Raw genomic sequence first — 71,754 nt, forward strand, 5'->3', positions numbered from 1 at the left:
AAAGCAGTCTTTGGAGTTTGGTAGAAATTGCTTTTCTGAGAGATACTGTTGCCATCACTTGAAGCATGTCCGTTCTCCATTGCTGGAATGAGCCATAGAATCATAGAATGGTTCAGGTTGGAAGGGACCTTTAAGATCATTGAGTTCCAACCCCCCAAAAATACGTGATAAGTCAAAAGTATGCCAAAAAATATCCCATCAAAATACATACTAGTAAAATGTAACCCTTGGGACAATACCAGAAACCTCTGTTATGGATTTTGATTTAATTTATTCTCTAAGTTCTGTGGGGCCAAAAATAAGTTTGGGTGTTTTGTTGTCATTGAGTGTTATGGCATCTATGGCCTGTTATTGTGCAAATAATAAAAGGATTTCAGGATAAAAGAAGAAATGTGAAGGTGTGAAGGATCCAGGAGTGAATCTGTCAAACTAATTTGTAAAGTCTTAATAGTTAAAGCAATGTTTGCTGACATCGTGTGAGTGAAGCAAGCTCAATTACATTGAGATAATAAGAAAAATTAGTGGCTGGAAAAGGGTTGTGAACAAGGAGTGAATGTAATTAACCACTACCATTAAGCACTGTCTATGGTGCATCCTTGTGAAGCCCCATTTAAATGGATGGGTCTCCCTGATGAAGAACAAAACTCAGCACTCTCTCTTTACAGTTTTTGCTGTAATTTCTCATGCAAGTTTAGCTGATTAGAGAACACCTCTTCTGGACCACTCTCTTTAACTTTGCTTTAAATAAACATCAGTGCAGCTTTCTCGATAATATTGAAAAGGTGAGTTAGGAGAACATGGTGTATTAGATGACTGGAGTAATCGCATATTTCTCGTATTTCAGGGACTGGGAATGGATCTGAGAGTTTATGAACACTCTATAGAGAGCTAAAACTCCAAATTCTTGGAGAGAATAAAATAAGAAGCACGTCCAAACTGCAGGAGGGGGTGCTGGTGGAGATGGGCAAGTGAAGCACTGCAGTAACAGAAGGTTGTGCATGATGTGTTGTTCCCAAGAAAAACTTGGAAAAAAACTTGTGTGCATTCTTATAAATAAGAGTTACAGCAGGTTTTCTGTGCTGGTAGAATTAGGCTTGTGATGTACTGCTGGGGAATTGTTTGTATCAGCAACCACAAAACCAGCTGTGGTTCTGGGATGCTATATACAACATGTATTTTTGGCGTATAGGGAAAGGATGTAAAGAGCATAGGAAACACAAAAACTAGGGTTACATTTCCTGTCCCAAAGAGTTAGGCTATGTGTTAATCAACATAGGTAAGTGGTGCATTTTGATACCATCCTCTTTACCTCATTTTGTTTTTTTTCTTTTTGTGTACACACGATCCTGGAAACTGTTCTCTAAGGTAAATATAATCTCGTCTTCTGCCAGAGATATCAAACCTCTTTACAAAGCAGGCATCTTTCCTAATGAGAGTGTGATGCAATGACTTTGCTACCAAAAATACAAGATCAGGGTAAGGAATTATATGAACCTGAGAGCACCAGTAGCAAATACAGTGTGTTACACTTAGAAGTTTGATTTCTCCAGGACTTCCTTCTGACCTTCCAATGGCAAATTACATGATCACAGAATCACAGAATCTTCTTGGTTGGAAGGGACCTTTGAGATCATTGAGTCCAACCAACAAAAAAAAACCCCAAAACAAACAAACAAACAAACCCCCCAAAAAAACCACAACACCAAAACCAAAATAAAACAAATACCAACAACCACACACCACACCCACCCACAAACAGACACAACCCAACAATCTCGGGCACTAGAGCATGCCCTGAAGTGCCATGTCTACACGTTTCTTAAATACCTCCAGGGATGGTGACTCCACCACCTCCCTGGGCAGGCTGTTCCAGTGTCTGACCACCCTCTCAGTAAAGTAGTGCTTCCTAATATCTAATCTAAACCTCCCCTGCCACAACTTCAGACCATTTCCTCTGGTCCTGTCTTTATTCCCTTGGGAGAAGAGGCCAACACCCACCTCTCTACAACCTCCTTTCAGGTAGTTGTAGAGGGCAATGAGGTCTCCCCTCAGCCTCCTCTTCTCCAAAGTAAACATGCCCACTATGATATGGGCTATTGGTGAATCTATAATTGTGTAATAACAGCAAAATGGAAAAATCGGTAATTTCATAAAACTCCAAAGCATCAAAAGAAGCCTTTCGTGGTTTACAGTGTTACCTCCAGTATCACAAAGTTCTGATGCCCTTCTTCAAACACCTGGAGTCCTTTGGATCCACCTACATCTCTTCATCACTTTCACTTAATCGTATGGTATTAAGTGTTTGTTTTCAGAGGAAGGATTCCCTAAATTTGTGTTCCAAATTAAAATCCCACCTTTGAGGAATTATTATACCAATAATTCCTCCATACCGAATTTTAACTAGAAGAATGTGAATCGGGTTAGGGAATTAGGTCACTTGCCACGATGACAGCTATCCGAGATAACCATGAATTGAGGGAGAATGTTTTGGAATCTAGACAAGCTTCATCATCTGAAGTTCTGCCGTGTGATAAAAGTCCTGTACTTGGTTCGATTTGGGCTAGTTTTGGAACATTCAGGCCTGGCTGGGACTGTACCCCTGTTGGGTGACAGAGACAGTATCAGCCAGATCTGGCCAGCCCTGTCCTAGGCGCATCAGTCCTCGCGTCCGCAGTGCAGTCCTTCTGCCAAGGGCAGAGCTGGAGACCGGCTTGTTCGGTTGACGTCTTGGGGTTACAAGTTGGGGAAAGGGGGCTCTATTAATTAATACTCTCATTTTGGACAGTCACAGTGCATATTTCCTCGTATCTACTATAATGATAAATGTAAAAGTGTTGTCAGAAATACTTGTGCTGAATCTTAATTCGAATGTGTGCTCTGACTGCAGTCTGATGTGTTCCTGTAGTCAACAAACTGATTTTTAAGTGTAGTCAGTTAAAAACAGTTTTGTAATCCACAAGATAGTTCATTAAGAGCCTTGTGCAATATGGTACGTTTCCATTATTTTCCTTTTCTAAGTACCCTTACAATAACTTTACCAAATGAGCCACTCAGTACATTTTAAGGATGTTTTCAGTTTAATTATCACTGTTGAAAGACATATCTCCGTTAGGTTTGTGCATACATGGCAAAGAAAACTTAATCATTGACTGATTCCTGTTTTATGTAGGTACTCCGAGTATTCAAGCTAATTGTGTTCAGGATAGTTGTCCTTTCGAAAAAGTCGAGACATAAAATCCTTACAACTTGCTTCGGAATCCCGAGGCAGAACTGCTTCGTTTCCATGGATCATGGCTCCACTATCAAATAAGGAAGTGAGATTCCATAAATAACAGGTTTCCAACTTGCAACACTCATTCTCTTACGCTTCCTGCTCCTCTTACTCTTCCTGCTTCTTGGATGTATGTTTTCTTTAAGCGCCTCAGCTGGCTTATTGGTGTGGACAGCAATCCGGCGCTTCCCTGGGTTAGCGGAGATGAAAAGATGTATTTTCTTTTGAGAGCTGCATTGTCCTGCCGTTGTGTGCGTTTCACTCCCATTGTGTGGTTCCTCACCAAGTGAAAACAGAGTTCTTCTATCCCCGAGGACAAAGAACAAACTGTTGTCGGGGGTGGGGGGAATATCCACAAAATCGTAGATCTTTCTCCTTCTCCTGTTTATTCTTCATGCCATTCAAGCCCGTTTAGGGAATGACCAATTAAGTCCAGACTCATGGCAGATTCGGATGGGCCAGATCTCCCCTATCTAAAATGACACAGCCAAATTTCCAAATCCTCCCTAGTCGAATGCAGCATTTGGTTTTCCTTGCTCTTTAATTCATACTTCCCAAACTGATACTCCAGTTATCAAACAAATCATCACTTTCTCTAATTAACGCACTGATCACCAGCACTATTGTAAAATACAGGGAAAATGTGTACCAAATTCATTTCGTTGCGCATCCAGTTCTTTATTATTGTGAGTAAAACTGTTTAAAGATATTTGTCCTTCAATATTTAATCTGCTAGCTGTACATTGCACATCACTGCATACTGAAATATACAGGAAGCAGGAGTTTTACAGATTACTTTTCTATGGTAAAAACATGCTGCAAAAGTAATAATTTGTAAAATAACCCTAATCAGTGAAGAAAACACACTTTTGACTATGATATGGTATCTGCTAAGTAAAAACCAATACAAACTAGGGAGAGGAGATACCAAAATTTAATGTTAGATCTGAATTATTTAATCATAATATAGTGTTGTAATTAACGCCCATTCTGTATGTACCTCATTGTATTTCATGTCTTATCAATTCATGATGTGTGGAATTTAGAGGAACTAAAAGCAGTGACTCAGTTACCCCCCCAAGATTGCTTTTATATTGACAAGTCATAAGTTTAAAAGTAAATTATGTTAACCAGTTTCCTTTTGATGTCTCGTGCTGGTGTCTGAATTGCATAAAGATTCTAGTCTGTGTTAAGTGGCAAAGAAACTGTATATTTAATCCTAATTATACATTGCTAGGATGAGGTCCTGCATGGGCTCGTGTTCTTCCAGGAATAATGTATGTACAAGATGTGAGTTTAAAAAAAATACCGTGCCACATTCAGAGAAGTTTTAAAAGGCTAGGTTGTTAGAGCAAAACTTCTGTGATACTTCTGGTTCCTTTCTCAGAAAACTTTCTCTGTTTTTGCAGTCTTATGGGGGAGTTTTGCCTCGGAAAGACCAATGGACACAAGATATATCTGTATCATCTACTGTGTTTGACGCTTGCTGTTCCCAACAGGAGTCGGTGAAAGGCACGGAATGCTGGATGGAGTGATTCTAAACTAGAGGAATATTTACCACTCAAATATCTGAAGAAATTAGCAGTGATAAAAAGGAAATACCGAAGAGGGAACGCCAAATGGCTTAGCTGGGCTCTGAAAAACAAGGGAGCAGTCTTTAAATTTGCCTAGATATTTTTCTGGATATTTGAGCGCTCTGGCCTTCTGGGGGGAAAGAATAACGTAAATGCCAAAAAGAGCTGGACAAAAAGTAAGCTTTGTATCCTATCTATGAGAATCAGACGATGTGTGTCATGGTAGTTTTTACAGTCATAGTCTACAGTCTTCCACTGATTAAAATCAAATTTGACAGTAACACAATATAGAGGTTTAACTGACAGCACACACAGCACATTTGGTAGTCATAACGCCACAGTTTAATGACTGATGCATGTGGGAAGCTAACTCGGATTTTCTTTTTTTTTTTTCCTTGAATGGGACAAATGAGCATCCAGTTAATACCAATCATGAATCCAAGCCATGTGACAAAATTGATGCTACATACCGTGTTCTTGTTTTGCACATTCTGCAAATTGAGCTGCAGGAAAAGAGCCGGTTTGTACACACATCCGGAGAGAAAGTTCATTCTGCTCCCTGACACATCCACCAACTGCAGCCGAATGTATCCAGCTTGCTGCTGTTGTGTCCACAAACTAATTACCCTTCCTCTGTTAAATAGCCTAAGAATTACAAATTGTATGCCTGTTTTGAGAAAAAGTACAGGTTGAACAAGCAGACGTAGTATAAATAAAATATTTATATAAAAATAGTCTCTTACAAAATATACTCTCTTATCCTATGGTTGATTTTTCCAAAAGATGGAAGTTTGTCTGGATTTTCTTATTTTTAGGCATATTCCAAACAGGATTTTATTAATGCTTCTTTCTTTAATTGAAGAAAAAAACCACCACAACCTGGTAAAGATTTGCAACCCCTACCACTTGACTTTTGTTCCAGACAACTAGCAGCAAACAGGAAAAAAAAAAACATAAAAAAACCCCAAAACAAAACCAAAAAACCCCCCAAACCAACAGTGTGTGTTTGTGTATGTACATATATATAAAGATGCCAGCTTTTGTATTTAAACATCTAGTACTGTAGAACATATCCTGCAAGTCCAACTAATAGAAATATCCTAGTTAAGAATAATATATACAGCTCCAGTTTTTCCTTGCTGTTTCTACAAAATTATTCCACAAAGAAAGCCAGCTATCTACTTTAATTGCAGAATAGTTCCAAAAATGTCGGTAGAGTTCTTTTTAATTAAATAAATTAATATTAGTTTTATCTGAATAAATTGTTAAATATTGCTATTATTATGCCCAAGTGTCCCAAATCCCTGTGCTAAAATCTGCAGCGCGCACACACACACAAAATAGGCAGATAAAGCAGTGTCTACAGAAAACTCCGACAGTTCTACTTGCCGCAGCAAACGGTATGAAGGGGAAAGGTGGGCCAGACCAAGCAGAAGCTTTTTGCGAGTGGAGAAGCCTGAATCCGTGTCATCGGCACCCTCTGTCCCATCCTGTGCAAAGCCCTTTTGGGAGGATTTCTCCCCTACCCCTCCCCGCTCCTTATACATTGAAGTTTTTGACCATCTTTTTTTCCCAACCAAGAGTTGGTGGCCACGTTCAGAGCTTTTCCTCTGGTGGTGTCTCTTCACATGGCAGTCAACCCTTCTTGCTCTGGAGGTGCAGAGTAACCGAGATGATCCTTTTCTCTCTGTTTTGTGTGTTGGGTGGTCCGGGGTGGGGGGGGTCGGTTTATTTTTGTTTCTCGGCTGACTTTCCTAAGAGTCTGCAATGGGTATCTGCATAAGCCATGAGATGGGAGAAGAAAAGAGAGGGCTCCATTCATCAGCGTTTCTTCTGGGAGAGCAGGTCTTGCTTACAGTCCTGCGTAGGGACGTTGAGTGCATGTGCAAATGTATTCCCGGTCGGGGCCGTATCGCTCTGCCCTTGCCGTCCCCTCACTTACAGGTATATACCTCTGTTCTTTCACTGCACGTGTTGCATTTCACGTAGCAGCACCAGTGGAATTTGCAGTTGCACTGCCACACTCTGGAGTACTGGTGCGTGTTGTAGCCTCGGCCGCAGCACATCAGGTCGCAGCCGTTGGACTGCTGGGCTGTCTTGTTGCACATCCTTCCCTGTGTCCCCACGCTGCCCGTGACAGGGTCTTCTTCACAATAATTGGGAGATTTCTCTATGTACACTAGGTCTGTATCCATGGGCTTGCGGTAGGAAAGGGGCTTCTTTATTTTGAGGAAGGTTGGGCGCTTGTTACGACTGGCTCTCACTGGCTCAACTTGAACGGCTTCATTGTATTTGTCCTTAAGGATGTAGCCCAGTTCCCGGAATTTAGGCAGGGTTGTCCAGCATGTTTTAGTGGTGCAGGATCCTGAGACCCCATGGCACTTGCACTCTAACTTCATGTTTTCCTCCAGAATCTGCATTTGGAAGAACAAAGGGTAATGCATTAATACAAGTTGGAGTCTCTTCAAAAAACCAGGGTTATTTGATGCATGGTTATGGTTGGGTTTGCTCTCCAGCATGAGGTGCCACCAGACATAAGCCACATTCCCACCAAAGCTGTGGGCTTTGCTTGCCTGGTGAGGCTACCTGCAAATGCTCACCAGCATCAACCGAGTTCTGCCTGCAAAGCTGATTCCCCGTTGGCATTTCCAGTTAAACGGGGAAGGTAACTTCACCCAATTTCACAGCCCACGGACCAAAGGGAAAGTGGGACCCTCCTCAACCACAGCATGATCATAAAATGCTTCAGATTTGTCTGTTGTGATTTTTGGCAGTGAAGCTAGGAACTAGCAGAAAATCACACCTTTACATGAAATGCCACGTGCAGAATGCTTTGAAGGTTCAACAGCAGGTACTAGAACTTGATTTCTGTAAACAGAGGTTCAAAAATACCTGCATTTCAGTTTTTGCGCCTGAAAATGACATAAGCTGGTGCAAGATGCAAGCAAGCACATAAACTCTATCAATGCTTATCTTCCTGTTGGTCTCAGATGTTCTAAATGTTTCAAGTTAATGCTCTGATTTGGAAATCTAAGTATTATTTTGATATACCATAGTCTTGAGTTCTTCGCACTTCTTGGAGGGTTTGAAGTGCTTTGCCTCCTCTCCTGTGGATAATGGAGCATACAAAATGCCCCAGCTACTGTCTTAGAGCATAAGGGGTCAGAGTAAAGATGAGGAATTGGTTTCATGTTTTGTCATCAATTCTTGTTAAAAATTTTCTACCTCATTAATACTGTAAAAGCATTTCAAACACCTCAACATCATGGATTGCTCCACCCTGTCTCATGTTCTCTTCTTTGTAGGGGCCTCTCAGGCTTATGCCTGCATTGTCACTACTTCCCTTTTGAAGATAACAGCTTCCCTTCAACCTTCACATCCCTTGAAATTTATCCTTGTGCCTTCTGTCTCCCGCTATTTGTTTACCAACCTGGGCTTTGCCAAATAAAGCTGGAGACCAGCTTAGTCCCTACTGTCTGTCCTGAGCCCTAGAACTGACCTCGCTTAGCAGCTACATTGGGTTAAGGCTAGAAAACATACATCATTCCAGCAACTCACTTCCCACTGGTCTTTGCTTGGAAGAGAACAGCATAATGTTGATGATTAAGCTCTGCCTAACCTGGCAGATACCAGCAGTGGAAAGCCCAGCCCAGAGGGATTATCTGGGTTCAGGGAGTGGCCACATAATTTTTCCCCTGAGGAACCCCAGCTGATCCGTGCAGCTCCAAACCTGGAAGGCTGGAGGGAGGTCAGTGATAGGGAAATGTGAATTAACCCTTTGCTATAAGCCCCCTCCCCTTCAGTTTTGGATGTTTGGAAAACTTTCCATGCAGACCCCCGTCACTGGCTGCCGATGGCAGCCTGCACTGAGGGGGCCACATCCAGCCCCAAGGCTAGACCTGGGTGTTGGGACTTCAAGTCTAAAATCTCAGCCTAAACTGGGGGTGGCAAGGAGAAAGAGCCCATCCTAAGCTGTGCAGCCAGCAGATAAGTAGTGCACCAACACTGTTGAATGCAGCTCTGTCCTGTTCTTGGCAACCTTAACATTATTTAAAAACTGCACGTAGTAGCTTATTATTCCTTTTGGTCTTGAGGCTGTTCCTGTGTCACCCAGGCACAGAAATTGCTATTGCCCAACCTCAGGATGGTTTGTAGCTGCTTCTTAACTCAGTGTTCTTCCTCTGCCCTTTTTCATTCAATGATTTCAAAAGCATTAAATTATCTTTATTTTTATTTTAGTCGAGGAGTGAAGTGTCAGCACGTGTGGTCTAAAAACAGGATCAAAACCCCTAGAAAGGAGAGGTCCAAGATTTTGACAGATGTGAACTCAGTGTATGTCAGGTCACACTTTGTGCTACTGTTTTTAAACTAGATTTTTGTGCAAACTATCTAATGACTGCCCTACAACTCAGATGTGAGAAACTTTTATATTCAGATCTACATCTTAACTTGCAGTTCTGCTTTGGCTTACGTTTTGCATTATCTTGTTATCTTGAGTTTCTCTCTCAGCCACTGCATACTTCTTTTATTGCTCACTCATTCATAAGGTAGTACCTTTAGAAGATAGATGAGGAGACGGAAAAGGAGTTATAGCACAGAACCGGAAAAATAGCATAAATTCTTTTAGCCTCATTTGTACCTTTTTAAAAGCTCTCTTTTTTAATTTGAAACTAGCCAGGGATAGATTTCTCAGCCCTAATTCAATCACTGTCCTTGTTCAAGCGGTTGGGCTTAGATCCTGGTACGATGTTCAAACTTGCAACAAAATATTTCTAACTCGCCTTTTCCCATCAGGATGCGCCAAATTGACTTGAAACATTTATACAAGATACATCATGGCTTAGTGTGGTCTATCCAGGTAGGTCTTTTTCCCTGGAGTGTAGCTAAAGAGCCCAAATTGCCTTTTTGGTTTATTTCATTACCATCCCATTTGCAGCCAGCGATCTCTGGGAGAAGGAGCAGCTCCACTGGGAAGAGCTGGGCAAGTGGCTGGAGCAGTTCAGCAGCAGGTGGCCTCGTGCCACGGGCTGGTCTCCTGCTCCGGGGGACACGGTGCCAGCCAGAATGAGCTTCTGGTTCTCTGGTCTCCACTGAGGCTGGGCATGAGGAGTTAGGGTAAAACAGTCTGGTTTTGCCTGAACATGAGAAGTTTCAGCAATACTAGTTGAGCCCAAGGTCTACATGTCCTTCTTAGATGACCAAAATTGCTTGGAGGGGGACAGGAGGAGGCAGAGGGATGAGAAGGAGCTTTGTCTTTTAATGCTGGTCTCATTAAAATGCTTTTAATTTAGTGGTCTCTTTTTTTTTTTGTAGATAGCACTTCCTAAGATTTACTGGCCAACACTCCATTTTCTCTTCGTGCTTGCTGGGGGTGCGTTTCCGATACACCCTGCTGAAATTGCTCCAACGCAAATGCCTAATTTGGGTCCACCACACTCTGCAGCTGCTCTTTCCCTTCCCGTCCTGCCTGTTCTCACCCAGCCTCTCCACCCTTCACTCACACACCCTTTTGTTGGTTCTCTCCTGGGGTCTATATGTCCTCCTCCCTGGGCCTGCCTTTCAGTGCAGTGTTTTGCAAATTCAGCCAGAGATGAACTGACTCTAGAGCTTTTGGAAAACAGGCTACGTGTAACTTGACCTGTCCATCCTCGGCAAAAGCAAAAGCCTGCAGTGGTGATTTGATAGTTCCATTGTACAGTGATATCGGGTGCTTGGCCTATTTGTTTTCCATTAACTTTTGTGGACAGTGGTATTTTAATACCGTTACATTATTCTAGTAGCCTCTAGTAAATCAGTGCCTTTATAAATTCAAGATGAGAATTGAAGAGAGAAGGAAGAAAATTAAACAGAGGATTCTGTGAGTAGGGACTGGAGTCCTTGGTCTTTCCCTTGGTTTTTGTGAGCTGAAAGAAGTGCTTTACCCTTTAAAAACTTGGTCTGTGTTAAAAACAGAAAGTGTTCTTCACCTTTCAAGATCAGGATTTGTTTCTTTGAAGGTATTAGCCAGCAGCTCACACTTTTTACATTAGATTAAAACTTCACGTATGTTATATACTGATTTTTCCTAAAAAGTAAGAGCCTGAAGGGCACAAAATCTAAATCCTACATCCTCTGTTTCTTACCAAATGACCATATCCAGCTCCGTCAGTCATGGAAAGTAAATCTGTATGCACCAGTGAATGCTCTGAACTGGATTAAATGCGAACAAAGAGCTGGAGTTCTTTTAGCTTTGTCCACTTTTTCTTTGAGCTCCTACAGTAAACTGTCAGTACTTGTTTTTCTCTCTCCCTCTCCCCCTTGCCATTAGCCTCTGGGAAATAGTTTGTGTGAAGAGAACTTGTGCTGGCTCTCTCTATTGATGTTATCTTCAGATATAGCACATTTAGGCACTGCCATAAGGAACTTAACATGTTTTTTCTTCACCTTTAGTTCTGCAGAGAATGTGTGGGGTGCGTCATGTGAGGGTGGCAAGCTCAGGAGAACCCTGCAGCCCAGGAGCCGCATGGGCTGGTACCAGCCCTGTGGTCCGGCAGCAGGCAGGGTGCCTGGTGGTGGTACCCTGGCTGGGCCAACAGTCCTGGTTTCCCGTGAAACCAGCAGAAAGGGCTGGCTGGTGCGACTTGTGAGTACTGTCGCTGTCGCCCTGTGTAGCCCAGGTGGTGGGATCTGGGCAAACAGAGAGGTTGTAACATGTCTGGTGTGCTCAGAAATGCTGGCCACCCTCACACAGTGGTTTTTCTCAGCTCAGTGTCTCTGTTACCCATGTTAGTGGTCTCTACCTCCCTGGGCTTCCAGCATCCAAAGCCAGCTGACTTTCCAAACGCAGTCTGGGACCCCACATGCCCACCCACGTGGGGTCAGGTACTGCACACCCCTGGCTTTGGTCACCAGGACACTAAAGCACTCAATGCTAAAGCTGTCCTGAAGGACTTACAGCATGAAACACAGTGACCATCACACCTCCCATGCATTCTCCTTCACCAGCGGGATTTCCCCTGGAAACCCAGTCCTGCCTCCCAGTCCATCCACCGCCAATACCATGGGCCCGAGGCCAGGACCCCTGAGTGCACCATCAGAAATAACTCTGTCTCCAGTCTACACGTGAAGCAGATGTAATTAGTGAGACAACAGACACTGATTCCTATCCCACCAAGGCCATAATCTTTCCTAATTTTGTCTGACATCAGATCATCTGGGTCAGGAAATACCTGTCTCCTACAAGTGCCTGGACTGGAGGTCAAAGAAAACACAACTATTGGCAAAACGAGTGATTTTTTTTCATTCCAGAGAAGAGCATGGCAGGGCCTGGAGAGCAGTCACGGCATTTCTGTGGGCTGGTGAGGCCAATGGACAGATGCAAACCTGCCCCTTTCAGCTTGTAGCAGATGAGGATTTATGATTTATGTTACTTTCAGAGGCAATTGCAGCTGTAAGACAAAGCTCCTCAAACTTCATGGATGATGTGAGAGAGACGTTTTTTGCTTTTGAAGAAGGAGAAGAAGGATTCATTGGGTAAAAATACTGTTTTAAACTAATATAATAAAGCTATGTCGTATTTAGACTTTCAACAAATTTCAACAAATCTGAGAACCAAATCATATCTAGTGCCACTGGGAGTGAGGTCTAGAGTGGGACCAGGCATTGAAAAGGGCAGGGGATGAGTATGTAAGATTGATTTGACAAGCAGTTAAAGGACTGTGTCTAATTAAAATGACTATGAAATGACTCTGCCACTTGTTTTATTCATGTGTGACAGTAATCTCAAAAAGATGCTACTGTTTAAGTAAGCAGTAGGACTGCCTTAACACCAGAGCTCTGAAACTTGAGGAAAGTAGAAATAATACTTGGTGCTTTTTCATTGGAAAACAAAAATGAGCATGAGAGGGCATAAAAGAAGAAACAGAATCACAGAATCACAGAATGATATGGGATTGGAAGGGACCTCTGGAGATCATCTAGTCCAACACCCCTGCCAAAGCGGGTCCACCCAGAGCAGGTTGCACAGGAACTTGTCCAGGCAGGTTTTGAATGTCTCCAGAGACGGAGACTCCACCACCTCTCTGGGCAGCCTCTTCCAGGGCTCTGCCACCCTCAAAGGAAAGAAGTTCCTCCTCATGTTTAGGTGGAACTTCCCATGTTCAAGTTTGTGCCCGTTCCCTCTTGTCCTGTCACTGGGCACCACTGAAAAAAGACTGGCCCCATCCTCCTGACGCCCACCCTTTTATAAGTGTTGATCAGATTCCCCCCTCAGCCTTCTCTTCTCCAGACTAAAAAGACCCAAGACCCTCAGCCTTTCCTCGTACGAGAGATGCTCCAGGCCCCTCATCATCTTTGTAGCCCTCTGCTGTCCCCTCTCCAGCAGTTCCCTGTCCTTCTTGAACTGGGGAGCCCAGAACTGGACCCAGTGCTCCAGATGGGGCCTCACCAGGGCAGAGTGGAGGGGGAGGATGACCTCCCTCGAGCTGCTGGTCACACTCTTCCTGACGCACCCCAGGATGCCATAACACTGCTGTTCGAGACAAACCCTATGAAAACTTTAAGGACTGTGAGAACAGCACAATAAAAAAGCACCCAAATGCAAGTTAGGCAAATGCTAAGGTTAGCAAAGGCATATTTAAACAGAAAGGGTTATTTCCCATCATTGGATTGTCACTAACTGTATTAACAGAGCTGTTGCAAAATGTGTTGTGTAGAAACATAATGTATTTTGCATTGATATCCTATGGCAAACTAACTGTGGATGAGTTTGGAACCGATTGTCTCCTACATTCAGAGTGACTCATTCCAGACACTCTTTCATATTTCAGTTGAACATATTTTGAGGACCTTATTAAGCGCAGCCAAAAGATTTTTTTTTTCTTATGTTTTTGATTAGTAAATCTGTGCAAAAGATTAATATCTGAAATCAGTATCAAACAAATTCATTACCCTGAACACTGAGCCATGACTATCCCAGAAATACCACTCCCCCTGGCAGGTTGAGCCATTTTTCTCGTTACAAGAAATTTTTTGTTTCAAATAAAAAATGGCTGGGAAATCACCACAGCATGTGACCTACATGAATCAAATCCCCGCTGCCCTTCCCTCGGAATAGATGTCTAAAGAAAATCAGGCGACATGCTGGTCTGAGGACTAATTGTGAAGACAGCCAAGAGAATGCTGATAAATGCCATAATGCTGGAAACATCCCAGATGGGTGGTATTTCCCAATACCACCATCTACCTTCAATAATTAATATCTTATTTTAAAGAGCAGAAACACTTTTTCCAGATTCTAACTCACGATACCCTTAAAAATGAAGACTTCAGAAATTTTGCACTCTGTAAGTTTAATCTTTTGTGTACTATTTCTGACTTTTCTCTACGCCGCCACAAAGCAGGAAGCTCCTTATATTTCTTGTATGCATGTTACAGAGTTTCACAATAATTTTTACACTTTCTGCCCTGGAATATTAGTTACCCTTTACTTCAGCTTTATGAAAAAACCCTGATCATATGCAGTGATTACTTTCTAAATGCAGCTTCTATTTCCACAAGATACCAAATGAGTAAAATAAAAAATATTAGTTAGTCTTTCAGTGTGGTCACAGTAATCAGGCACCGTTGTCAGCGCAGCAAACTGAATGACATGTTCTTCTCTTTCCCTGGGTAAGTTGTATTGTTTAAATTAGAGGCCAGAAGACCCAGTACCCTTCATTCAGTGACCAGCACTGTGCAGAACAGCAAATGAACACGCAAGTCTGAAAGCAAGACCAGTAAAAGCTGAGAGGAATGCAGCAAAAAATGTTTTCTCCTACATATTTTTCTTATACTTCTGATAACCCTCAGGACTTGCCATGTACTAAATCAATTTATCACCACTTCTGGGACCAAAAACCAAAAGGGCAGTAGAAAATAAACGTCTTGGGGCGATTTTTCATAATTGCTGTTTTTGACGAATAGTTGGACTCAGGATGAAAAGGACATCGCTGTTTTTTTAAAAAAAGAGATTTAACGAGACAGATTCTCACCCAACCTAATAATTTGCTTCTTGGATTAAACCATAAGGCACGGCCTTTGCCTTTTTTCAAACTGAGGGAGGTGCTCTGTGAAATAAAACAATCTGTCATAATACTTCAGCCCTTTGTCACTGAGGGGTCCTTCCAGGAGGACACCTTCTATCCCACCATGGCTGCTCCTTAGGATAAACTTCTACCAAAACCCCCTCAGCTTTGCAAAAGCAGCTGTGGAAGTGGATTCCCTGGATGTGGCTCACTCTGTTCCGAGCTTGCTCATTCCTCAGTATTTTCCTCTGACAGCTCTGCAAATCTAATCATGGGCCATGAAAGTCAAATAAGGTTCTTAACTTTTTATTTATCTTCATCAAGATACTGCTTGCAGAGATAGCGGGCATGATGTGGCAACACCCGATGTTAATAGCTCAGCAAAGTCCAATACGGATTTGAGAGGAATGATATGGGCAGGAATCCGTGCTGCCACGTCAGACGGTCCCTCCTGGCAGCGGGGCTCACGCCAGGTATTCTCCTCTCCCTCACCCCCTCCCTTTCCCACCACATCTGATAACAGCCCCGAGCTCCTCTGTGGGATTCCTTGCCTTCTTACGTCTCTCCTGAACACATTCCAGCTTTCCCCAGAGAGAAAGTACCTGCACCCTCCTCTCTCTCTCTCTCTCTGGTCATCAAAATGTAAATCAAAACCATTAATTGAGGAGCTGGAACTGTGAGCTTCAGGTTGGGTTTCACATAATCCCAAGGGACGTGGTTGGTGACAAAGTTTTCTGTGTAATATCAAATACTCAGCCTTTCTTACCTGCCCTTCCTTCTCTTGGCAGGAAATCCTGTTATAAAAGTTTTTCTCAACTACAAATTACCAAACTAATGCTTAGGTAGGTTTGGTATCAGGAAATAGACTGAAAGTAGGATGTTCCCACTGCCTATTGGCAAGCAGGCTGTGAGACAGCGGGGGGTCCTGGTGTGGGACTTCTTGTTTTCTGAGCTGCTAATGACAAAAGTATTTAAAAGTTGGCTTTTATAGCTTATTGAGGGGTTACTGCTGTGGTGGCTTCTTGGTCCGTCTGTCTGCAAGACTGTGGATTTTTCTATTTAAAAGTAAGGCAAATATTTTAACAGAAAAAAAATGAAAACAATTTGGAAACATAACTGTCAATGTTTGATGAACTACTTGTTTTTAAAAAATAACTCTTGGGAGACCCATTATCACCTAGATTAGACTGGATCCCTGCGGTGCCAAGTAAGTGTCATCATATAGGAAGTTTCAAGATTGGTCATGAAAAAGAGCTTGGAAAAAATAGTTCTGAAAAAAAATCTGGTTTCTTTTAATGTGCTTTCATCTGCTATTATTGGAATATAGCTGAATCGTGCTAAAGCCATTCAACATGTTACTTTATATTCTATATTTGTTTAAGTGAAAGTGTGATTTCCAAGCCCCTTACTGAAATGGGATTGTGAGATTAAGGGAAAATTTATCTCGGCTTGTTATTTGCTGCTGTCCAAGCAAAACTGACACGGTGGATATGATGGATTTTAGCTTGTGAAGTACTGAATAGTCTTGTTGTCTGGCCTACCTGGGCACTTTGTACAATGAAGCTAAAGCAGACAGAAAGGGGGATGGTGTTACAGAATCACGGACAGAGACATTGGTTATATTATCTGCTTTACCTGCCCATCAGTACAAAAGTTCTCTCCAGTACATCTCTTCCTCTCCAAAAAGATACAGGGTAGCACGTTCATGCCAGAAGCAAATAAAAGATGATGATCAGATGATCAAGGACTTTTGAAAATGAAGAAGCAACGTGGTGTTCACTGACACTGAGACAATTTACAAAGAAAATGAGACAGCAATTTTTCTGGATTTGGAGATGTTACCAACATAACATTGGCTCTTAGATCTCATCTCTCTTCCTTGCATTCTGCTCACAAATTAAAAATCACTCCAAAATACTGACACTTCTAAAACAGGCCTCTCTAAAATAGTGATCTGTGCAGTATTTTGCCACATATTAAAAAGATGAGGAATGTCCATTGTTAAAAGCGCCATTTTCCCCCATCCCTACTTCAGGCCAGGGCAGGGACTGCAGTCAGGGTATGGATCAGAGTGGTGAAGTCAATGAAATCTTAAGTGAGTGATGTCTGCTGACCTGGACCTCTTCAAAGTCAATATCATTCTTCTCACATCCTATGTCCAGTGTGTCTGGTTTTAGTTTTGGTTTCAGGACAGTGATCTTCCTCCATACTCTGGGCTTCTAAATGTCAATGCATCAAGCTGTCATTAAAATGTAGGATGGAGTGGCTTCTTTTTTAAAAAGAAAGAAAGAAATTATGCTTATAGTTTCTATTTGGGCATGCTATTTCTGGAGAAACTGGAAGTACTCCCAGATAAGATGAACTAAAGCCTATTTACACTCCTCAGCTTAGAAAGACAATGAGTTAAAGTCTTAGGGGTTATTCAGGCAGGGGTGTCATTGCTGCCCCTCACTTTGGGCTATGTCATGGAGCCTGAGTCATTCCTCACATAAAAAAAGTAGGGAAAACAGGAAATGACACAACTGGGATTCATCATTGTCACAGCTAACGTACACAGAGGAATGGGGCAGGGTTGACTCATTCCCACTCAACTTCATCTGCCGTGTAACTCTCCCCGCCGGCAGCGAAGCCCTCAGATGAGGTGGTGCTGGCATGGTACAGTAAAGAACTGGGAGCAACCAGGTGGAGGGGTTTGACAAATGCTTAAGCTGTCGAGAGAAAACTTTCCGAAGAGTGATAGAAACCAAAATAACGGTCTTACTTGTTCCAGACAACTCATCAGACAACACCTCTTGTGCTAAACTAATAAAGCCCGGTACTGGCAGGAGGACTAGTTGCAAAATAATATCACATCTTATTGCTTTCAAACATTTCTAACCAATAGCCACACACAGTTAATTATAGGTTCATTTAGTTGCATACCAAACTATGAGAGTTAACCCTTAGGTACTCGGCAGATAATACTATGCAAGGCATATTTCTCATGCTGAAAAACTTACATAAATTTTAGTTCTCCAAGGCAGCAGTTTTAGTAAACGAAGGATGTTTTTCCTTTCTATCAAGCTTTCCGGGTGATTTCAAAGTACTTCTACACTATTTTTTCAGTACTGCCATTATAAAACCATGGTATTTCTTAGCTTAACTTCTTCATTAACTCCTTTGGTCTAGAAAGGAGCATCAGGTATCTTCATTTGATTCACAGAGGAACATCTTTACGCTTCAATCCTAATACCTAACATGCTTTTCACACCATGGTAAATGGTACTGAAGATACCATTAACTAACGCTGCCTACCGAGTGTTAGTTCAGCGGGAAAGCACACCTGAGCTGGTTCAGACTCCCTTCTATTCCCCTCACTCACACTATTTTGCAGAGATAACATGACCCAGACTGTGGCAGAGGCTTCAAGGATTGCCAAGGGTGGCTGTACCCTGGGTGGGATGTCCCCACGCTGGCACATCAGGCGGCAGCTGCTCAGGACAGTGATAGCTATTCCTGGCATTTGAAGAGAAATTTCCTATTACTCCTCCAGCTAATCAGCAAGCAATTAGTATAGTTATCATAAGGCAGAAACTTGATCACAGTAGCACATTGTGTTTCGTGAACATATTTCCACACACTTAGTATTTACAATTCAAAATATTCACATTACTATAAAGTAACATAATTTTGCTGTTAATGGTAATATTCTTCTGAGAATAATTATTCCATAAAGACAACTTTCACATGAAGTTTTATACATGAGAATTTTCCCCCTCCAGTTGTGGTTGGGACAATAGATCCACACTTCCATGTTTTCAAACAGCTTCCACTTATCAGAGATAAGATCCTACCAGCAGAGCCTATCTCTGTAGCCTTCCAGCTGCCAAGACCAGCACACCCCTCTCCAGGCCAAGAATTTTAACAAGGATCTTCTGGCCTCTTGTCAATGAAAATTTCCTCCTGTACAGAAGAAAGTGGAATTTCCTAATTTGATGCATAATGCCTAGTGCAGACTAAGCAAACCTCTTTGGCTTTCTGTCATGCTTACCTGCCTTATTAGATTTTTCTCCTTTTCATTCTAACAGGTATTTTAAGCAATAATTGATGCTTTTGTCTTACAGCTGAGCAATCACTTATTAACAGAAATTCACTTTTAAGGTGCATATTGGTATGTGTAGTTCCCCTCAGTCATCTCACCCTCCAGACCAGACATAGCTGTAGCTCTTTGTTAACAGATCTATCTACTAATAGATGAGTTAAGTAGTGACATCCAACAGTACCATTAATAGTTCCTCTTTATAAGCCATGTATAAATAAGTCTTGATATCAAGACTGATGTTTTTAACAAAGGGTTAACCAATTGCTCTAGGTCTTTGGTTCAGAAGGTCATAGGATGCCCGTAGCAATAGCTTCTAAATACCAGTTTCACCAGTACATAAACCCATCAGTAAAAGAAACCATGCATGTCTGCAACACATTTAGTGTATTAATCAGATAATAATTTTATATATCTCTCTTTAAGAAGAGCCTTAACATAGAGTATAATTATGTTAAATAGAATTACAAAAAAAAAGTTAACGCTAAGGTATTGCTTCGCATAGTTACTCAAATCTGCAATGTTCTGGAAAATATTTTAAGACTTTGATTACACCTTTTAACCTAAATTTGCTCCAATTATAGCAAGGCAGACTTCTCAGGTTGATTTTCTGAGAAAACAAAGTCTAAGTGCTCCTTTGGTGTCTGTCTCCTCTTCTTTCCCACCTTCTCATGTCCCGTTGGTAACGGCTGTGCCTTTTTAGTAATTTCAACCAAATATGACAAAGGGGAGGCATCTTGAAGAAACTTCTCTGAAATAAAAGACCACAGGGGAGCTACAGGTCCTACAAACACTCCATGTGGCAGCATGAGCGTTAGTGGTGGTAGATCCCCAGGCAATTCACAAAAAGCTTGCCATTGCCTGTAAGACACGTCTGCAGGAGAGCATCTCCACTGGTTATGTTTCTTTTTTAACCAAGGTCTTAATCCAGGCCTTCTGGACACATGTTCTTGACTCCTTATTGAACTTCTTTATTTACACGCTAACTATTGTGCCATCTCAATAGTTAATTGCTTTATGACCGCAGGATTTATGTACCCAAAGATAACAGTATGTGCTATGACTCAGCTAAAGTCTCCTGTGGGAATAGCCCTGTAAGAGAATACGTGGTGGGACACACAATTGTGTGTGGTCTTACATTTAGTATAAGATCTAGGATGCTTAAGGCAAGGCTCATGTCCTTAGCGCAGGCCACCAGCAGACACCACCAAGAGAACCTATTGCCCGAGCACCAGCAACAGGGGTTGGCTGAGAGCTGGTTCAGAGTCTGTGAATACTGATGCTTTCCTTGTCTGTCCCAGAGAACCAAACCTAGTCCCTTAGGTGCAGCTCAATCTTAAGTACCAGAAGGCTCAGGGTCACTTCAATAACCAGTTCTAATGCAAATTAATACCAGTGCCTTTTGGCACTAATTGGGCACGCAGAGCCAACATCCTCTCTGCAATTACCTGAACCCCTTATCCTTTAATAGATCCGTTCTACATTCTTCCAGTACCAAAACAGGCCTTGTTTGTGTCCTTGGACTAAAAGGTTGTTCTTCACTTAATTGATTTTTTAATTGTTTACTTCAAAATACCTGGAAATTCTTTCCATTAAAGCCAAAGTCTGTTCCATTTGTACTGCAAATGCGAGCAATTACTGCTTTTGGGGAGCGTTCAGAGCTTCATGACTTCAGAGTTTTCTGCCACCAACTATCTAATACAGCATTTGAACCAAACCTTGGTTTAACTTTCATCTTTACCAAACCCTCCCGTGTGCATTGTTCCAAATGTCTCTACTTAGCCCAGGTAACTGAGTTCACTGAGTTACTGACTCATCACGGCAAGGCTTTTGGAAGTGTTCCTGGAGACACTGTCGGCTCGGACTCCAGAGGTTTGGGTTGTAACTGCAGGAGGTTCCAGTGTCTGTCCCTGCCGACACAGCGTGGTAGCAGAGATTCAACCACCCAAACCCTGAGCTACGCAATGAACGGGTGCCCTTTGTCAGAGGTGTAATCGATGAGGCTGCACAGTGCCTGGTTTCCAGCATAATTCCGTGTAAGCTTCACATGTAGCGTAAACACTGCCTCTGTGTGTATTAAAAATGTTGTCACTGAATACCCTGGCCAACACCAATTCCTTGGCCAACATCTCGCTTCTGTTGGTTTTGCTAAAATTGCTAAAACATGGACATGAAAGTGTCTAGTTTTATGCAAAGAAATCAGTCTTAGGTTTGGAAACCTAAATTTGAAGCATGACAAATGTCATCTGGGGAATACAGGAGAAGCAGAAGTGTGCTCATCAGCTACTTCTGAAAATTTTGCAACAACTTAAGCCTAAATTTAGGTATGAAGCTCAAAAATTTTGGATTCTGATTTAATTTCTCAATAAAACATCAAAAAGCAGAGGCTAATAGAAATAGGTAGCTGGACACCATAGGTGTCCCAGCCCAGGGCAGGGGGTGGAACTGGATGATCTTTACGGTCCCTTCCAACCCAAACCATTCCACGATTCTGTGATTCTGTAATACAAGGCAAACCAGCCGTGCTCATAGGTCAGACTTAAGGCTAATTGGCAGTATGTTTTCTCTTTCTCAAAATTTTAATTAAATGATCAGTGTAAATTTTACAATACCCAAACATAGCATGTATTTGCGTTGACGTGATTATGCTTCATGGTAGCTGCATTTGTTTCAAATCAGTAATATTATTTTTTTTTTAGAAATGAGGGCCTTCGTTCTGCAACATGAGAGACACCGAAGACTCTACCAAAGGTCCCACCCAAAAGTGCTGAAAACACTGGGAGAACTGAATAATCTGTACACCAACCGTTTTCCTCTAGATGATGTTCCCCTCCGAGTACTGAATGACAAGTGTGTGCCTTGGGGGAAATGTTGCTAACTGCCCAAAGACTGAATTAAATTAGAAAACGTCCAAACACGTGTGACCCAGCCAGTGGCTTTGCTGAGCAAATTAATCATTATAGCAGGCATCTGATTATTTCAGTTATAAAAGGTGGATGATATTAAATTTGGAATTTGAGATCTTTGTTATTTATTAACAGACCCTGGCCCTCAGTCCCAGCTATCTTTGTCAGCAGCATGACAGATTGTCAGCTTCAGTAACCGTATACATGAAATGCATGTTTTGCTCATAATGCCAGAATCCTCTAAAACTGCGACTGCAGGTAAGTGATAGCATTTATCATTCCCTAATCTTCAGCGTAAATCAGGAATTCAGTTTTCGACCACAGAAGATATAGGAGGGAGTTGAAAGCCAAAATACAAGTAGGACCATGTATCACAATTTCTGATTAGCTGAAAGTGGAGGACGAGAGGAATGAAAATTCATTCTTGCGGATTACAGTTCTTGTGCAGTCCAATTCCCTCTCATAATTTAGGCTAACATTAATGTTCCCTTTATCTTTCCTCTGGGCTGTTGAGAAGATGCAGAGCTTGGCTGTCAAGTTTGGGCTTGTTTTAAGACTATTATCTAAAAAAAAAAAGTAGGAAAGCCATAAAATAGGACTTTGATCCTTTCAAATGCAAACGAAATACTGTAAGAGTGTACAGGATGTATATAGTTTTTCACACCTGGGGACTTGCCCAGCAGAGCTGTGTTGTGCACCGCAAACCCTCAGCAGGGATGGGGTTTTTGGAAGCCCTCGGCTTTGTCCTGTGGTCCCACCAGCCTCAATGGGAGTTTCCCCACTCAGTGAATTGGACTGCCTCCAAATTCCGTGCTCGGCCTTTCTGGAAATCCTGCTGCCCCCAACAGACCTGTGGAGGTGAAGTCGCCAGGAAAGACTTTGTTGCATCTAATGCTCCTTTTCTAATTGCACTGAACTAGAGCTGCGGTGCCAGGCCCCGAGGCTGGGAGAGAAGGGAGGTTCTTCAAGCAGGAGGGCTGTGAAGCCGGGAACCGTAGGGTGGGACACGACCGGGTTTACCTCGGACAAGGTGCTATAACTGGACCCAGGTCCATGGGTGGACACCCCTTCTCTTTGCCTGGTCAGCCACGTCAGTTTGGGACTTGTCAGAAGCATTTTTTACATGTTCCATCTGGTCACAGTGGGGCACAAGCCACAAACATTCTCCTAAACCTTCTCCATCTTCCCAGTTCAATCTAGGCTAAATATTGTACAGCTTAATTAAGCAAGCCAGCTACCAGGACATTCTACATGGGCACATTCAGTGCAGCTAACACCAGATTTTCTAGATGTTACATGACATTTTAGCAGCGGAGCCACATTTTTGTTAAGACTACTCTTGCTTTGTGAGTGGAAGTGCTGTGTATTGCTTTGGCCGAAGGTTATTCTCGTGGTGATTTCAGAATGGTTATCTCAATTACTGTGCCCCTGCTCTGCCCCATTCCCACCACCAGGCTCCACATTAACATGTCTGGCAACCTCATCTGCCAAAAATGCTACTGCCACTGTCAACACAGGCCACCCACCTGCCAACAGACTGAGCTCCCTGTGTTCCTACAGGAATGGATGCATAGGAGACCTTTTCCTGGTCTCTTGTCAGCCAGGAAGAAACCTGGGAAAGGGCTCAGTCCGTTTTGTGTTGCAGGTACAGAGCTAAGCGTTGGTCTCTTATGCACTCAATACATCTCTTAACTATGGAGATCCAATTGAGGGAGTAATTAGGGGAGCTGGGTGTAAATGAGCAAGCTCTTGAGCAAGGAGGCGTCACAACTAGTCCTGGGTATGCCAAGCTATGTCCAGGTATGTCTCTTCAGAGTCCCTCACAGGAATTTGTAACTAGAAGTGGAATGTGACTCCAGAAAAATGGTTTCCAACTTCCAGCCACTCTAAATCAGGAATTGCCACAGCTGTGATCATTTCAGCAGTAGTTGGTTTCTACCAGTAAAGAGGAAAGTCATTCATCAGCTTTGTATTTAAAGAGCATCCCTAACATTAAGAACCAGAAGGTTCTGAATACAAAAATCAGGAATGTTTCTGTGCCCGTGTCAAAAGAAAAAAAAAAAAAAAAAGTGAAAAACGGTTAGAAAATGTTAAGTGGAATTGCAAGGGCGCTGTTAAGTCCTGAACTCCCAGAAACACATGGCTGCGCTGCTGGTACTATAATATCACTTGATTGCTGGTGCCAGGAGTATCAGGGCAGCCTCACCCAGTTCTGTTCTGCTCCAAGCTGGTCTCCTAGACTCTCTGGAGTCTATGGTAATTTTCAGCAGCTCCAGACACAGGCAAAGCTTTATTCTGGTGCGTGTGTGCCATTAGAGACGTTCCTTCTGATGGAGCTGAGAGGCAGCCGAATACAGAAGGACGTGGGTTTGGTTACTATCAGCCAGTTGTGCTGCGTGCAGAGATTGCTCGGGGCCAGATTACAGCTGGTGTGTACATGTGGAAAGGAATCTCTTGGCTCCGCTCCGGGTCCCGTGTCCTGCTGGCACATCAGCTGTGCCCTGCTGGCACTGTGCTTCCCAGGCAGCCTGAATCCCTGATGGTCTTCTGGAAGCAGAGCTCCTACCAGGAGACGCTGGGCTACAGGCACAAGCCCACAGGCTGCACTCCCTCTTCAAGACTCCTGCTTTAACACTTAGTTCAGGCAGAACTACTATATCTGCAGAATCCCATGCCCATATTCAGAAGAATTACAAATGTAAAATTGTTTGGCAATCTATTTTCTTAGTCTTTTCTCTTTCCTAACAACATGTTATCTCTTTTCTTAGTCTTGCCTCTTTCCTAACTAGATGCTTACAACCTTCCAAGGGGTTCATCTGCAAGAACTTGTGCTCTGTGCTGCTGCCTGCAGTCAGGCTAATAGGCTACTTAAAGTAAAAGGTATCTTGAGTGAAGCAGAAATAGCTGCCTCCTCTAGAGGATAGTTAAATCCTTGCAGCGGTGTGGGGATTGGCCACTGTGCAAGAACTGGAAGAACTTCAGGGAGGTTGTATGGCAGCAATCTCCTCCTGAGGTCAGAGGGGTGAGCGTCAGCAGCGTAGGCTTCGCAGAATAGCTTGGGAGAACTCACAAACTCTGCTTTTCCAAACGCCCATGTTTCACTTCAACCTTATTACAGTTTTCCCTAAAGGATAAAACACTAAACACTTCAGCCTATTGTGATCGTTGCACGATCTGCTTCAGAAACACCTCCTGGCTTCTCACGGCTTTGCTCGGTATTTGCAGCACCCCTGCTGTTGGGCACGTACTGCGCTCCTCCGGCCAGCCTCAGAGCTGGAAGGGAAACCGGAACGCTACTCATTTGGGGGATGAAGAGACACTGCAAAGCTAGTGCACCCAGGCATGCCTTCGGAGAGAAACGCCGAAGAGAAATCCACCTTGATGTGCTCTTGAATTGCAAAAGCCTTCTAATGCAGCCTGTGCCCATGATTTATAACAATGACTCATAATATTGCATTATACTTAATATGATGTAACGCTGATGCAAGATGCCATTCGTGGAATTTCAATGTCACAGGGAAAAAGAGGGAGAGAGCAATCTGGTCATGTACCTTGCTGTGCTGTCAGAATGAAGAGTTTACAGCCAAAATACATAGAACCTTTCAGTACCTACTTTGCTATTTTTTAGCAGGATAACTTGGAGAATAACGTTTTTATTTCCTGGAGCGTAAATATCTCTCAGACATACGTTATTGTGTTACTTACAGTAATTTAATTTGTACTTGAGAAGACAAATTTGCTAACAGACAATTCAGTCTTGCAATTATAACCCTTCTCATGGAAGTTTGCAGGGCAAATCGGGATTATGCCTTTAAATTAATTCAAGCTTTATCTCTCTTTTCTGACCCAGCTGTTATGAATTCTCCTCCTGTTCTCCCTGTCCTGCTGGCTTCTTCCTGCAGTGAATCAGCATTTCAGGAAATACTAATTCAAAGAGGAAAGACAACCTAAACTCTGGTTTCTGGAGGTCAGAAATAGCCACTCTCCAGCAGGTTCGACAGATGATGTGAGGCTTCTCGAGCTGCTTGGGGCCAGTTTTGTCGGGTGTTTGCGACCCCTGTTTTGAACTCTGCCCCGTCCCTCCCAAGTAGCCTGGGAAATTTGAAGTTGTGCCCAAGTGCTACCAAACTGAGCCCTGGTGGTTTGTCACCAAGACAGAGAGAGAGAAACAGAGAGTTAGACCCCTGTCCTTTAACAGTAAGGACAACTGTTACTCACTCCACCCCAGCAGCGGAGGCATCGTGGGTGCTCATGCTACTGGCACCAGTGGCATTCCAGTTTGCAGCTGGAAATGAAGCCATTTCACACACGCTGATCTCTGGTGGGAGTGCTCCTCACCCCATCCTGGGTGTGCACACGAGTATTTTTCAAGCATTGCACTAGCCAGGCTCTTGAGGAAAAGGACCATCGGTGTTCTTTTGACAGGCTGAGAGAGTTGGGGGAGTTCAGCTTGGAGAAGAGAAGGCTCCAGGGAGACCTTACAGCCCCTTCCAGTCCCTTAAGGAGCTCCAGGAAAGCTGGGGAGGGACTCTTGATCAGGGAGGGGAGCCATAGAAGGAGGGGGAACGGTTTTAAACTGAAAGAGGGGAGATTTAGATGAGATCTCAGGAAGAAATTCTTTGCTGTGAGGGTGGTGAGAGCCTGGCCCAGGTTGCCCAGAGAAGCTGTGGCTGCCCCATCCCTGGAGGGGTTCAAGGCCAGGTTGGACAGGGCAGGGGGTGGGACTGGATGATCCTTCCATTCATCCAAGCCCTTCCAACCCAGAGAATTCTATGATTTTATGACCTCTAAAGTCCTCCACATTTGACACAGTCAATTTTCATTTTCTTCTAGAAAGAGCTGACAGATAATTGTACTATTGCTCTGATGGAGTCAGGTATTCAGTAGGTTCAGGGAGACTGTTGTTGGCACCGCAGGAAGCAGACAGACCTCTGCCTAGGTAAAACAACACTATGAGAAGGTGGAAAGTCTTGAACTGAGATCCCCCAAAAGTCTGGATCAGGCTTTTCCTGGTGGTTCTCTGTTGGTTTATACCATGCAGTCCTACCTAGGCTCGGTTTCCCTGGTAAGCCCAGCAGGTGAAGTTACCAGTGATTCCTAAGAAGACAACTAGATAATAATACATGTATGATTTGCTAAAGTGCATCCTGAATCACCTGGAGCTGGTGTCATCCTAAAGAAGGACAGTTTCACAGGTCATTAATGAGCTCCTGGGGGAGTGGGCTCATCACACAGCGCAGTTTTGCATTGCAAGACCAAAGAAGTAGAGGGGACTGTCTTCTGACCAGCGTAGCGGTGCCTACAGGTGAAGATAACAAATCAATCAGAATTGAACACCTAGTTTATTTTTGGAAGCCCGGTAGGTGCCAGTCTGTCTCCTAGGTGTATAAATATCATCAAAAAGCTCGCCATGGGAGAGTAAAACTAGACAAGAATTTGTAGCCCAGAGGAAAGCCACCAAGAATAGATTGTGTGGAGGCTGATAAGATCCATATTGCTCCAAAAGGGAGAATACCACCTCAAAACAAGACGGTCTTTGTTGTGAAAGGGTTAGGTTGTGAGAGAGCTTGCTTGCCAAATACCCGTAATGGCCTCCCTCTGCCAATTGTCTTTAAATACTGTGATCTTTCACATAAGAGCAAAGCCTGAAAGGAATCTCTCTAGCAAAAACTTCATTTATTCACTCTACAGGACAGCAGAGTAACATGCCTCCTCTCAGTCGTGTTACTCTTTCTTTCTCCTGAAGATTTCAAACAGAGATTTGTTCGAACAAAGATCAGTAATTTTGCCCTGTGAGGGATGCAGGAAGAAGCGTAGAAATATCTCTGGATCAGAGCAGTTCCTGAGCCTGCTGGAGAAATGGCTGATCGCCAGAGATAGCACACACCACTGTTCTCTGAGATAACAATGCGCAGAGCTGCATCTTCCAGGCACAATCTTTTAGGACGGCAAATGGTGCACATGTAGGTGAGAAACACAAGGAGATCATGTCCTCAAGGGGAGGCTGCTGAACGCTTGGCCTTCCCAAAAGCCAGCTCCAGGGCTGGCATCCCTCCTCCCACTACCCTAGGTCTGTACCTGGGGGATAACAGATCCAACAAATGCAGCTTTTTTTTTTTTTTTTTGTCTGTATCTTTGAGCTTGGTAATTGAAACAATTTTCTAAGACAGTAGCTAGTTCCATCTATGTTTCAGTCCTCTGCGGGCTGGTGTGCCAGTTCCTGGGAATTTTACTGCCAGCACCTATCAAATAAAAGCAGATCTTTCAGGGAAGTAGCTTTCCCACAAAGGTGAAACTCCTCTGCTATTTTTTATTGCAGTGGGTTTGTGCTTGTCTGGCAGAGCAGGCTGTGGACCTTGGTGTTTTACCAGGCTTTTCGGTATGTCCCTTTGTGCTACCAGAAGCCAAGTCATAAAGATGCCGAATCAATTGATTAGCAAATATTAATGGTTAGTCCTTGAGTTACTCTCAGAATTCAGTGTTAATTTTGCTATTTTTTTAAACTACCCAGTTTGCACCAGAGAGCCAGACACAGGCTCTGGGGATACTGGACAGAGTAAAAACCATAATCTCACCTATAAAACTACCACAGTAGCATTAAATAAAAAGAAAGGTTAGGCTTTTGTTTGGGCTGGAAATGGCTTTTCTTCAACACAATCTGCTTGGCTCCAGCATAAGTGGAGATGTCTCAGAGCCTACAGGTAATTACCCCAACAAAAATAGCATCCACAAATTAACTGCTGTTCCTAACTTCCTTCTCCCATTTGCTTCTAAGTCACACAAAGGTAACGCTGAAATCAGTGCTAAGGCGGGGGAGTGCAGCCGGCGGAGATGGTAAAAGAGAGAGGGGAGAAAGCAAGAGGGTTGACACTCGTTCCGTAAGGTGGGATGGGCAGAAGGGTGACTCCCGCAGGGAAAGCCAGGTTGGACGGTGCCCGCACACCGCACCGCAGCAAATCCGGGGTGGCCAGTGCCCGGGATTCCCAGGACATGTGCGGGATGAATTCCTGCCCTCCCTGGTTCTGTGGTCATCGCTTTCGGCTACACGGACCTAAACAACGTGGAGGGGGGAACATTGCTGTGCAGAACGATAAAGCAAACCCCCGTGGTGGTGTGGCAGTGAGTCAGCCTGTGGTCTTGCTGCTGAGGCGTTTTTCTCCCCATGGAGGTAGTCCTCACACAAAGAGCAAGGTTTGAACAGTTGGGTTGAAAACGATCCCTTTTCAAATGAGTGAGAAGTTCATGTCTGAACCTGACGAGAGTCCCATTCACCCACACAGTAGCAGGCAAGCATTTTATCGTAAGTACCCTTTGACTTTCCAGATAAAATGTTTGTTTTCTTTTTTTCTTTATACCACTGTAAAGAGTAACATTTAGACAAATATTTGACAGACAGATGGTCCAACAAGCTTGGATAGCTTGCAAAGGTGCCTACTTATCTACTGTAAAATGACGTTAGAGCAAAAGTGTGGTGTGGTTCCCATGCCCTGTATGAGATCTAACCCTGTCTCCGGTCCTGGGCCAGAGGTGGCCACATCTGGGGGACACCAGAGGTGCTTACCTTCCTCCCGGCCTCGTTGTTGTGCAGGTTCATGAGCGTCCTTGCGTTTTGCTTAATCTCCCGGGCATCCACAAACACCTTGGCAAATCCTATTCCATATCTGATGTCAGCGGAGCAGCCTCCCCATTTCCACCCTTCCTCTTTGTGGTACTGTCCTTGTTTTTCTTTGTCACAACCACAGTCGCTCAGGTTGCCCTGCGTACAGGCAGCCGTGATGGCGTGTGCCACTCCAGCAGCAATGATGGCATACGTGAACGCTGCTTCTCTGCTACCTGCAATGAAAACAGCGCCGTAAATACACCATACAACACCGTCACATCAGTTAGAAAGAGATGGGAGTTAGGAAAAGATGGGCAAGTTCCTGCAGCACAAACATCAGAAGGCTATTATTAGAAGTGCTGCAAATCTGCAGGCATAAGCAGGTCTCTTCTCTTCTAACTATTGATTTCTGTGGATGTTCACTCTCTAAAATGATGGCTCTCCATGAGATACAGTAAGAGATACAGTATTATTTAGGCAACTTCATAGATACATATTTCCTGATAGTATTACAAGTGGTCAAACTAAACTTTTTTATGGCAAAAGGGTGGGGTGGCAAACGCTCAAAAAGAAAGACAAAAAAAAGAAATTAGGGGTGCAATTGGGGGTAAAATTCTAAAAATCCAAATTCAACATTTAATATATCAGCTTAGAAATGGGATCTTATTTAGAAACGTAATTCTACATGAAAAGGTATTTCTTACAGGAAAACAACCTCTGTTAGAAATCCTTTTCTAAAAAATATTTTAGCTGAACTGGAGCATTTTTTTTTCAGATTGTAGGTGTCACAAAGTTTTCAACATGGACATTCGTGCAAACTCAATGAAATAAGATTTGGGTTTAATTTCAAAATTTCTCACAGAATGGAAAAGAAAAATTCCTGGCCTGTTGTAGGTACCATGACAAAAGCAAGGCAACGAAGAACCCCACCAGAGGGCTGTGAGGAAGTAGCTAAGCCAATATTATTTTGTGCAATATGGCTATAATGACAGGCTTCTGTTTGGCGGGGACAGGGGGAGGCTGTCATTTTAAATCTATGATTTAATGTATCTCCTTGGAGCTTTCTTGCATTCTGGTGTGTGGACTTCCCACACGTGGATCCTATGGGATCTGCAAGGCTTTTGGAACCAGTTCTGTGGAGACAGGGCCCTTCAAAACACGAGGAGGTTTGCAGAGGTTGCCCATGGATCTCAAACAGCCCTTTAAAAATCCTTGGATCACCCAAACCAAGGACATCCCCCTACTCTTCTTTCTCCAACGACATAATGTGCCCTTGCATCAATGGGATCGGAATCAGGCTCTTAATTAGGAGAGGACAGATGGGAAGATCCGCTTCCCTTCTCCAAACACCCAACCATTATGTTCTGGCAGAACTCAACTGCTGGCAATAGTTTATTATACATGAAACAAGCACATTTCTGCTGTTTATTGGATTTCTCAAAAAAAAAAAATCACTTGGGGAAGAAATCTTACAAGCACTTCATTTTTGGCTACATCCCTTTCACGTATATGATCTAAATTTCTGTACCTGTCACTAAATGGTTCTTTTAAGGAAAAAATGTTCACTTCCTTATGGCAAGTGAAATAGAAAACAAGATGACAATCAAAATCTGTTTAAAAGCAACTTTGTGCCCTTCTATTAGCACAGATGATATTCCCATTGATACTGCTATGCGCGGTGCTTATTGAGGAACCTGTAGTCATAGAATCACAGAATTGTCTAGGTTGGAAGGGACCTTTCAGATCATCGAGTCTAACCACCAACCCAACACTGACAAACCCACCACTAATCCATGTCCCTCAGCACCACGTCTGCCTGGCTTTTCAATACCTCCAGGGATGGCATCTCCACCATGGCCCTGGGCAGCCTGTTCCAATGTTTGATAACCCCTTCTGTGAAGAAATTGTTCCTAATATCCAATCTGAACCTCCCCTGGTACAACTTGAGGCAGCTTCCTCTTGTCCCATTGACTGTTCCCTGGGAGAAGAGACTGACCCCCCCGGCTACACCCTCCTTTCAGGGAGCTGTAGATTTCAAAAAAAGAAAAATTATAAAACTTTGAGTTATTATGACTGTGGACTGTGTAGATGAGGCTTTCTACAACTAGTGGATTGTTATGAAAATCTGAACGTTGGATGGAAATCCCAGGCTGTAGGTGTATCTGGAGTTACGCTCCCAGAGCCTCTGTGCAGCCTCGTGGGGAGACCAGAGGAGGTGGGTGAAGTGGGGTCCTCTCCAGAGTGAATCCATGAGGACCAGCTGGGACACCTTTCTAGTTTCTCCTCCAGTTTATGCTCAACAATATCCTCGCTATTTAAATTACAGCACTATGAACAATGCCCTGATGAATGGGGGAAGGCACAATAAGAAGTCCCCATTTCTCCCCTCAGCAATGCCTTACACCAGTTTTGTGTTTCATGAAGCAGCAAATGGGACATCACCAAAACAATATTTGGAGTTGAAATTTGCATCTGGTTCTGTTTTTCCTTTGGTTGGATGGTTTCTGATCTAGCACAAGTTGTTTTCAAGATCTAGAATAAAAAAAAACCACTGGGAGATCATTTTAATCTGACATCCTCAACGTTGTAAAGACTGAGCAGCTCTTTTGCTTCTTAGAGGGGAAAAAAATGCAATGCAGAGAGTATAAAGCTAGCATAGGCAGAACCAGAACCCAACATCAAGGTTGATCATTAAATATATTACACAAACTAAGTTATTTTATAAGTTTTCCTTGTTTGGGAGAAAAGTTTACCAGGTTTTTAAAACTAGAAGGTAGGAGATAATGCAGAGAGTATAAAACTAGTACAGGCAGAACCAGAATCCAATGTCATGCTTGATCATAAAATATATTACACAAATTAAGTTATTTTATAAGTTTGTCTTCTTTGTGGGAAAAGTTTAGCAACTTTTTAAAAGTAAAAGTTAGGAGACTACAAGGTAAACAGAGCTGGTGTCTGGAGAAATCGATCTGGGTTGGAAGTACCTGGGCACTTGTGCAGTATTGATAAAGTGGCAGAGACTTGTCACGTCTGCATCAAACTACCCCTCTTTTCCATAAATGATTCACTTTTTTAAGCTTCATTGCCCTTGTCTGGTTGGTAGACACGTCAGCACACAGGGCAGGGGGAAGCTTAGTTCAGTTTGGGCCTCTTCTGGGACAGTGCTTTAGGTACCAAAACAGTGCAATAGCGGAGGTTGTAGCCAAATGGGATAATAGGAGTATATGTGTTTCCCTGCCACTTTTAAATAATGAAAACTACTCCTCTACTGGTTTCAGCAGGCAGTCGCAGTGCCTGGAGGATCTCAGAGGAAAAACTGCTTTAAGAAGGTTCACCCAGGCAGCTGCTCCTTGCAGGCAACCGTTGTTTCCTCTGAGCTTCTGCTGATGCTCTGGAGCATCTGATTGAGGAGGTACTGCTCCATATTCAGGCTAGCCTCAAAATACAGGTAGGTTGAAAGGTGCAACCTCATCATTTTGGGATTCCCAAAGATGAACAATTTGGGAAATGACCTGATATGATCCTCCTTTATTTTCTTTCATGTTTACTTTTCAGCCTACACTTTTTGTGTGCATCTGGCAGCCACCTTAGACCTGTGCCTTACTTTTCCTCTGAAAATTCAGCAGTAAAAAATTCAGTATCTTAGCATTAGAAAAATGTCAGGCTTCAATATCAACACAATACTGAGACTCTCGTATTTACTTTAAGCTGATGGTGACTGTAGCATCACAAAATACTTCATAGGTGGGAACAGCACTTGTGGTTCAGGAGGACAACGTCAGCAAAGCAGGAGATGTGGTACAAAATATAGGGTAAAGAAAGAGTAGAACCGGCAGCAATGCATCACACCACATGAGACACAGAGCCCACTTTGGCTTATGACCAGAATAAGCAAAACACTTCTTTCCTAGCAAAAATAGTCAGTAGACTGATGGTAACATCAAGGGTTTCACTCTTCTGTATAACTGAAAGAGTGCAGAAAACCCTAATCTGCAGTCATTGCCTTCTCTAGATGGCTAGAAAGATCAGGCAGTAGCTGGAAGAGTGAACTAGCATGTTTTCAGCAGTGGGATCAGAAAAGACCTTTTGGAGAGAGTTTAAATAAAATGTACTCCTTGGCATGAGCTTCTCAAACAATTTTCTGATCCATTTGCTAGACATGTTGGTTGGACACCCAGGAATTAAATCTTCTTGCAGTCAATTCCCACTGAATCCATCCTTAAACTGCAACTGGACTGAAATCTATGATTTTTTTTAAATGTTTGAAAAAAAACCCCTTAATTTAAAAATGAACTAAGCGATTGATCTTTATGGGAGAAGTGGTGCAAACCATGATCCCAGATGCTGGGTCAATTTAAGAGGTCTTTGTGGAGGCTTTTCCCACCAGTGACTTGCAAAAGTGCACATAAAACCACTTGTGATGAGCAAACTGGCAAAAGAGAGAATGATGGCTGCCTGAGACCTACAGGAGTCACGGAGAAAGGGGCAGAGTTACCTCTATGTGTACAAGAATCATAGGCCCTCCTTTCAGCTCCCAAATGACATGTTCTTCATATTGTCTTGAGTAAGCAAAGGACAAACATACACCAGAGCTGGTCTCCAAGCATTGGATGATCTCCAAGATTAGGTGACCTCCAAGACTAGGGGATCTCCAGGATTAGGTGGTCTCCAAGATTAGGTGATGTCCCAGATTAGGGGATCTCCAAGATTAGATAATCTCCAAGATTAGATGATCTCCAAGATTAGATGATTTCCAGGATTAGATGATGTCCAAGCATCAGAAACTTCAGAGGAGGATTTGGCAGTCTTTCAGGGGTTGCTCTGGTCATTTACATCTGACAGGGCTTTCTCACCATGGCAACATTTCCGAGGACAACTGCTGTCATACCAGAAGAGATGCTCAAGCTCAGTGCAGATGCTCTGGGGGTGGAGGGGAGGGGAGACACCCCTCCTGTGCCTCGCCCCAGCAGTGTCACCATCAGCACTTGGCCTGGAAGTGGGGTGTGGGCATCGATGTCTGCCTGGTTCTGCTCCCCCCATCCACACCTGGGGCTGTCCTCACTCTAAACATGTGCTGCAGGTGCTGCATTTACACAGAGGCTTTCCTCCCCTCATGTGTCAGATGTAAATACCTCCTTGTTCTTCCTATTTTTTTCTGGACTTAAATAAGGTATGCAGCATGTTGCAGCTCCATTTGTTTTGATGGCAGAGAGCTCGGCGTCCATGGCTTCCAATATCCAATATTCCCATATTGCAGCTCCACTCTTTTGATGCAAATCATCCTCCAAAGCACTGGAGTCTTGTCTTTAGACCTTTCCCTAGGCAGTGCGTGACAACACCAAGCTGTCTTTAACTTTGTCTCTGAGCTCTGCACAGTCAACCACCACCATGGGGTGTCCGATGATATAAGGGGAAGCACTAAGATTATCACAGGTAAGTGAAAACATGAATATTGCCAGCACAGGTGGCTCTCGTAACACTGAGCATACTTACATACAACTCATGTGTACCTTGGAGCATCAGTCCTGCAAACACTCCATGCTCTGGTGTATAAATGTTTGTGGGACTGGGCTTTGGGTGATCAGCAAGTGGCCTGTCTGTGCACCAGCTGCAACGAGCGGTTTGAATCCTGGTGTTAATTTAGCTAACAATGCCTTTTAAGTTTAATCTTAACATCTGAACAGTTTGTAAAAAGCTTCGCTCACGCGTATTGGACTTGACAACTTAGTTGTAAAAAGAAGCACAGGAACTCAATGTTGCACAGGAAGCAAGACCTAAGCCTGCGAGATACGGCGTGGATTTACGTGCAGGCAGTCGGTAGGTGCTCAGCAGTTCCCCTCTCTGGATCTGAGTATGTTTCTAAATAGCCTGTCCAGCCCTATCAGCCCCCCCTCATAAATTGACTAAGCTGTGAAATAAAAAAGACAAATTTCTATTTATCTCGCTGGAAAACATGGGTTGTATTTTCTGCTATTTAAAGCCAAAGGGTCAGAGAGGGAGTTATCTGCAGTGACATGAGCTGAAATATGATTGTGAAAATAGAAAGATGGAGAATGCAACGTACCTTGCCAATTATGTGCCACAGCGAACATTGCTTCCCACCTCTCTATAGAGGTCAGAACTCACAGCTGGGAAAAACGAAGAGCAGAACTCATCGTCTGCCTACTTTGGGGTGTGCCTCCTCCTTTCTTGGTAGACTATGGATGGTCTTGCAGGTTTTTTATCTTTCTTTAACCTAGTGTGTGTGATTAATAAAAATGGTAGCTTAAAAAATATCATTTAAGTATCCCCCTCCTATTTTTCTTCCCCCTTCTTTACAGAAGGTTCGAAGTTTTGAGGGGTTTGGGGCCTTAAAATATTGTACTGACTTGAAATGACAGTTCCCTATAAATCAGCACCATGTTCTTTGCAAAGATTAGTACCAATAAACAAAATACATAGAGTTGCTCTAGGAGGCATTTGAGGCTTTGAGAGGTTTAGCGACTGCCCATTTTCACAAGCTAAAGTTTGTTTCATCAGTTCTTGGAGAGGAAACACTCCAGGTACAGTGACTATTTTTGAAAATAACCTTCTTTAAACTTACAAAGTTACTGCTCCAGACATTAAAAAAACCACAGCCACTATTTTGGAGTCCAACCAAGAGTTTGCCCTTTTCAGAGGGCTCAGATCCCTCCACCCCAGTGCTTTCCTTGAGAAAACCCCCTGTGCTGACCCTGCGCTCAGAGATCGCTCTTCTGCCGTTCTAATGAAATGTAAATCTTTTTGTTTCTCTGAAACATGTACTCACAAGACACATCTGAAGGCAGGTATGAAAACCTTCTGATGGGAATTCCAACTGCAATGACCTTGGGGCAATGTTTTATCTTACAGTGACAGTCCCTGTTGAGAAGTTTGACTTTTTGGTGTAGAGCAGCTTGCTGGGGTTTGAATGTTCAGCCCATATTTCACCCAGGCCCCTCTTTTGCCTGCAAATAACTGTTCTTGTGCAAGATACTGACATTAAAAACTGGTTGTGAGGGCTGGAAACTTAGCACAGAAATGCAAATCCTGACCCTGCTTGAATAGATAGCGAGACTCCTGTTAATTATAACAATATTTCTTTTCTTTATATCTCAGGAGATTCGTAACACCACTGGTCCTGAAAACAGAGTATTTATCAATCATTCTTCTAAATATTGACCACACTGAAGAGCGCAGCAGCACTTAGAACCTGGTTTCCCACAGCCTTGTGCAGGTAACCTTCCGTGCAATATAAAATCTGCCTGTGCTTCTTTACTTGGTCTGTTATTTCTTAATTCAGAATCACACTTTAAAACCTGACACAAGATACTATGCCAGTATTTAAAATCAAAAAGCTCTAGTAAATGATTGCTCCTTCCTTGAACACGCCTGTACCAGCATGTTTTCAAAAGTGTTTAACACAGTGATGAAATGAAGTTTTACTCTATTATTTTTCTTTTAACTCTACCAGACCAGATAGGAGAACGAGGCAGAACTCATTCAAGGGAACTCTCTTTTGTATACTCCCTACTGAAAAAGATGGTTAGAGTTTGGCTTCTAAGATAGTTGTCATTTGTTTCAATAACTAAGAGTGGGAATGTCCCCTCCTCCTTTACCATAGAAGCCATAGAAGAAAAGTTTTTTTTAATATATGGAAAATAAATCACTGCTCATTTCAGTTCAGTGAGCAGTGCAGAGCTAACAGTGTATGGTATAAAGGAAATATAAAACAGCCTCTCCTGTTTTAATGTGCACATCTGGGTACATCTGTAATGATCCCGGAGCCCAAGGCATCGTGCACAATGTACGTAGATACAGCTGCGCTCACAAGTTTTAAGACCAGTTACTCCATATAGATTCTTGGTTTGATTGCAGCTTTCCTGAACGTCAGATGGATGAAGGTATCAAGGTGATTATACTGAAAGTACCAAGGAACCAAGGAACTGGTGGATTTTAGTAAGACCAGGATGAAAACTTGGTTGAAACCGGTTTTGTTGTAATGCTCTTTGGGGAGTACGCCATGTCTTCATAGCCCCCGGCTGATTCCCTCCATCCTCTCCCGTGCTGGGTCCTTGACAGCTTCCGCACGGCTGTAGCGCCTTTCTCTTCATAGATCTGCGCTGAGACGAGTTTCCACTTTGCTGTGCCACTTTGTGGAGATTCATTCAAACAGTTTGTATTATTTTTACTGGGGAAGTCTCATTTGATAGTGGCAGTGCTGCTCGGTTAAGACAAAAAGACATGATTTTGTATTTTTGTCCTATGATGCTGATACGGTGCTGTCCTCTAGATACCATTAAATGCATACATATCCTACAGCAATTATTTGAGATAGTTACTCCTTGGCTTGTGATTATCCCAAAGAGCCAACATTTCTGTTGGCTACCTGTTCACAAGGTAGCACGCTGCAAAACAGGCTACTCGGGCACCTGATGGAAAGCCTCCTCCGTAGCACCTGCTCCTGCCGTGGCCCATCAGAGCTCAAATCTGATTTTCAGATTCTATCAAAGGCATCTCTGGTTGCTCAGATGTTTAGGCTTTAACCGCATTTCACCTGAAGAGAGGTGGGCAGGATTTTTTTGGCCTATCCTGCTTTAAAACCTTGGTTTTCATTGTGGCCATCTTCAGGAACGGAACTGCTGACTACCGTAAGAAATATGTTTGTTTTTAAAAGTGTCCACAATTGCAGTGTTGCGTCATCTCCATGGTTATTTTAAAAATTCTCTTTGTGACTTTACATTATTAATAAGGTGTCTACAGAATTGTCTAGAAAAAAAATCCTTGTGTTGATCTTGATTGTGATTTTATCATTTCCTGCTGTAATTGGACCGAGTCCTCAGCTGGAGTAAACTGATGTCACTTTTACTCTCTTGTTTCTCTTCATGTAATTGGCACTATTGTCACTGGCTGTCACGATAAGATATCCACAGCGTGTCAGTAGGGAAGAACCTCTCTTTTGAAGGACAAACTAGATAAAATGACGCAAGAAGTGGAGAGTATTTGCAGTGCACTGGTTGGAAGCACCCTGTAACGAGCTGGGAACTCAAGGCTGAGATCACAAACATGAAGCGTGGATGAATTTAAATGGTTGCTAACTAAAGCTCTACAACTAAATTAGCACTGGAAGACAGATTATATGTGAATTTGTTAAAAAGCAGATACACACACATGGTACAGATTAGAACAGGAAAGTTTTGCTTGATGCTTTCCTCCTGCAGATGTCAAAGTGTGTCTCCAAGGCTGGTATCCTCGTTGCCATTTTAAAAATAGGACCAAAGAAGCACGGCAGAGGAGTGTACCAGGGTCCCTCAGCCACCCAACGCAGGGCCACCAGGAGAGTTTAGGCCTCCTGAATCACCCTGAAGCATCAACAGGAGAATTTAAGTAATGAATTAATGACTTCATGAATTTAAGTTATGAATAACACTCATAAAACAGATTACCCAGTAAAGGTGAAAGTAAGGAAAGCTGGTTTTGAAGAGGTTTTGCTTGGTGTGCCATCAAAATCATGGGTCGGGAAATACATCTCAAGAATCTGTGGTATCCAAGGGAACTTACTTGTACGGACTAACGCACACACATCCTATTAGCACCAGAGTTACTCAAGCACATTGTCCCAAATCACTATTAGAGGCTGCTCGCTGCAGGTGACCAGCAGAGCGGTGGCCAGGAGAGCCCCGTCACTGTCAGTCTGAGGTTATGTCCTAATCACAGCACCATGGAGCAGTGTCCCTCCTGAGGCAGAGCCAAGCTCCCTCATGGAGAGGGCAGAATGAGGTCCTGCGTGGGCCACTGACTTCATTGCCAGTGGCAAGACCAAGGTGCCCCATGTACTTCTGAGGTAGTAACTCTACAGATGCAGTTGGCCAAGAAATAGAATCAGTCTTTGAACGCTATAAAAGGTACCAATGTATTAGTTGTTGTTTGAATAGTGTTTTGTAGCACACAACCTGTCAAAGGGCCGAGAATCTTGAGCTGTTGCTGCTAGTTAAAAAGCTACAAGGGTACAGAATCTTTGCCCTAACACTAATCTGGGTTGTCCTTGTGCACAGTAACCTTAAATACATCCTATAGGCTATACGGTCCTTCATGTCACACGTCTCTTTTACCTTGCTGTCTAGGGTCAGGCACACAGGCCTGATCTCCTGTTTGTGGCTACCAAATTTGGCTTATGGCTTTATGGCACATAGGTTTTACCCTTTTTTAACCAGAGCAAAGTATTGTCACCTGGAACCCATCCTGACACAAATATCTTAGAGAAAGAGAGAGAAATGTAGGGAAGAGATGAGTTTTCCTTATAGCTGTAGAAAGATGAGCTGTGCCAGATATTCAAGGTTTCTAGACGTGCTGATAGGGAAGAAGCAGAAGAACGAGGAGACACCCTGTGCAGGAGGGGTTATGTTAGAATATTTCATGGTGTTTGAGGGCCTGAGTACTTTTATCCCTGAGACACCACACGTCTCGTGTGCCAGTAAAATTCACCACTGCAGATTTCAAACCTGTGTGATTTTTAGCAAAGTTTGTTTTCAAATGTAAAGGTATAACCTGTTTAAGTTTGAAGGGTTTGGTTATTCTCTAAATGAGTTTTATAATTTGGATGCCATTCAACACTTGACTGTATTCTGAAACCAATGATGAATCTGCCCTATCCATCTTAGCCTCGTAATGGATAGATAGAACATATTAAGAGTTATCACCTCAAAGACGGATCAAAGTCTACTTCCTTCAATATTGACTTTCTTTAAAAGGACCTAAATATAACCCGCTAGCTAAATAATTCAATTTTGGGGGGGGGGGGGGGGAGGAACTGAGTGTGTGTTTATCCAACAGACCACAATAACTCCGCAGTTTTATGATTTGCTGGAGAAGAAGAAATCCTTCTCACATTTTCTGTTTAAGGAAATGTTACTCTGAGGCTAAATGAGCCCAAACCTGTCAGCCATCCAAATGGACTCTTCACTGACATAAGTGGCAAACACTTGCACGGATCACCAACAGGAACAGCTCAGCTCAAGGAACAGAAACAATGAGCTAACCTGAATAAATGGTCCATTTTCAGATGTTTCACAATGTCGTGCAGGGTGGTTTTCACATTCCCTACTTGACTCACTGTGTTTGATTATCAAAGGTGTCGAAAGATCAGTAACTCACACAGGGCCTTCAAATTTAGTCATCTTGTTGTCTTCCTGATCTTTCCTTAACTATCTCAAAGTTTTGGAAAATACACATTTTGGTGTGCACACACGTGATGAAATATAGGTTCGGTGAACACCAGGCGTTCCCGGGAGTTGCGGAGCAGAGTGGCAATGCTGGAGCTCTGCATTCCGTGAGAATGCAAGGAATGAGGTAGTGGGGCCGTATCCTGCTCCTTGTCCATATGTAACCAAACGGCGCCTGGAGCCAGGCCAGGCCAGGGGGTTTCCCAACCAGCCAGAAGCCAGGGTCAGCCGCTGTAGGACTGCCCAGGGCTCTGCTGCCTTCTGTCCTCGCTCACTTCTTCCGTTCACCTCAAATATCCACATTTTCTATCGCACTAAGTGTACTTCGACTGGTTTTCTGCATCTACATTTCAGGTGGGGAGGAGGCAGAGAGACTCAAGTCTGGAAACCACAGATCCCAACTTCAACTCCTGGATGCAGAATGCCGTTCTGTGAGTGATTAGCTTTCAATTATGGCTCTAAAAATGGATATACCTGTATTTGGAAAAGACTTTTCCTCCCTCTTTGTATTTTAAGTGCTATGAACAAACAAACACTGAGTAAGCTCCACTGCTACGTGTTCTGCAGTACAGGGGTATGAGAATTTTGATCTCAGCTCTGTTTCCTGAGGTATTTGTGTTTGTCATTATTAATGCTTGTTTTAGTTAAGAATTTCGATATATTTTGTACAGTTTCAATAACTGAAAAAAATGGAAACTGGAAATGGGATCTTTTGCCTGTGGATTGGAACAGGTTTTGTGAATGCCCTGACATCTCAAACACCCATTCTTTCTGCTGGGAGAGAGGGCACTCGACAGAGTTGCTATAGAGTAACTATTTCAGGTGGTGGAAATCTCTTATAATGAGACCGATCCCTGGACCTTCATACCGACAGGTAGAAACATCAGGCAAACATCACTGGTGAGGTGCCTGCACCCCAGAAATGCGATTCTAACCCCACTCAGCATTTGATCTCTGACCACTACCTTTAGCCAGAACCAAACACCTCAAACACCTTCTTCACGTCCTTAAATACCTGAATAAGGCTGCTGTCCTGCGCGCACAAGCAGAAAAGCTTTCGGAGGGGGTTTGCGAGAGCAGGACAGTGAAATTCTGCAGTGGAATTGCTTTCTGAACCACAGCAAGGGCAGGTACCCTGCGAGGGGGAAGCACAGATGTCCCTCACACCGGGAAGGACAGTCACAGTGTCCAGGTGACCACACTCAAGGTGATGGTCCTGCCCTGGCTGGCACACAAGCTGTGTGAGCTGGATGGTCTATCCCCAAAGCCAACAGCTCCTCGTGTCACAGCGCCCCGTGACGCTCCCCGTGTGCCCCCCTTCTGGTGACATGCAGGTGGGAGCCGGTCAGTAGCGAGCAGAGAGGACACGTACCCACTTTCAGCTCCTTCCCGAAGACAGTCCTCTCTCCCAGGGCAGAGCAGTTCCAGCGCCCGTTGCGAAACTGGAACTGGCACTCATTGATGCCCATCTGGGACCCTTCCCCGATGACGATAATAGCGTCAGGCCTGCTCTGGCAAATCGCCCGCTGCCGGGGGGCGAGACCCGGGATCTTGTTACAGATGATGCTGGCTCCCAGGGCCACCACAGAGGAAAAACCCCTGCAACGACAAGACACCAGGGGTGGCTTGGGGGCAGGCTCGTCCTGCAGGCAGACGCAGCACCCCACCACCTTCCTGCGCTGCAGGACCCAGCTTTGGCAGGTGCCCCTGGAAAGCACCCGCCTTTTCCCCCTGTCGCTTCCCTCTCTCCACAGCCAAAGCAGAGATAAGGAGCACGTGGGCTCCTGCCAAAACGGGACCAAACTTCCTCATTCGTGAATTAAAGCTCATGCAGCAGCATTGCGTGCCCAGGCCACGCACCGGCAACGGGCTGGGAGGGTTTTCCCTCTCCTCTTGAACAGTTAGAGGGAAGGAGGGAAGGAGGGAGAGAAGGGGGTTAACCCACGCTCTCTGCCCCCGGGGCTGCACCGCCTCCCCCCGTAGCCGAGCGCACCTGGACGGGCCGGGGATGCTGCGGGGCCGGAGAGCCGCCGGCTGCCCCTTTCCCCTCTCGGTGCGGCGTCTCCTCGGGCTGCAGCCGCCCGGGGGTTTCCCTACGGGGAGGCGGAGGCCCGCTCCGAGCTGCGGGAGGCGGCAGGTAGCTGCGGGAGCCGGGCGGGGGGCGAGGGCGGCCGCGGCACCCCGCGCCGGGGACGGAGAAGGCACGGCTGCCCCGGGGATGGGGTCCCCGGGTCCCCGCCGCCCGGCCCCGTAGGAGGCTGCGCCCCCGGGGGTCGCTCCAAGGCGTGGGGGCTCTACCTGTCTTTTAAGAAATAATCGTGACCGCCACCATAATTTTTTTTTTTTTTTTTTTTTTTTTTTTTTGAGTCTTGCCGAGTTAAATAGTAACAGGTCTGGGCAGGTTATAGGCTGAGAGCGAGAGAGAGCGCGATTGTTATAAAAGAAGGGGAAAAAAGAAAAAAAAAAAAAAGTTACTTACCCGATCTTGATATACACAATCCCCAGGCTCAGGAAGATGTGGAAGATCCAGCGCCTTGTTTTCCTGTTCATATTCCTTGCTTGCCGTGTCTCAGCCCCACACGCGAATCGGTGCCGGCCGCGCTGCGGGGCCGCTCCCGGCGCTGCCGCCGCGCTCAGGGCAGCGGGGCCGAGCGGGGCACCCCCCGCCGCGCCCCGCACCGGGGCCAGCCCCCACCGCCACTCACCATGGCCCGCTCCCGGGGCTCGCCTGTCCCTCTCTGGCCCGGATTTGTATGCCTGTCACACGTCGCGCTTTATTGCTGGCAATGTACGGGGCTGCGGGATCCTCCTCACCCAGCGCCGGCGGCTCCGGGCGCTCCCCCCCCCCAGGTCCAATGTTAACTAATCTCTCCCCCCCCCCCCCCCCCTTTTTTTTCCTCTTTTTTTTTTTTCTCTCTCTTTTTTTTTTTCCCCCCCTCCCTTTCTCTCTTCTTCAGCTACTTGGGCGTGTTCTCCAAAGGAGGGAGTTGTCCAGCCGGGGGGGAAGAAAGGCGGGGGCGGTGGGAAGCAGGGTAACCAGGAACGGCAGGCGGATCACCTGCCCGCCGGGAGGCTCGCAGCGATCCTCCCGGGGCGGAGAACGCGGCTCCTCCTGCGGGCACGGCCCGGAGGAAAGCGGCAGGGACTCCAGGGGGTGTCACCGGGGGGTGCCCCCGGGGCTGGCCCCGGCCCGCCGGGCGGCATGGGGCCGCCGCGCTCGGCCCGCACCCCGCGCTGCTCCGCACCGGGGGGGGGGGCTGAAGTTTGTACTCCGCGCTAGCCGCCCGTTCGCCGGGGCTGCCGAGCACCTGGGGCCGGTTTTATGCATTTGCCCCGGCCCCGAGGCTCCTCCCCTCGCTCTGCCTCCCCGCCTGTAGCGCGCTGCTCCTCTCCCTCCCGGTTGCCCAGCCGAGATGAACCGGGGCGGCGGGGCCAGCCCCCGAGCAGCCCGCAGCATCCCCGGCAGCGCCGCTTTGTGCCGCGGTGGTACCGGCAGGTACGGAGGGGCGGCCGCCCCCCAGCCCCCCCGCGGGACACCAAAAACCCTTGTATCGCCCAAATCGCCTGTGTACCTGCGCTGCCCGCTCCGCTTGTTTTTTTGTTTTTTTTGTTTTTTTTTTTTTTGTTTTTTTTTTTTTTGTTTTTTGTTTTTTGTTTTTTTTAATTGATTCTAATGACAGAGACAGGGACGCTTGGCCGGTGGCAGCCGGGTGTCCCGCCGGGCCCTGCGTGGCAGGGGGCTGCCATCAAGGTGTCCGTGGGAGGTGGCCGCGCCGGGTGCGACCCCCTCGGGGGAAGCGGCGGCTGCCGGGGGCGCTCCGCGGAGCCCAGCCGCCTTCCTGCCGCGGGGGGGCTCGGGGTGGGGGAGGGCGGCCGAGAGGGCTATCCCGGCTCCTCGTTGCGGGAATTCATGCGGATACGGTGACTCCTTTATTATCCACTTAAAATATTTCAAACAGGGAGGTTACCTAAATGATAACAGGGGTGTGGTGCGGGAATTGTTCTGCTGACAGTGTTTTTCTGCAAACAACAACAACAAAAAAAAAAACCAGAAACAGCGAAAGGCCCTCCGGATCGCTCCCGGGACGCCGGTGTGAAGCCCCTCTCGCCGGGCAGGGAGCGGAGCGGCGGCCCGGGCCCGGCCCCGCCGGTGCCACCGCATGGCCCCACCGCCCCCCGACCGCCCCCGAAGGGGGGGCCCGAGCGCGAGTGGCAGCCGGCCCCGGCAGTCCGGGGCAGGGAGGGGGCTCCCCCCTACTCATCCTCTCCCTCGCCATCGCTCCGCGTTTCCCGATGCTTTCACATCCCCCGCGGGCCGGGCTGCCCTTCCCACGGGCATCCGGAGGCAGCGGTCGGCCGGCCCCGTCCCCTGTGGGGGGAAAGGGGTGCAGTGCGGGGTGTCGGGGTGCGGGGCAGCTCCCGAGCCCCCACCCCGGACAGAGACCGGCTCCGGGGCAGAGACCGGCCCCGCCGCCGCCGGGCACCCCCTGCTCTTTGTCAAGGCGACACCTGGCGGGCGCGGTGGGGACAGCGGCGGGGACAGCGGCGGGCAGGGGTGGGCAGAGTGGCCAGGGGAGGGCAGGAATGGTCAGGAGTGGGCAGAGTGGCCAGGGGAGGGCAGGGGTGGGCAGGAGTGGGCAGAGTGGGCAGGAGAGGGCAGGGCCGGCAGCCCACGATACCTGCGGGGCGTTTGGGGGCGGTGGGAGAAGCTGCCGCAAGGGTTTTGGAGCCTCCAGGGGAATAAAGCAGGCGCTGAGCCCCGGAGTGCACCCAGCGCCAGACATGAGCCAGCGGGGCCAGAGCACACAGGCTGTGGGTGTGAAAGTAAAGCAGAGTATGTTCATTGAGTCATGGAATGGTTAGAGTTGGAAGGGACCTTAAAGATCCCACCCCCCTGCCCTGGGCAGGGACACCTCCCACCAGATCAGGTTGCTCAAAGCCTCGTCCAACCTGGCCTTGAACCCCTCCAGGGATGGGGCAGCCACAGCTTCTCTGGGCAACCTGGGCCAGGGTCTCACCACCCTCACAGCAAAGAATTTCTTCCTGATGTTTGGTCTAAATCTCTTCTCTTCCACTTTGAAGCCATTACCCCTCATCCTACCAAACGTTCATGGGAAGTAAATTCAAGACTTTGGGTGGGAGGGAAACCCTCCCAGAAAAGGAAAGTGCCATTAAGAGATAGGCAAAAAGGCATTATTCCAATTTGCACGTGTCTGTCATCTCCTTAGACCAGCGAGGACCATACTGTGCTGATGCTGACAGTGATCCCAGCCCCAGGCACCATGCTGGGACAGGCACCTGCGCTGTGCCCAAGCACCACTGCCAGCTGCGTGTGGGGAGAAGTGATGGGACCAGGGGTGTGACAACCAGAGGGGTTTGGAGAACTGGAGTACCCTGCAGACAACACATACTCCTACAGCAAATACATACTGAGATGTAACAAGTGATGGGACAAGAGGAAATGGCCTCAAGCTGCGCCAGGGGAGGTTTAGGAAGGATACTAAGAAAAATTTCTTCACAGCAGGGGTTATCAACCATTGGAACAGGCTGCCCAGGAAAGTGGTGGAGTTACCATCCCTGGAGGTATTTAAAAGCCGGGCAGACGTGGTGCTGAGGGACATGGGTTAGTGGTTGTTTTGTCAGTGTTGGGTTGATGGTTGGACTCGATGATCTGAAAGGTCCTTTCCAGCTATAACGATTCTATGGCTCTATGATTCTATGTTCACCTAGCTTGTGAGGTATATTGGCCAGCAGTTTCAGCAGGGTGAGGTGGTCCTGCATGAAGCAGCAGTATAGCATTGAGTCTTCTCACTTCTGTAAGGAAACATGGACGTGCTCAGTAAAACATCCCCTTCGCACTTGATCAAGCAGAAGTTTCCAGGTGTCAGAACATGCCTTGTCATTGCAGCCAGTCACCAAAGCATGCATTTTGCCCTGGCAGGCTTGTGAATGAAGGGGTTTATTTTTTGCTCCACATACAGCTCAGTACAATGACTTGGGCTCCTCAGGGCGAGGGCAGTTCAAGAGAACCACCAAAATTCTGCAGGTGAGCAATGGAGCCACCGCTGGAGAGGACTTGGGGACACACGGTGGAGATGGGGTTTGTTGCTTTTTTGGTTGCTCTTAGTACAATTAGTTCCATTGGTTCAATAGTCCTTGAGCAGAAATGGGCACAGTCAGTCTCCAGAATCCCATCTTGAAACCAAACCTGCTTTCCAGAGAACAAATCTACCCCTGAAGGGAACCCCTGAACACTGAAACCACTGGCAGGTCATTTTAAATATGTTTTGGAGTTTCTGTCCATATTCCCTTCTACGGTGACCTGGCACATGAAACGCGGCCCAGGAGCTCTTTAGGCTTCTGCTTTGCCTTTTCTTGTTTTTGTATTTCTGATGCTGAAGCTAGAGATGTTTTGTCTAATGCAACCTCAGCAGGTCGGCTCTTTGACACAGCCTATGGGGTAGGTCAAGGCTATGGGATAGGTCAAAGCTGAGTAAATTGTTGTCTTCAGGTTCAGTAAGAGCGGAAAACGGCAAAGCCTCCTCAGAAAATGAAGATAAATAATTTACCGGACTAATCAATGACTTTCTCTTACTCTGTTTGTTCCTAAAAAAAAATGTGATCTAAATATATGTGAGCGTGTGTGTGTGCGCATGTGAGGCATACATAAAATAACATTCCTGTGCAGATTACAGAAGGGTAGTTTGTCTTGTTTGGCAAAGTTTCTCAAACATTTTTAATCACCGTTTAATATGTTCTAGACCTTAAATGGTCCTTCCAACCGTGTGGTCTTTCCAGTGGTCTGTAGTAACTAATCTTTGCCTATTGCCTGTTTTACAGTGAGTGTATATCCAGCTTCCTTTTTTTACACTATATCTTTATATTTATTACTTTCTAATCTCTGCATAATAAAATCGACATAAGGCATTATGATAAATTCTTCTATTTCTCTTAACAGAGTACAGCAATGTTATAGGCAAATTGGTAAACTAACACAAAACTTACAACAACCATTAGAAATTCACGTCAGAATAGCAGGAATCAGGAAATAGCCCGGGGCAATAGAAATGAACTAAAAACTGTGCTATTGAAAGGGTTAAAAAGAAATCCCCGAGCTCGTGGTTCAGAAGGAGATGTCTGCAGGTGGAAATCCATCTCTCCGGATCCATCACTGGGAAGAATGCTACGTCCTTCCACAGGAACTTAGGAGGCAGTTCCTGCTCCTCCTTGAAGCACGGTTGTTGGCGTCATTGGAAAGTGGCAGGTCTGACCCAAACACCCTCGTGTGACTCCACAAGAGAGAGAGTCGGAGCCAGGCTCACCCCGCTTTGGGGGACGCACCCCTGTGTGTGTTCCAGCCCTTGGAGCAGGCACCAGGCAGCCTGGCTGGAGCGGGATGCGGCTCCTGCTGGCCACGGGCTGGCAGACAGACCAACAGACAGTCCTAGGGACAACTCTTGAGTGTGTGTCCAAGCAGACATTGTATTTCACCCACAGCAGAAGAGGAGAAACCTTGAGAGAGTGTTTCGTCCCAGAGGGAGAGCTGGCCTGTGGCAGGTTCTGACTGGTGGCCCACCCCGAGCCGTGGGGCTCGTCCCTCTCTCCCGAGATGCTCGCTGCCACGAGGAAAAGTATCCACAAGCAGAGCGAATAGTTTTATCCCACATACAATCTGCTCGCTCTCACCTTTTACTACCCACGTCTTTATTTAGCAGCAGCAACTTTCTTCTGAACAAAGACCAGGCCCAAGCTACACCCTTGAGCCATCCATCACTTGTTGCCACAGTGGTGTTCCTATTGTTAATTGTTTGTCAGGGTTGCTTTTTGGGGTTAGGCAGTGCAATGATTTAGTACATGAGCTAATCAGCTCCAAAAATGTATTCTCAAAATAAATTAGATCCAAAAAAAAAGAGAAGCTTGAAAAGTCTGCTGGTCTCGATGCAGTCCTCCTGGACTCCCTCACGAGCCCCCAGCTGGATCCAGTAGTTGCCTCCAGTTAAAGGGATTCGCTGCTGCTCCTGCTCTCTGCGCTGCCAGGGGTTACTGAAGGGAAGTAAGGACGTTTGCACAGCGCCTGGCTGCTCAGTGTGTGGTTCTGATCAAGATTATTAATGTCTCATTTTTCATAAAGAAATACAAGAAACATACCCACATACAATGGAAAAGAAAGGTTGTCTGTCTTTTCTTTTTCTTTTTTATTTTTTAAGATGGCCTCTGATAACGTGAATTCACAAGGGAGAATGTGGTTAAAAGCCCATTTTGTAACTAGATCCTGGATGATGCACACACTGTCAATACTCCAGCTCTGGCTCCCTTTTATCAGGCTAATCATAGCTGCACCGTCTTGTTGTCAAAACATCTCCTGTAGAAGCCAGACTGGAGAGTCCTTTCAGTAGCAAAAACGCGAGGTTAATATACCAGCGCGCCCTGATTAAGAATCTCCTACCTCCTAAAAGGGTGGTTAAAAAAAACCACAATAAATAAATAAATAACATTTGCAAAGCCAGTTCACTTCCTGGGCTCCTCTCGGCTCACTCCCACCATGTGTCGTATCATCATCAGCCACAGCCGCTTCTCAGCGTACAGACCTCCTTGTGGGGCTGCAAAAGGAGCGATAAATACCCTGCTGCAGAGCTTCTCCCTGCGAGGGGTGACCTCTGCAGGGAGCTGCGACAGGTCAGAGCTCAGGAAGGGTGAGAGCCGCCATCCCTGCCCGGCCTGACCACACCACTCGGGGCCCCCAGAGAGTCTGGTTTTGAACACTTCTGGAGATATAAAGGTGACATGAGCCTCGTTGGGATTGGTCACCTTGGGATCGATCAACTTGGTGATGTGGACACCTGGTGCTGAACTCAGTGATGCTGATGTGAACAGCAGTGTGAGGAAACGGCCTCAAGCTGCACCAGGTGAGGTTTAGGATGGGTATCAGGAAAAAATTTCTTCACTGAAAGGGTTGTCAAGCCTTGGAAGAGGCTGCCCAGGGCAGTGGTGGAGTCACCATCCCTGGAGGTATTTAAAAGCCAGGCAGACATGGTGCTGAGGGACATAGTTCGAGGGGGAACGGTTTTAAACTGAAAGAGGGGAGATTGAGATGAAATCTCAGGAAGAAACTCTTTCCCGTGAGGATGGTGAGACCCTGGCCCAGGTTGCCCAGAGAAGCTGTGGCTGCCCCATCCCTGGAGGGGTTCAAGGCCAGGTTGGATGGGGCTTTGAGCAACCTGATCTGGTGGAAGGTGTCCCTGCCCAGGGCAGGGAGTGGCACTGGATGGTGTTTAAGGTCCCTTCCAACCCAAACCATTCTATGGTTTAGTGGTTGTTTTGTCAGTGTTGGGTTGATGGTTGGACTCGACGATCTGAAAGGTCCCTTCTAACCTAGACGATTCTGATCTGGCAAGGTCAGGATAGGGGTCTGAGAAACCCACAGAAGGTTTGCACCCTTTCAGAGGGAAGCTCAGATCCGCAGGTCCCCCTGAGGTGTGCTCCAGGTGGGGCCCATCCCAGCCAGGCAGATGGTGACCTCCAGCTGGCAGAAGTAGTTTAGACACACACATGTACCTGGGAGCTAATTACCTGCAGCTTCATCTAGTTAGCAACTGATGGGCTCAGGCTGTTACAGGAGCTGGATGAGGAAAAAGGTGGATGACTGGAAACCAGTAGAAGTTTTGAGGTAAGGGAAGGGTTGCTGTTTGGATGATTTAGGTGTCTCCTGGCTGTTCAGTGACTTAGAAGGTGCAGGTTTTTTATGCCAGTTTGGTGCAGGGCTGTGTGTGAGTGAGGCCTGAGGAGTTCCTGAAAACAAGGTCTGTGACTCTAGGGCTTCTCTGGGTTTGGGGTTGCTCAGGCTTTTTAATCTAAGTACAGATGAAAGAATACTTTACATTAAAGCCATACTAGTGGGTTGATAAAGCTGCTCTAAGCCTGAACTGGGGAACTCCATCCAGCCCTGTTTCTGAGGTCATCTTGTAGGCTATGGGTCTCAGAGTCAAGGAAGTCTCCCTGTGTGAGGAGATGATCATCAGTTCTACTGACCATTCAAAAAAGGATAACTTCGAGGTTGTTCATGTCTGTTTTGAAAATGTCTTGATCTTTTTTCCTGTGTTTCTGAAGGACGAGGTAACTCACCGTTGCTGTGCTCCGAGTGATGTCCTGTGCTCCTGTAGGCACGTGTGTGCTCACACCAGCCCTGGTTTTGAGGCTGGAGTCCAAAATGGGATCAGGCTTAACCCTGCCTTTGGCTGCAGTGTGCGGCCCTCTGGGTACCACCTCACCTGCTTGGAGTTTGGCCCCTGAAGTGGCTGCACATGCCAGAGAAGGAGCTAATTATTAATATACATGAAGTAAATTGTTCTCTCAAACGGTAATCCTTAACATCAATAGTGGAATCGGAGAAACAGACCTCTTTTTGTCATTTTGAGCCAAGTATGTGAATCCTGCTGGTCTGCATCTCCTGTTCCTTCAAGCAATGGGCAAGTGTCACTCGGTGCCCATTGCACATCACATACAGACCTCCAGTGGCTCTTTTTTTTTTTTAATCTTTTTACCTTTTGTCCCCTGACAGGTATAAACACAGCTGTTTGATCACAGAGATGTTGCTCATCCAGGCTTTTTTCTTTTTTTTTTTCCTGCAGGATTTCTTTAGGAGACTTTTCTGATCCCACCCTATAATGAGTTACTCACTGCAGACACGCTGGGGAATACGTTGCATTTGCAAAAAATAATATTCCTGTTATCACAACAAGCACTTAGGCAAATACTATTTTTGCCTTTTTTTGGGGAAAAAGGAAAAAAAAAGGACCTGACATTTCCTTTACGCATATTAATGGACGCAGAGGTGAAAAGATGAACTGTCAAAGCAGATTATTTGTTGCCAAAGAAAGGTCTTAAACACCATGGATCTGATCCAGCAAATATGACGCAGCCTTCCAGGCAGCATAAGAACCAGGGAGCTGCAGAAGCTGTTAAAAGAAGGAATTTCAAAAGCTATGGGATTCTCCCCTGAGTCCAGAGAGGTGGAGTAGCAATAGCATACATGGATGGGAGAGAGATGGGTTGCAAAACTGGGTGTCAAACGTGCATCTTTGTTAGCCATGGCCAGACAGCGTTGAGCGTCTGGGTCCCGCTGGTGTTCCTTTGGGTGAAAAAACCTGCTGGAACCCCCTAATTCACCAGTGGTGTCCCTCAGGGCTAAGTTTTGGGGCCAGTATTGTTTAATGTCTTTGTTGATGATCTGGATAAGGGGATTGAGTGCACCCTCAGTAAGTTCGCAGATGACACCAAACTAGGTGGGAGTGTTGATCTGCTTGAGGGTCAGAAGGCTCTACAGAAGGACCTGGACAGGTTGGATCAATGGGCCAAGGCCAATGGGATGAGGTTTAATAAGGCCAATGGGATGAGGTTTAATAAGGCCAAGTGCCAGGTCCTGCATTTTGGTCACAACAACCCCAGGCAACGCTACAGGCTTGGGGAAGAGTGGCTGGAAAGCTGCCCGGCAGAAAAGGACCTGGGAGTGTTAGCGGACAGCTGGCTGAACATGAGCCAGCAGTGTGCCCAGGTGGCCAAGAAGGCCAACAGCATCCTGGCCTGTATCAGGAATAGCATGGCCAGCAGGAGCAGGGCAGTGATGGTGCCTCTGTACTGGGCACTGGTGAGGCCTCACCTCGAGTGCTGTGTTCAGTTCTGGGCCCCTCACTACAGGAAGGACACTGAGCTGCTGGAGCGTGTCCAGAGGAGAGCCACCAAGCTGGTGAGGGGTCTGGAGAACAAGTCATATGAGGAGAGGATGAGGGAACTGGGCATGTGTAGTTTGGAGGAGGCTGGGGGAGACGTCATTGCCCTCTACAACTACCTGAAAGGAGGTTGCAGAGAGGTGGGTGTTGGCCTCTTCTCCCAAGGGAATAAAGACAGGACCAGAGGAAATGGTCTGAAGTTGTGGCAGGGGAGGTTTAGGTTAGATATTAGGAAGAATTACTTTACTGAGAGAGTGCTCAGGCACTGGAACAGCCTGCCCAGGGAGGTGGTGGAGTCGCCATCCCTGGAGGTATTTAAGAAACGTGTAGACATGGCACTTCAGGGCATGCTCTAGTGCCCGAGACTGTTGGGCTGGGTGTTTTGTTTTGTGTTTGTTTGTTGGTTTTTTGTTTGTTGGTTTGTTTTGGGGGTTTTTTTTGTGTGTGTATGGTTGATCTCGAAGGTCCCTTCCAACCATGAAGATTCTGTGAAAAATGGGTGTCAAACGCGCAGGTTTGTTAGCCATGGCCAGCTGGTGTTGAGCGTCGGAGTCCTGCTGGTGTTCCTTTGGGTGACAAAACCTGCTGGATCCCCCTGATTTGCCCCAGAAAACACTGAACCCTGGCAGTTGCTGGGGGCAGGGAGCAAGGAGGAGAATGGAGCAGAGCTGAGCTGGCGCCGGTCGCCACAAACGTACGGTGAGCTCTTTGTTGGACAAATTGGCTGTGATGTGCCGAGCAGATAGCGGCTGTGGCTGGGTGGAGGGCAGTAGCCTGGACAACAAGGGTGGTGTCTGCTCCCCAAACGTGGGCAGGGCAGAGTCACAGAACAGGGGTAACAAATAGCACGAGGAAATCATGCGGAGAGGAGGGGAAGCGAGCTTGTGTCCGCGGCAGGAAGGAGGGAGAGGGTGGAGAAAGTGGCATGATGGGGAGGAAGGCACAGAAAGACACAGGTCCACTTTTTGTTCTGATGAGGATTGACCTTGGACTGATGCTCATTTACAAAACTGACAATCAGCAGCAGGCGTTTTGACACCATCACTACTATCAATGAGATTAATATAACTGTAATTACAGCTATAGTTAAAACAATGGAACTCAAAACTTCTCTTTTTCCAAAATGAAGCTTCCCTTTTTTCCCCCTCTGTTCAAAGATTTCAGATGCGCTTTTACAAGGCTGATGTCAAGGTGTCACTAGAAATGCACAAGGCCATGGTGATATCATGGTGTGAGACAGAGTTATGAGCAAGGCACATAAACTTTATGAAATATTCTAAGTTTTTTTTCCCTTCCGTTACAGCCATTGCCTAAACTGTAACCATAAAACTGGTCTTAAAATAGCACTGCAGGTAAAAAAAAAAAAAAAAAAAAAAAAGAGGAAAAGTACTGAACTAGATTTTGTTTTCCAGCCAAGTTTGTTCAAACAGCCCTTGCTAGTAGCAGAGCTTTGGGGGAATTTTGTGAACCCTGGGAAAGGGTATTGTATTTCAGATATCAGGGCTCCTATCAATAATTTCCTATCTCCTTGCAGAGCCAGGAACTTCTCCCTATCTACCTACGCAGAGATATATTTTATGTCAAGATGTAAGGCAAAACAGGCTTCCATTCAATAGTTAGCTTAAAATTATGTAAACAATACTGATCTGTCAAAAATGCGTTTGTGGAAAATGCTTGATTAAGCTAATTCATGTTTTTGGAAAGGTTTCTTGTACAGACACTTGAGGCACATCTGTTTACCACAGGCCTGGTAACATCTTCACAGCCATCACACAGCCCTCCAGTTACACATTTCCAAACAGTAATTGTGGGGTAAATAAATTAAAGGTATCAAAACATATAATTATAAACTGTTGGGGGTCTAATGATATAGAAGACAATGTGATCGAGTCCTAGCATGTACTTTGTACAGTTGAGAAGATGTTCATGGAGTCAAATCAGTACCAGGCCACAAGGTCCAGGGGTTGTTTCGGGGGGGGTTGGGGCCAGGGTTTTGGTGGCCATGGGTTGTTGTGGCCTCAGTGGCTTCAGCAGATGAACAGACTCAGCTTCAGTGTGTTCAAGGCTAGGTTGGATGGGCCTTTGGGCAACCTGGTCTAGTGGGAGGTGTCCCTGCCCAGGGCAGTGGGTGGCACTGAATGGTCTCTAAGGTCCCTTCCAATTCAAACCATTCTATCAGGAAACTCAAGTTTCTTTATGCTGGGTTAGCACCACTGCCCTACCCTCATCTGCCACGGCCCACTGAGATCAGAGCTAGAGGTGGGGTCACCTCTCTGGTGGCCAGGTGAGGACACTTGGCAACTTAATTACTGGTTCTAGGATCCATCTGCTGGAACTGCTGATTTTTCTAATAAGCTTCATGTCATATCACGGAGGATAAACACCACAAGGATGGTGTTTTCTCTCTGAACTAGGCGTGACTTCCAGATAGGACCTTTAACTTGTGGTTCGGGTGAAAATGGCTTTTCAGCTGTGTTCCAGTCTGGCTTGAGTGAGCTCTCTTGTCAGTAAAGGGTGTTTGCTGAGCTTCTCATCAGAAGGGAAAGCCTGAAAAGACACCAAGGAATTCAGCCTTTACTGGAGTATTCCTGGGAAGCACCTGGGACATGTGTGTAAGTGCACACACAAACCCTTTAGACATCTCAGAAGTATATGCTCTTGTGAAGTTATTTTCTTCTGGACCAGAGAGTAAGGGCCATTTGAAAGGCGTCAGCGTTGTGCTCGAACCGAGCAGGGGTCACAGACTGAGGGGATCCCTGGGAGGGTTTATACATTTGGTAAAGGATGTGTGATAGGAGAAGACTAAGAATTCCATCTGCCACGGATTGCTGCACTTTGCAAGCCAAGGCTTCTTGATAGTGATATCCCAGAGGAGGCCACGGAGATGCTGGGAGGGCTGGAGCCCCTCTGCTGTGAGGACAGGATGAGAGAGTTGGGGTGTTCAGCCTGGAAAAGAGAAGGCTCCAGGGAGACCTTGGAGCCCCTTCCAGTCCCTAAAGGGGCTCCAGGAAAGCTGGGGAGGGGCCCTTGATCAGAGAGGGGAGCGATGGTATGAAGGAGATTTAGATGAGATCTCAGGAAGAAATTCTTTGCTGTGAGGGTGGTGAGAGCCTGGCCCAGGTTGCCCAGAGAAGCTGTGGCTGCCCCATCCCTGGAGGGGTTCAAGGCCAGGTTGGACAAGGTTTTGAGCAGCCTGGTCTGGTAGGAGGTGTCTCTGCCCAGGGCAGGGGGTGGCAGTGGGGGAGCTTTAAGGTCCCTTCCAACCTGAACCATTCTATGATTCCATATAGACCTATTTACTCAGCAGGTTGCCTTTCTGCAGTGCCATCTACAAATACAGAATAAAAAAGTCTCATCCTCAAAAAAAAAAAAAGGTATGTAAAATGAAGATGAGGGTGGAAGACAAAAGAGTAAAGAGGAAACCATGCTTGTCAGTGTGGTGAGCAGCTGTTGTGGTTTTGCAAGTATTCATAGGGAGCTCTAAGTGGGAACTCAGCACCCAGAAAGAAGATGGACACTTACTTGGAAATATGATAGTGAGGGATAAAGACCATTGTGTGGACCAGCCATAGAGCAGCTTTGTATTAGTGAATGGTAGTATTTCATAGAATTGTCAAGGTTGGAAGGGACCTTTAGGATCATCTAGTCCAAAATGAAGGGCCTTGAATACAAAGTGAAGTGACTTATGCTCGATGGTGAGAGTTCAACAGATGGCATCACTGGGGAAAGGCTGTCAGTCCTTAGGACCCTACGCAGAAAAGCTTCAAGAGAGTTAAACCTCATTTGGAGGAGAGGATTCATGAACTGGGCGTTAGGAGGGAGATTGGAGGCCAGGGTGGGTGGCAGGGGGGAATGACACACACAGTCGTAGTGTCAGTGATGAAGGAAAGGGGGATTATGTGGAGGCATGGGCAGGGGCTCTGCTTTAGCCAGGAACAGCCTGAGTTAAAAGCAGATCTAAATAAGAGATGACCTTACAGAAACATACTTCTTATTATACTTCTTATTTGGACAGAAGGGACAAGTCTGGATTTGAGCATTAAAACAGGAGGTATCTCTCAGAGCTGTTCATTGAGTTTGTACATGGAGAGGAATTGGGGTTTTGTTTTGTTTGGTGGGTGGTTTTATTTTCCTGGAAATTAGATGGTAGGGTAGAAGAGACCAAGATGTGTTCAAGGCTGGTGAAGAAGACTTGCTGAATGAGTGGTGGGAGGCAGAGGACAAGGGGTGCAGAGTCCAAAGAACAAGATCTCAAGAAGACCGTGGTGAACGTGCAAAAAGTAAATGAAGAGGGATAGTGCAAAGAGCATCTGACTGAAACCTTGGTAAGAAGAAGATATAAGGGACCTTGAGATATGAGAGTTTCAGTAAGGTGTGAGGGGCAGAAACTGTTGGAGGAACATCAGGATACTATAAACAGAAATGAGCTATGGGATGGAGTGGTGTCTGGAAGGGCAAGAGGGGAATCAAGGGCTTTTTGGTACGTTTTAAAGAAAGGAGATGCTAAAGGATGTTAGTGAAGGGGAAGTCGAAGAATTCAAGGTTAAATGAGAAGGGTTAAGGATAATTAGAATTAAAAAAGATGAAGGAAACTGAGATGGCACAGAGATGTCATTGGAAGGGAGAATAGACCAGTGCGCTACCACAAAGATGAGGAAAACCAGCCAGTTCATATTTCTTGGGAGAAAAGGAAAAGAAAGTGGTTGAGGAGTGAGGAGTTGCATCAGCCGGGGCTGCAGATACGCTTCTTCAGATTCAGCTGGATCTTACGGCTGCTTATGTGGGAAGGTGACAGTACAGAGAGGTAGAGAATGAATTTGCTGCTGTGTTAATATCTTCAGAGGAAAAAAAAAAAAAAAAAAGTGAAATGAAGTCAGTAGGCCAGTCTGTGGGACCATAGTCTAGACTGGGCTGAAATGAAGCTTGAAAGCAAATGAGCAATTTTCAAATTGAGAAAAGAACAGGGAGGAGAGGTCTGTAAACAGAGGGGGAAAGAAAAACTAATTGAATAATCTGGATGAGCAGTGACCAGAGGGGGAATTTGCACACTGGAGAGGTGAGGAAGAGCACCACTGGGTGAAGAACATAACAGGTTAACCATTTCAGAGACTGAGAGTCAAATGAGCTGCAGATCTATTGAAGGCTCAAGGAGATGCCAATGTGAGAAACTGGTTGGGTTGTCACGTCAGAACCCAACACCACTAAGAGTGGATGCGGGCATCTGGGAGGAGGAGAAAGAGCTTTGGATCATGGATGGGGAGAGGCTGGGCAAGAGAAAGGGCTTGGAAGCAGCAGGAACACGAGTGACCCCCACCCATTTGCACCACGTCTGCTCCTGCTCCGGGAAGCTCAGAGGAAGATGCCTGGAGGAGGAAGAGAGCACAGGTGAGGCCCTGAGGAGCTGTGGGTGCCTGTGGTGAGGGTGCAGAGCTGGGAAACAGCCGTGAGGGGACAGAAATGCAGTGGTGGGACTGAAAAGCAGGTGGAGGGGGGTGATGAGTGCAGCTGGGTGGAGAGGGTGGTACCGCAGGAGGACAGGAGCTGTCAAAGGAAGGGATGAGGAGCGTGGTGGGAAGAGGATAGGCTTGGCATGGAAAACGGGTGGGCACAAGGACGATAACGGGGCCAGATGCCGCTGTGAACAAAGGGTGAGGTCAGAGACGTGGCCGGGTGGCATGGATGAAAACACAAAACAAGAGGCAGCTCCTGCCCGAGGTTTCTAGGCACGGCGTTCGGCTGCCCGCGATCAGGAGTGATCGATTACGGAGTTAGACTTGTGCTATTTCGGCCCTGTGACTTCAGATGCTGTGATCTAAGCCCACAGCACGCTTCCCCTCGCAGCGACGAGAACCCCTCCAGCACAGGGATGATTTTGGGGGGGGAGAGATGTCAGGCAGCTTTTCCCCAAACCGCGGGTGTAATCCTGCCACTCCTCTCATCAATCATCAAGCTCATATAAAGCTGGCAGCGTGCTTCCTGTTGGAGTGTTGTGAATTTTCAAAGGCAAAGTGCACTATTGTTTAATAGCCAATTATTCACTGGCATTGATAAACAGGCTCTGCTCACGATTACTGTGGCAATTACTCACTCTCCTAATTTAGACATGAGGAAAAATTAATTCGAGCTTCCAGTTGATCATTTATATCTTTGGCTTTTGTAACACACATCACAACACACCGAAAACAGCTCCACCACAAAGGAAACTGATCTGTTCAAATTGATAACGTGGTTTATTCTTGTCCTGTCCCTGAGAGGGGCAGGACGGAGTCCAAGCTGAAGGGCTGTGGCTGAAGGTGGGGTTTTTTTACATTTTGGGGACATTTACGTGAAAATCATTTTGTCAAACCTTAAATTAAAAACAGAGGGGAGGGATGTTGCCGTGGCCAGAAGGGAACTCCATGTACAGCTAAACAAGCAAATAAAATAGTAGGATGCTTAAGTAATTTGACCTCACCTTACCCCCAGACCACCCTTCGAGTGCTGATGGACCCATCTCCGAACAGCAGACGTCCCAGGTGTTCAGGGAAGGCTTGTGGGGAGCAGCGGGGGGCTGCTGGCTGGCTGCTGAGGAGGAAGCTGTGGCAGAGGTACACAAACCTGTTAACAGTTTCAGTAACAGTAAGTTGCAACCATCATATTTACTCTTTCTCATAATTCAGGAGCAGTGAGATGGAAAGGCATCCGCCTAACATTGGAACAGGGAAATGCTTTTATTTATTATTAAAATTACTTCACAAATTGGCTTTCTGTTGCAAAGGGTGCAGGAATTTCATGGTGACTGTGAGCTCGTGTCCCCAACACCTGGGGGAAAGAGCAGCACCTGAAGAGCACCATTTCCTGCGTTTCTCTCCCCCCGGCTGCCGTGGTTTTGCTTCCCGTGGCTCTCCCGCATTGGCCACTGGCCACCATTCAGGGGGTCTCGAGCAGAGCAGGAGCAGCCTTTCCTCGGTAGGAGCCTGACGGCACACTCCCGGTAAGTGCAGGCTGGTGCGAGGTAGAACCTCATCCGTGTCTCGTGAGGAACAGTCAGGTGCAGCCTCATGCAGCTCCTTCTGCCTCCCAAGCAAGGTATGCATTGCCTGATGTTTTGTCTTCCAAATTCTGGTTTATTTACCCCAAATGGTGTCACCGCAGCAAGCTTTTCTGTTCAGGTGCAGCACAGAGCTTGAGTGAGCCCAGATGCATGTTTCACCCTGAGAAGCGCCCACCAGGCAGCGTTTGCAGAAGAAATGCCACCCCTGTCACCAGCCCAGGAGAGGGATGGAGGTAAGGCTGTGGCAGCTCTGGTATTCAAAGCGAACTGGAGGGAGAGAACTGGCTGAAAAACCCTCTCGGAGATCAGGTCTGCTCGATGACATGGTAGCCAGAAGCATTTAGTGAAGGTAGCCAAGGCCAAAAGCAAAAAAAAAAATGAATATTGTTTCAATTGGGAGGCAGGACTGGGCCCTTATTTTCCCCTCCTTCAGTGCAGTGAGTGTTTGATGAGCAGCAGATCATTATTACTAATGGTTTCCCTGCCCCTGCGCCCCATGCTGTGGCTCTGCAGCGGCTGGAGGTGCTGCCACCCCTTCCCATCTCCGGTGGGAGGACGTGTCCTGCCTCCCTCAATGCCACCAGGCCTCTACCTGTCCTTGGGATGCCTGAAGCTCCTCGGAGCGGCTGAAGTGCCAGGAAAGGAGAGGTGTCCTGACTCCCTGGGGAGGCACTATGCTCCTGTGCCTGAGCCGGGCGGCAGGGGCTGGGGATGGAAGGGGACACTGCTCTGGGGACGTGCCATGGCCAGGAGGGGCTGCCTCCAGGGACACTGCAGCCACTGTTAATGGGAGTTCTGGCTGCGAACCCCCTGTCTGCGCATCCCTCACGTTTGATAGAGCCATGGGAAATGCGTACCCTGTGATTCCTGGTGCTGGTGTTTGCCCCAGGTGTGGAGCAATCCCAGAGCACTGATCCTTAACTTGCCACTGGGCTGATTGGAGGAAAGAAAAGAAAACTATCATTTGGAGCTCACCTTATCTGAGATTATCACACACACTCAGGAACTGTGTAATTCAGTTGCCCTGCTTGGCCAAAAGCTAAATAGTTTCTAAAGTTTATTTCCTGTCTTTATAGCAACTGTCTGTCCCTTTATTTATTTTCACTGAAAGCTACTGGTGTGCTAAAAATAATTTGTGGAGCAATTCTTGTGGCAGACTGTATAACAATCGCAGGCTGCAGTCAGAGTGGTTGGGAAGTGAAGGATGCCTCCTTGGCCGATCTCTTCTTATGAACTTCATTAATTTTTGTTTTTATGCTTTGTGCTAGAGCGTTTTCTGCTCCTCGCGGCTGAGAAGAGCTGATGGCTCGCATTGTTGTTACCTTGAAAGGGCAGTTATCACAGTTAATCCACCCTCCAAGGTTTTTCCTCAGGATAATTATTGTTTCGGTGATTCATCTTGCAGACCCTGCCCTTCCTTATTCGCGCAAAATATCCTACTCCCTGCATATATTTCTGGGTCAGGCTCGTGCCACACATGTGATTTCCTCTTGGGCACGCTGACAAGGCGAGATGGATTAAAAGGTCAGCCACGGCCGGGCTGGACAACCTCAGTGTGCTACACAGGCAGCTTCTCCTGTCGCTTGTTGGGACCTTACCGGTGGGTGAAGGTTTGCAGGTCCGTGGGGTGGTGAGGCAGAGATCACGCTGCTTTGTGCGGGGCGGGGGGAACGGTGCCGCTCTTGTTATGCTGGAAAAATTTCACCGCTCCTGTCTTCAGTGGAAAACATTATCACCAGCACATCCTGGCCTGTGATTTTGCCTCATTTATTATTGTCTAGCATTGGCTTCATGCTTATGGTGCATTTCTAAGGTACGTAGAGAGGGTTTGTGGTTTTTCAAGGAAACATAACTCGTGGGGGGACAGGCAAGGGAGAATCCTGAAAGCTTTTGGCACAAATTGAGTCAAATTTTACTGAACATGTAAATAGAACCTGTGCAGGCTTTGACATGAGTTCTGCGTGGCCAGGAGGCTATGGGGAAGGGAATATGCCCCACGGCCAGGATTACCACTCGGGAGACCTGGGCTCTGCCTTTCCTGCCAACCTGCTTGTCAGGGTCTGTTCGTACATCCTGTGCTTCCCCGTTTGGGTGCAAACCATCACATTTTGTAGCAGGCAGATGTTACCCAACACTTGTAGTTGTCTAATCTCAGGTTCCTTCTCAGGATACAGATGCTGGATGAAACCCAGCGATGCCACCAAGAAGGCAGGTCAGAAGCTTGGTTTGGGTTTGACTCCCTCCCCCTTAACTGTGGGGTTTGAGCTGGAGCAATGGGCTCACAGCTCATCAGCTTGCTCAGTGACCCCCCAGTGGTGTGCTGCAGAAGAAGAGGGGACCACTGTCAAAGGGAGTGAGCAAATCGAGTTGTGGTGAATGAAGTTAAATCCTGTTGGCAGCCGGTCACAAGTGGTGTTCCCCAGGGCTCAGTGTTGAGGCTGTTTCTCTATTAAAGAGAAACAGCCTCATGAAGAAATCTTCATCAACAACCTGGACGAGGGGATTGAGTGCACCCTCAGTCAGTTTGCAGAGGTCACCAAGTTTGGCAGCAGTGTTGATCTGATCGACATCAGGAAGGCTCTACAGGGGGATCTGGACAGGCCGGATCAATGGGCCAAGGCCAATGATGTGAGGTTCAACAAGGTCAAGTGCTGGGTCCTGCCCTTGGGTCACAACAACCCCGTGGATGCTCCAGGCCTGGGGCAGAGTGGCTGGAGCTGCCTAGGGAGAAAAGGACCTGGGGGTGTCGGTCGACAGTGGCTGAACATGAGCCAGCAGTGTGCCCAGGTGGCCAAGAAGGCCAACAGCATCCTGGCCTGTGTCAGGAACAGGGTGGCCAGCAGGACTGGGACAGTGACTGTCCCCCTGTACTGGGCACTGGTGAGGCCCCACTTTGAGGGCTGTGTCCAGTTTTGGGCCCCTGACAGCAGGAAAGATATTGAGGTGCTGGAGCGGGTCCAGAGAAGGGCAATGGAGCTGGTGAGGGGTCTGGAGCGCAAGTGTTGGGAGGAGCAGCTGGGGTTGTTCAACCTGGAGAGAAGGAGGCTAAGGAGAGACCTTCTCACTCTCCACAACTGCCTGAAAGGAAGGTGTAGCCGGCGGGGTCGGTCTCTTCTCCCAAGGAACAGGTGATGGGGCAAGAGAAAATGGCCTCAAGTTGTACCAGGGGAGGTTTTGGATGGATATTTGGAAAAAAATTTGTTCACAAAAAGGGCTGTCAAGCCTTGGAAGAGGCTGCCCAGGGCAGTGGTGGAGTCGCCATCCCTGGAGGTATTTAAAAGCCGGGCAGACATGATGCTGAGGGACATGGGTTAGTGGTGGGTTTGTCAGTGATGGGTTGGCGTTTGGACTCGATGATCTGAAAGGTTCCTTCCAAACTACAAACTTCCATAATTCTATGAAAACCCCTACCAGGTGGTTCCACCGTGCTGCCCTTCACATAGCCCCCAGCACGAGCCCTTTCCCAGCAGACCAGGGCCAGTTCTTGCCCTTGTTGCTGAGCTGGGGAGCACCATGACACCCTCCAGCGCCAGCACTGGCCCAAGGTGCCCCCAGCTTTGCTCCCTCCCCTTGCTGTGCAGGAACAGCCACCACAAGGCTCCACGATCCTGCTGCCTGCAAGAGCATCTTGGAGGTACAGCACACTAATTGGGGTGAGACCATAACGCAGTTTCAAGTCCGTAACTTCCAGGATGGATGGGAAATGCATAGTAGTAGGCAAATTTTATGCAATGCTGCCTTTAGCTAAGACCAACAGAACCTGATGGCAATTTGGTAGCGAGCTGCTACAACCAAGTTGGCTCAATTTTGGTTTAGGTGCTTTGGAGGAAATCAGAATCTTGAGTAAAGCCCCTCTGGGGACAGAGGAAATAAGGGAGGAAAAAAACCCATAAGGTTCAAACTTCCTTTCTTTGTACACTGAGTGTGTAATTTGAAGGAGACAACTCGCAGTTGCCAGTTAATGGTCCTGCAGCCCTTTTGATGGGTATGAGTTAGCTGCAGTGTGTTCCCAACACAGCAATGTGCTTACTAATTAAGTGCGGTCTTACTAAAGCCACTTCTTGTGCTCTTGTGGCCCAGCCACCTGAGCTGGGCTCTGAGCACCTGCAAAGTCATCGCGCTCCTGGGACTGAGATGCTTCCTGCTGGGTGGCTCTGGCAACACTGGTTGCCTTCAGCATGTGCCTGTGCCGTCTCCTTTAGCAAAATTCACCCGGTGAGTTGGATTGTATTTTAATGTCACCGTATCAGTACACTGACGCAGCAGAATGCTTTTCCCATGAACCTCTCCCGTACAGGTGGAGCACGACAGCCATCTCCAAACACGGGTGTTTAACTTCCTTTTCACACCCAGTGCTGACACACACAGAGCGAAAACCTGCACAGGAACCAGCCAAAACAAATCGGTAACACATTCCTCAGGGAGCCCCAATGCCTGTCCTGCAGCCACTTCCAGCCAGTGAGTCATGGGAGGTACAAAACATCCCAAAGTGTTGTGTGGGACGGTCTACCTGGTGGCCAAGAGTCAGCTTATGGGATCTTTATGGGACAGAAGTGGTTGCTTGTGACTGATGTTACTATTTTCAATAGCAAATTAATTTTGTACATGATGGTTATCTTACTGCCCTTCTTTGCAGGGTATACAGTTATGAACTCTTGCATTTAAAAAAAAAAAAAAAAAGTGGAATATTATAGTGATTTTTTTTTCTCACATTTCCTTGAAAAAAGTTAACATAAATAATGACCATAATGATTTATTTTGAAAATTCTCCCACAAGCCCATGCTCATATTTACAGTTTCTTTGAATGTGTAACACCAATGGTTCAAATAACTGGGGCTTTAGTGGCAGAACAGAGATTCAATCTGTTACTGCTTCATTGACAGCAGGTGGTGTTAAATACTTTCAATTGGCTTCAGTGTGTCTAAAATACCTTTTTCTTTTCTTTTTTTTTTTTGGCACAAGAGTTCCGGAGCAACGCTTCAGAGAGCAATTCCCTGGGCAAGTAAGGCTGCTTTCAGTGCCCAAAGTAGCAAAATCAGTTTTGTTTGGTTGTACAGTGCTAAAATGAAACTCCTCGTGTTGTACAGGTACATCTCATATAGATTTGCATGGGATTTTATTACTGGACAGACACACGAACTAAACCAGCAATAACAGATCCAGTAAATGTTATGTCAAGTAAATGCAAAAATCTGAGGGAAGGGAGCTGGAGGGGTGGATTCACCCCAGTTTAGGCTCAGGAAGTAGAGAAAATAGAGTTTTGTTTGGTTACTTGTCTCATAGTAGGTAACAGTTCTCAAAATGCTTAGTTGGAATTAATTGAGTTTTGATGAATGTCTCAAAGATGCCTATTAAAAGAAGCCATCTATTAATTTTCTGTTAGTTATCAGATACAACACGTTGAAAGATTTTATATGCAAATGTCACATGAATTTAGGATGCGAATCCATATTGGGTTTCTTTTTAAAAGCTTTGCTGACCATAACGAGAAATGTGGAAACTCCACGAGTCACCTCTGGAAAAATGGCATTTGGGTGTTATATTCTCAGAAGACTAAAAATAGAGCCCCGTCTGTTTGTTTTTCTTTATGAAGTGACTAACTGCAACACTCCCTCACCAGCCCTAAAAAAGAATTTACATAAAAGATGGTGACGCAAAACCTTATCTCATCAGTGTATCTCATTAGGTCATCTACGGTGGTGAAGAAATGGCATCATTTTTTAAAGTCTTTTTCCCACCCCCCCTGGCCATGAACCAATTTGAGACGTTATTTAGGTGAGTATCTGCACACCAACCCCTTACCTGCCTATTAATACTGCAAAACTGCTGCTTGAATCTACAGTAAAATCTCAACTGTTCATCATCCCTAACCTAACACTCTAAGAGGGAAACTATTTTACATGCACTCATTTAATAGTACTTAATAACGTGCTGTCTAAAGGGCATGGGATTTTTCCAGGTGCACTGAGTTCCGCATCTTTAAACACTTTGCTGAACAGAGCTTGTGGGGAACCAAACCTTTCAGTTCTATTTAATGATGTTTTGGTTTCTAACTCTTCTTTGACTGTAGGAAAGCCAGCTGTCACGGCTTCTCTGTCCAACTGTGAACGTTCTTGATGCTAGAAAGTTAAGGGCTCTTGCTTGCGCTGTGTCCACTGACGGCAGAGTTACAGCCTGGAATGGGTGAGGGGTGAGAAAATACGTGGGTTCAGGTGGATTTCTCTTCCCTTAAAAATGAAATTTAAGGCCCAAACTTATCCTGCGATATTTATGCCCTCTACTTTTTGTTTTTTAGAGAATTCTGCTGTGCTTGGTAAACAACTATTGTGATCTGAGAGCATTAGAGTGTTTCACGCACTAAACTCTTTCCAGTTCAGACACAGTGAACTCTGCCAGGAACACCGATGGCACGGGACAGTTGTGTAAAAGTGTGTAAAGGTACCAGTCACTCGTGTCTTCTAATGTCTTTGTATAAAGAAATATTCTCTCTTACACAGAAATCTCTGGATATTTGGGTTGCTGAACACCATTTTTTTATTTTTTTTTTTTCAGGGCCTAATTTAAAACACTGGAGAAAAACCTGTGCATCAAGGATGTACGAATATTTCATTGCTTCTTAATCTGTCTCAAAACAAAGACAGAAAGGAATGAAGAAATGTGGCAGTTTGTACGACAACTCACATTTTTCTTCTGCTGTTGAAGGCACTTTGCCCAGGACGGGTCTAGCTGTCAGCCAGCCACACAATTCGTACTGAACCTAAGAGCAGCATTGGATTATTTTCTGCTGCCGATTTTGATGGAGGGAACTCTGGTTGGCTTGGAGAAGGGCTGCACAGTGATCCACCCCATCCTGCGATCCACCCAGGGAAACCCGGCTCCGTAGCAAATCTGCTGATGGGAACTTCAGAAACCCAAGGAAAGGGTGAAAAGAGGGATTGGGGAGGGAAGTTTAGTTTCTGTATCTTAAGAGAAGTTGACAGGAAAACTCCTGCATTGCCCCTGCTTGAAATACAGCAGTCTGCAGTCACTGAACGAGATTCGAAGGGCCAGCAACACAGCGGATATTTTTTCTTTAACAAGATAATCTTTGGAAGGAACTTCTTGGCCGTATTTCAGAACTTTTGGAGCACAATGGAGTGCACTAAGTCACGGCAACCCAGTGGGGACATGGGTCCAACCAGGGTTGAGATGCAAAACAGAAAACAGGTATTTTATTGAGTAAAAACTTCATCACACATCCAAGAAATAATTTTTAAATCTTTTTGAGAATTTCATATGGTCTAATTCACTTCACTGTGAATAAACTAACAATGCTGCAATAATTATCTCTGTATTAGATGGTTGCTACCTGTCACCTTACTGTTCCTGGCTAGGGTAAGCAGAGGTGGGCCAGCTCCTCCGAGGAGGAGTCACGGTGCTCCTGTGGCACAGGGGGGCAGTGATTGTCCCCCCCGAGCCACCCAGGCCTGGTTGAGTGACCCTGGGGAACAGCATGCTGGATTTTCCCCATCACCACCTGCGTGCAGCTTGGCTACCTGCTCAGAAAACAACAGACCTTTCCAAGCTGTGAGTAGATTTAAAGCAAAATTACTAATGCTTATTAATCTTTTATCTAATCTAAATACGTTGACTCACATAATAATGAGTTAGCTGTTCAGCTTATTTCAAGCAGTTGTGTAAAAAATGTACTTGGGCTGAAAGTAAAATCCTGCCGTGAGACTGAGGGGCAGGATATGGTCTCTTCTCCCAAGGAACAGGTGACGGGACAAGAGGAAATGGCCTCAAGTTGCACCAGGGGAGGTTCAGATTGGATATTAGGAACAACATTTACACTGGAAAGGTTACTAAGCCTTGGAATGGGCTGCCCAGGGAAGGGGGTGAGGCACCATCCCTGGAGGTATTCAAAAGATGGGTTGACATAGTGCTTGGAGACACGGTTTAGTGATGGTTTTATGAGAGTTAGGTTGATAGTTGGACTAGATGATCTTAAAGGTCCCTTCCAACCGAGACAATTCTATGATTCTCTGATTTCCACTGACTCCAGCTGGAAGGGGGTTTCAGCATGTCTGCTCCTGTGGAAGAACAAGCTTTCCAGAGCTGCTTGGTGGCAACTGATCCAGTTAAAGTATCTCTGCAGTATAGCTGTACATACTTCATTGCAAATTCCTGTGACAGCTGAAACGTTCTAGTAGCATCCTAACAAGAATCATGGTCCTTCCATTTGCATCCTTCGGACCCTCATATATTCTAGTTATTTTAGACTGTATTTATTTACCTGTTAATTATTCTCATGCATAATCATAGAATCACAGAATAGTTAGAGTTGAAAGGACCTTAAAGCTCATCTCATTCCAACCCCCTGCCCTGGGCAGGGACACCTCCCACCAGACCAGGTTGCTCAAAGCCCCCTCCAACCTGGCCTTGAACCCCTCCAGGGATGGGGCAGCCACAGCTTCTCTGGGCAACCTGGGCCAGTGTCTCACCACCCTCACAGCAAAGAATTTCCTTCTAGTATCTCATCTAAATTTCCCCTCTTTCAATTTCAAACCATTACCCCTCGTCCTGTCATAATGCTGTTTTAATCACCTTTAGTTTTTTGCCATTGGTCTGATGAGGTTTGACCTACCCCTTTCACCTGGTAAAGCACCAGAAATGCCTTATGTGACCCGGTGCTGGGGGGTTGTGTCAGGGGGGCATCCTGAGTGTCACCGTCTGGCAGGAGTGGGATGGCATGGCGCAGGGGACAGCGGTGACACTGTTCTCGTCACCGTGGGACCTGGTGGAGATCAGTGGGACATGTTGGCTTTGTGTATTTGCAGGGCGGTGGCAGCGCCAGCTGCTGCTCCTCTGTCCCCCAACAGCACCCGCGTTTAGCTTGAAACTGTAGCAGGAAAAAGGAAATACACTGCATTTGCTCAAAACATGAATAACTGAGGAAAATTTGCTTTGTTGTGTCTGTCTGATGGTTTCTGCAGCTGCACATCACCCGCTTCATGCTCTACAGAACTGGGGCAGTACGTGCCAGCTGAGGGAGGATGGGATGGTGTTACACCAGTCTCTAAAAACAGCTTCAGTCTTACTATTGTAAAATAAGCCTTGAGGAAAAGTCTTTGCGCTTGTTTTGGTGTGGTACACTTCAGTCTCACGCACCAGGTCCTAATAGCATTGGTCATGGCTTAAATCAGGCAGAAAGTTAATTGTGAATATAGCTCTGACTTTGTACAACTTTCTCTTTGTAGGAGTTGGGAAGTTCAAGCTACACATATCTCTTCTTTATCTTCCTTATCACTGTTGGTTTTCGGGAGCTACTGCAGGAGGAGCCACCTGCACACCAATGACTCCAGATTTTTCATGCGCAACAGCATTTCGGGATACTGGGAGTGATTTACTACTCTCACCTTGCAATTTGTGGGCGGTTGTTGGGAGCACCGAGACCACGGATATCTCCAAAGGTAATGTATTAACGGCTGTATAATATATAAGGTAACATATAAAGGGAGTATTAAACTCCCTCACAGAACTGGGACCCGCGATTACATGGTTTGAGCCTTCTCTCTGGTTTTATGCTGCGCTGGGTTTAACTAATCAGCTCAACGTCATTTATAGAGGAGAGTTTTAATGTCAAACGAAGGTTTCTCTTATTAACATTCTCCTATTTCAGAAAAGACCTTTTCAGTCACCAAAAATACAGCCCTCAGTGGCATTATATGACTTGTAATAGCTCTATTTTGAAGAACGCTTTAATACAACAGGCTGAAATAGAGCAGTGGCTTATTTTCTGATGCATATACACCCTCTTCGCTGTCATGGTTTTAAGTGTCTGAAACAAAGTAGTATAAAAATCAAATTCCAGTAAGACCATCTATGCAAGAAGAACAAATCTGATTTCTCGTGTTGCAACCAAACCTTCGTTGATGCTTCCAGTAGCTCCTCTCATGACTCATCTGTACAGAACGATGCCATTAAATACGCGACTAAGCTTGTTGGGTGAAATCCACTTTCTTGACTAAATCCAACTATCTTCTCCCAGACTCCTTAAAGCTCAGCAGAGGTCTGAAGGCCACACCATGCACTGATGCCGCTAGAATTGGGGGACTTTAATTCCCTTTTGGGAGTCTCAGTTGAAACCACCAATATTCAGCTGAATTTGTCTGTTCTGAGTGGTGTATCTGAGACTTTCCTTCCTCTCTTTTGGTCTTTCTTCTCCCTCTCTTTGCATGTATCAGGTATTTTATGGTTTGCTTGGTAAATCTAAAAGATGACCCACCCATCTGCATCTGTTATCGGGTCCAGACTGCTGGTTACCACCAGAGAGCAAGAAGAGCTTTTGGGCACAAGGATGAGATGGCATTTCAAATGGATCACAGTATCGTAGCTGGCAATGAAGGACTCTAAATCTAACATGAAAATTCCAGGTGCGCGTTGCCAACACCTCTCTATTTACATTTGATAGCTAAAGGTTAATTTCCTGAGGGACTGGAGGGAGGCTGGGGACAGAAGCGCAAAGTAAAAGTAATAGTTAAGAATTCAACTCCCCTTCTCACCCAGGGGAAGGCCAGTGGAGAACAGCCTTTTGAGGGAGGGTGAACCTGTGCTCTATGTACCTGTGGGTGTGGTGGGGCTCCAGAAGCTCTTTTATCTTCTACATTGCACAAAGTGCAGAAAATAAGACAGCGCTTCTTGCCTGCCACGATCCTTTCCACACAAGGCAGCAGATGGGGGAGAACTATCATTGCATAAAGTTCACATGGAGCAAATGTGGCACGAGTGCCCAGAGTCCCCTCTGGAAGTGTAAGAATTTATCAGTTGTGTTTTCTCTTCTGGATGAAGCTCGGCAAGTCTCCGTTTCACACCACGGGGAAGATTTCAGAGCACACCTTCCAGAACAGAAATAATTCTCCTGGGATGTGGCTCTGCACTGAAGCTGGAATCTATTTTTGGAGCTCTCCTGGATGGTTTCCAAGACCACCATGACACAATCACTTCGATATGGGTGGTAAACGTGTCTCTACTCTTAACTGCAAACTGCGCTGTTTGCTGCGTGTTCTTTAACCGCTCTTTCTTTATTGGAAGGATTCTCGCCATGTTGTCACCCTATCCTTGGACCCCTCTCTGAATACCCAGGTGGAAGAAAGCAAACAAAGGCTGTGCTCTGCTGAGCAGGTGCCATTTACCAGGTGGAGCCCCCAGATGAATCAAGGTGAGAAAGAATCTGATCGAGACAAGACTGCTAAACGACCGTATCTGTCCTCTCTAGTTTTAGCCTTATCTCTTAATCAAGCTGCTTCCAATTACAAGGCAATAAATTCCTGTAGCTCTCACAGGTAAGGCTGAACCAGTAGCAGAAAGGTGGGGGTCAGGGGTCAGCATCCTGAGATAAAGGCAAGAACTAATTAACCACTGAAAAAATTAGCTGAGCAGTTCTGCCCTGCTCTAAGAAGACATGATCAGGCCCCTTATGGCAGCACTGACACTGCAGCAGCTCTGCAGAATCTGCTTATCGCAACACACGGAAAGCAAGTGTACACATTAATCCCTAAATTCAGGTACTTTTCCTAAGAAAAACTCAGGACTCTGTGAAGAGGGACTGTTTTTAACACTTTAAAAAATATCTCTCTGATAGTAACATTGAAATGTATGTAACTTCAGAGACTAAGAAATTAAAAACTTCATCTAGTTGTTTTCTGAATTACACTCTTAAAGAAATGCAACAGCACCAAGAGCCAATATCAAGTGTTACAGCAACATAAGGGCAGAAATAGGCACATCGAGCCTAAAGCTTGCATATTACGCCAAATTTAACATAAACCAGCCACTCGTTTTCATCTAGGTCCCAAGTTCTATTCATTTCTCTCACAAAAGAGGCTTTGCAAATGTGGCAGGTATGGTGGGAGTATCACAGGTGGAGTGGCTAGCACAGATTTAAGTCTTTTATGAGCATACTCATAAAATATTAAGTATATTAAAGCTTTTAAGTTGTATATACTGCTAAAATCAGATTTATTGGTATCTGTTTCTCTGCCTCGATCTTATCTGTTGATACCTCACCAGCTGCACTTATGCAGAACTCAAAAGTGCAATTATGACTAGTGGAGCCCACCCTCCCAAAGTCCAGATTGCGCTGAGAAACCAGCGCTGGAGTAAGCAGAGCTCCTGCACATTCATCAGCAATGTTGGAAATAAAGATTCCACTCCCCCCACGGAAGTCTTGTACCAAAGCTCTTTAAGAAAAGTCAGAGTTAATGCTAGAATAAGTCTTAGTTAACACTAGAATAATTGGTTAACGCTAATTCTAGTTAACAC

The 71,754-nt window shown here is 45.8% G+C and overlaps 1 protein-coding gene across 1 annotated transcript; it reads right to left on the reverse strand.

The window, feature by feature from the left end:
* Positions 1-6,779: 6,779 nt before the first annotated feature.
* WNT7A (Wnt family member 7A) lies at positions 6,780-43,241 on the reverse strand. The gene is made up of 4 exons (XM_074151545.1): positions 43,171-43,241; positions 42,064-42,290; positions 29,434-29,705; positions 6,780-7,259 (listed from the first exon to the last, which is right to left on the reverse strand). Exons 1-4 carry the CDS (start codon positions 43,239-43,241, stop codon positions 6,780-6,782), a joined length of 1,050 nt encoding a protein of 349 aa, XP_074007646.1.
* Positions 43,242-71,754: the final 28,513 nt, after the last annotated feature.

This window comes from Numenius arquata, chromosome 8 (assembly GCF_964106895.1).
Source record: "Numenius arquata chromosome 8, bNumArq3.hap1.1, whole genome shotgun sequence".
Taxonomy (NCBI): Eukaryota; Metazoa; Chordata; class Aves; order Charadriiformes; family Scolopacidae; genus Numenius; species Numenius arquata.

Bases quoted from the DNA above. Each gene is read 5' to 3' on its own strand.
- WNT7A (XM_074151545.1), bottom strand. From the start codon at position 43,241: ATGAACAGGAAAACAAGGCGCTGGATCTTCCACATCTTCCTGAGCCTG. The intron at 42,291-43,170 runs GTAAGTAACTTT...TTGTCGTTGCAG, and splicing joins ATTGTGTATATCAAGATCGG to GGGTTTTTCCTCTGTGGTGG. The intron at 29,706-42,063 runs GTACGTGTCCTC...TTTTCATTGCAG, and splicing joins CGGGAAGGAGCTGAAAGTGG to GTAGCAGAGAAGCAGCGTTC.